Below are 72,089 nucleotides of genomic sequence, written 5' to 3' on the forward strand. Positions count from 1 at the left end.
CTTTTTTTTGCCTTGCTGCTTTCATGATTCTCTCCTTGCCTGAGTATTTTGTGAATTTGACTATGATATGCCTTGTTGATGGTCGGTTTTTGTTGAATCTAATGGGAGGCCTCTGTGCTTCCTGGATTTTGATGTCTGTGTCTTTCCCCAGGTTAGGAAAGTTTTCCACTATGATTTGCTTACATAACCCTTCTACCCCTATTTCTCTCTCTTCCTTCTCTGGGACCCCTATGATTCTGATGTTGTTCCTTTTTAATGAGTCACTGATTTCTATAATTCTTAAATCGTGCTCTTTTGCCTTAATCTCCCTCTTTTTTTCTGCTTCATTATTCTCTATAAATTTGTCCTTTATATCACTGATTCTCTGTTCTGCCTCGTCCATTCTTGCCGCTGCTGCATCCATCCATGATTGCAGCTTAGTTATAGCATATTTAATTTCATTCTGGCTATTTTTTACTTCTTTTAGCTCTGCAGAAAGGGATTCTAACCTATTCTCGACTCCAGCTAGTATTCTTATTATCATGATTCTAAATTCTGGTTCAGACATCTTGCTTGTGTCTGTGTTGGTTAAATCCCTGGCTGTCGTTTCTTCGTGCTCTTTCTTTTGGGGTGAATTCCTTCGTTTTGTCTTTTTGAAGGGAGAAAAGGAATTAATGAGGTAGAAAAATTGAAATTAAAAAATATTAAAATTAAAAATTAAACACACACACACACACACTCACACAAATCGAATAGATGATGCTAGATCCTAGGTGTGTTTTGGTCTGGGTGTAGAAAGTGGTTTGACGGATTAGAGAAAACAAAACAAAACAAAACAAAATAAAAGGGGGGGAGAGAAAAAAAAGGAAATCGTTTGAGAATTTGAAAAAAATGAATATACTAAAGTAGACTAAAATACACAAAAGTAGAGAATATAGTGGAAAAAATTATAGAAAAATATTTTTAATAAAAATTAAGAAGACAAAAATATGATTTTTTTCATTTTCTGTATTTAAGAAAAAAGAAAAGAGAAAACGATAAAAAAAGAAAAAAGAAAAGAAAAAAAGAAATCATTTGAAAATTTGAAAAAGTGAATACACTGTAGTAGACTGAAATAAAATGATGGGAGTAAGATAGAATTTGAAAAAATTTACATAAAAGCAAAAAATATAGTAATAAGAAATTAAATAAAAATATTTTTAAAAGAAATTGAAAGTAAAAATGAAGTTTTTCTCTTTATTCATTCAAAAAAAAGAAAAGAGGAAAAAAAGAAAAAAGAAAAAGAAAAAAAAGGAAATTGTTTGAAAATTTGAAAAGGTGAGTACACTGAAGCAGACTAAAATAAAATGATGGAAGTAAAGTAGAATTTGAAAAAATTTACACAAAAGTAAAAAATATAGTAATAAAAATTAAAGACAGATATTTTTAATAAAAATTGAAAATGAAAATGAGTTTTTTTCCCTTTCTGTATTCAAGAAACAGAAAAGAATTGTAAAAGAGAAAAAGGAAAAAGAGAGAGAAAAAAAATTGAATAGATGAACCTGCTAACAGATTGAAGTAGGACTGAAATTGCTTCGTTTTCCCCTAGAGGTCAGTCCATGTAGCTCTTTATAGTCCATAAATGAAGCCGGGGTGAGGTTTGTGTTCTTGAAGAGCGAAGTTGGCCCAGTTGGGCAGGGCTCGGTGTAACATCTCTGCTCTCCCCTAGATGGCGCTGCTAGCCTACTGGGGTGGATTGTTGCGGTGCTCGTTGGTGCACATGCGCATGCGCGGGAGTGGTGAAAAATGGCGCCACCCAGCCACCCAGTCTGTTCTCCCGGATCACCAGTTGCGTACCGGTCCTCCGTCTTCAGCTCTCATTCACTCCCCGCTTTTCCACTCTCAGTGACCAGGCCCCAGGCAGTACCTTTCTCCTAAGTTTTGTCTCAGATGCGGCTGTTTTCCTCAGCCCCTTACTTCTGAAGGACTGCAGCTTTGACTCGCTCCGCCCCTCTGCAGGAGGGTCTCACTGAGCAATGGCTGAATGAGCAAATGCTGCTGGACCCTGCTGTTGTTGGTGCCCTGAGACTGCGGCCAGGTGCCAGCCTGCCCCCCACAAAAAAAATCGCAAGACAGTGTAGCCTCAGCGTTTCAAGGACCACGGAAAATTGCAACACACATCTGGCACCAGGCTTCACCCTCAACAACCTTGCCCTAGCACCAGCGAATGTGGCTGCCTTCCGGGGTCTGCTGGGACCAGGTGGCTTCAACAGTCTCTACCAAATGTTCTTCCAGCAGTGGAACCGCTTTTCCCCATGTGGCCTGAGAACCTCCCGGACCCCACGCTGTTCCTGGGGATTCACCTTTCCCGCCAGAGCACCGCCAGGTATGGAGCTGCGGAGTTGCAGCCTTTGCGCTCCCCTTGTCTACAGTGTTAATGGAATTTAAACCCTCTCCTTTCTCCTTTCTCCCTTTTTAGTTTAGTTCCTGCGGCTGTTTCCAATTTTCCACTTTCTCTCCAGCTGCTTTTGGGGAGGGGTGATTTTCCCGTATGCTCCCCCCTCCCCAGTCTCTGTCCTCTCTCTGCCCACAAAAGAGTTTTCTTACCTTTCGGGGCTTCTTGCTCCCCAAGTTCAGCTCTTCATGTCACGTACCTGCTGAATTCTGTGGTTCAGGTTGTGCAGATTGTTGTGTTAATCCTCCAATCGGTTTTCTAGGTGTGTAGGATGGTTTACTGTTGGTCTGGCTGTATTTCATGGATGTGAGACACACAAAAAGCTTCCATGCTCTTCCGTCATCTTGGCTCCTCTCCGGAAGTTTCCTTTTCTTCATTCATTTTGAAAGCACATTTTGTACAGAATTTTTTTTTTTTTTTTTTTTTTTTTTTGTAGAAAATAGGCCTTAAATAGTTGAAATCCATGCCTCGTTCTTTTAAATTTCTAGATTGGCTTTCCTTTCCCCTAAGTTTGGCCAACTCTAGTGGATTCAACCCATTTGTTTCCAAATTCCTTCTTTGCTGCCTTATTTGCATATATATTCTATTATATTGCTCACCTCTTGCAAATGTAAGAAGCTATTTGCTTTTTATCTTTTTTTACTAAAGGTAAATATGAACCACCTCTTACTTTTTTTTGTATCTTTACACTCCAGTACAGTGCCTTACCTCTGACAAATGTTGGTTGAAATTTTTCTACCTTCCATATTTTCTATTAAAGTAGCTTGCACATAGTTGGAGATTTGGAGATGTTTGTTTCATGAAGAGTTTGCTAGAATTAGAGAAAAGTGGAGAGTTGAATTTTCTTCTTTGGAAACATTTGAAAGAGGACTGTGGAAAGATTTCTGAGTTGTATGAAGAATGGAGATATGGGTTAGGAAGCTGTCATGCTAATTTTCTTTGAAAAATCATGAATAGTTAAACAAATTGGGCCAGAAAAGAATTTTCATTTTCAAAACTGATTTTTGCCCTAAAGTAAATTACTTGAAAGATACAAACTATATGTAACTATAATGCTCCCTAGTGGCTATTTTCTACCAAAGCAAATAACAGAATTCTAGCGTTCAACAAATAGATGTGTTGGATATTCTGAAATGCAAAGACTATATATATATTTTTCAAGTCTTTATTTAAATTCTAGTTAGTTAACAGACAGTTATAATATTTTTAAGTCAAAATTGCCCATGCAGAAATCTAAAAAAGTTTTCCTTTTTCTATAAAACATACCAATTACTCATAAAATAATATAATCTTGGCTGAAGAATAAAAACTCCTCCTTTAAAAAAAAAACCATTTTACATACTAAAATCTTTTCCTCCCAGCAACATATGGACATTTGCTCTCTGACAGTCAAAAAGTTGAATTACTCATGACTCCTGCTTCCAAAGAGATTAGAATTTTGTGAGGATACAGATATAAATAAAAACCATTGCTCACTGAGATAAATTCAATAGTATGGGTTTGCACAAAGGGAAGAGAGGGAGTAGATTGAGGATGGTCTAAAGAGAAAGTAATCTTTGATTTATGCTTTGAAGGGTAGGTTTGCATCTATTAGCTAGAGCAGTAGGAGAAGGGCATTCCAGGCAGATGACAGGCGTGGTACAAAAGCTTGGAGAGGAAAACATACCACCTACTCAGGCACTTCCTGGTAGGGGCTTGCACATAGGCTACATGTGGGACTCAAGCAGAAAATACTGGCAGGAGATGAGTACAGGAGTCAAACAATGCAAAAATAGTATAGTATAGTATAGTATAGTATAGTATAGTATAGTATAGTATGAAGGAATTTGGGTTAATGTGTCAGAAATGGAAGATCACAGATTTTAATCTGGACAGTTTTAGTGAAAGATCTCTGGTACTAGTGTGAAGGAAGAAGGATTGGAGAGGAATTAGTACAAATCTATTATAACAATCCAGTAAAAAAAATTATGAGATGCCTATCAAGAATGTTGCAGTAGTGATGGAGAGCAGGAGAAAAATTCCAGAGAGGCTTTGTTAGACAATTGAACAGACTTGGTGACCAACTGAATGCAGGAGGTGGGAATAATGGTAAAAGCTGTTACCTGTCTGCATGGGGGAAATACAATTAATCCAGAGAAAAAAATTATAAAAGGAGAAGCAGACTGGGGCAGAGGTCAATGATAATAAGGATAATGAATTTATTTGGGGGTAAGTTCAGTATGAAACATCGACAACACATGTCAAGAGAGCTTTTACTAGGCATTTGGAGATAGGAATTTGGAGCTCAAGAGAGAGAGGTCTGGAGTGGTTCTACATTTGTGAGGGAATCTCCCACCCTTTGATTTGAGTGTAGGTAACTTAGTGATCACATCTAATGAGTGGAAAAGAATGGAATTGATAGTTTGTGTCTTCAGACCCCCAGGTTATAAAAGCATTGTGGATTTCTACTTGCTTTCTTCCTTGGATCTCTTGTTCTGGGGGAAGCCAGTTGCCACATTATAAGGACGCTCACCTATAATGAAATCCACATGGCAAAGCAGTAAATTCTCTGGCCATCACATAGCAAGGAACTGAGGCTTTCTGTCAATAACCTCATTAGTGAGACTGGAAGAGGATCTTTCAGTCCCAATTAAACCTTCAGATGGCTGTAGCCCTGTCCAAAATCTGTGCTGCAAACTCATGAAATACCCTGCAACTAAGCTGCTCCTGAATTCCTGATCCACAAAAACTCTGCAATAATAAAAAAAAAATGTGCATTATTTTAAGCCACGAGGTTTGGGGATAATTTGTTATGCCTCATTAGACATCTAACACATAAGGCCACACGCAGGTACAAACAAGGAGGACAGTGTCCCTGGCTGGGGAGCTGCATCTCTGCTACAACTCTTACCAGAGAGGAAGAGAAGAGATTTCAGTAGATGGCAGTGGAGTTGTCTTCCCCAGCCTAGGGCAACTAATTTGGGTTTTATTTAAAATACAACGGGAAGCTGCTAAATAGAGGAGTGAACTATTCCAGTGATTTGTGATGAAAACAATAGAGCCGGGTTAGGGAAGATGTGGGAAGATGAGTCAGAAACCTCTTGAAGTAGTTCAGGCAAGACTTGCTTCTGCTTTGAACTTGGGTGGAGGCAATTGGGAGACAGAAGTAGGTTATTTCAGAAGTAGGAAAGATGAGAGGACTAAAGAAAGGTTTAAAGTTTTCACCATTCCCCAAAAGTGTCCAGGCAAAGAGGAGAGGCCAAAGTTTGAAGCCCCACAAGACGAAGACCTTATGAAGCCAGTGTGTGAGATAAATGTAAAGAACACATGCTAGAGCCCCTCTCAAATTTACCTCTGGACCTCCGTGATTGGTTTTGATCTGGTCTATAAGTGCATGTGCTGGCTGTGTTTAAGACAACCCAGTGCAACAGATGTAATACAGGTTTGCATCCCCAGGACCAAACACATCGGGAACCTAAATGAGAACGAGAGCTGCTGTATTTTGATCATGGTGCCAACATTACATACATCATGACATGTAATTCTCATAGCAAGCCTGTGAGAGAAGTCCATTAGATTTACATTTTGCAGGAAAAAAAAAAAACAAAACAGGCTCAGGGAGAATAAGGAACTTGACCAAGTTCACAAAGCTTGTAAACGCCAGAGTAGGATTTGAATGTGAGTATGTTTGACACCAAAGTCCTTACGCTTAACCACTAAATGCATTTCTTCCCACCTCTGCTCAGAACCCAGCACCTCTCTGACACTTCCAACCTGGCCAGCTTGGAGCATCCAGAGACAGCTCCCTTGGATATTATATTCACATTCTCAAAATGGTTGTTGACAATGACAATGGAAAACGTATCTCAAGCAGTTTGATGGACAAGAATTGACTCAGGGAAATCAGAGCGAGATAGAAAGAATACAGAAGATTTTCAAATGGTGTCATTGGCTAACAGACTGAATGTGAGGATACATGATCATTTACTTTGGAGGATTCTCAAAATGCTTGAGGGAAAAATTTGTGTGTGTGTGTGTGTGCGTGTGTATTATGCAGATGTAGTTCGAGGTCAAGAACAGAAACTTTTATTATGGACGTAAAGGTCACTTCATTTTTATCTGCAGATGAGGAGGATCTGGTGACTTTGAGTTATAGCAGTGCCTGATCCAGGGAGTAATTTGTGCAGAACTGATAAGCCATCGATTTGAATAAACCTGAGTAGACTGAAACGTAGAAGCTTAGAGTTAGAAGGACTCTTAGAGGTCATATACTTTAGCTGCTGGCTTAAACGTGAACACTTCTGTTAGTAGGAAAGGCAATCATCTCCGTCATACTGGCCTGGGAATGATAAAAGAAGTGTATTCTGTATTTCCTTAAAAATATAGCTTTCTTGCAGGGTTAGGGAAGAAATGGGAAGATTAGTCAGAAACCTTTTGAAGTAGTTCAAATGCAAATATTACAGAATGCAAATATTTTATGAACATTTCTCACACATTTCTCTGACGTTACCTGGAATATGAGATAAAAACTCAGCTTGTAGAGAGTGGCCTAATATTTTGGAAGTATAATAACAATGATAATAATAGTAGTTATATACATTATCATAACAATTTCATAATTTGATTATGAATTAATCATAATACTAGTTTCCATATCTTCTGAATTTGAAACATCACCTAATTCTGTTGCTTTATAATAATAATGATGAGGATAGTCATTATTATTGACATTATAAGCAACAGAATCAGGCAATCTTTCAAATTAAAAAAGATTTATGGAAAAACCAGTATTTGATGTTTGTACATACACTACCTCATTCAATTCTGGAGTAGGTATGATGATCCATATTTTGTATATGAGAATACAGAGGCCCAAAGAGTTGAAGGAACTTGTTCAAACTTACACAGATAATCAATAGAAGAGACAGGACTTGAACGTATGGCCTATTAAGCTTGTCTTGCTAACATTCATTCCATCTTTATCTAAGATTACTTCAGTTTCCAATTGTTCTTGGGAAATCAGTGCTTTCCCACATGTAGTTCGTGGGTTGCCTCAAGTTGGGTCGACCACACTCCCAATGCAATAAATGGTGCCTTACTGAATCCAACCAGTCTTAGTGCTGTGCACAAGTCCTGTTGTATTGCCTGGTCTACCACTAATGTCCACTTTCTCCTTCTTATTGCCGCCCCTCTCACTTTTATCAGGGTGGGAAATTTTAGGCAAGGAGAGAAGAAATTCAACAAATTCTCACCACACCATCTCTCCACCTGCCTTACTGTGTGCTTACTTTCTCTGCATTACCTTCTGTTATTATGGATAAAATGTCTACATATAGCAAAGGCCAGTTCTTCTGTGTCTTAGATGCCATAGCTGCAGCGATTCTCTTCTCTCCAGCTCCTGATTCAGACAATTTTTTCCCTCTTTCTCTAGTTCGTTCCCATCAGCATGCAAAAATTCTGTGTCTTCCATATTAAAAACCAAAGCAAACCAAACCTCTTGACCCTATGTCATTCTTTTTACTTCATTTTATTGTAAGCTCCCTGAAATGTTATCTGGAATCACTGTCTCTGATTTATCTCTACTGAACCCAGTCTACTCAGGCGATCATCCCATCACACCCATGAAACTGCTCTGGTCGACATTTCCAATAGGGTGACTCACGTCTCAGTTTGTACAGACAGTTGTGGCCTCTGCCTGTTCTCCAGGGATAATTTTTCACTCTCAAAATGTCTTCATTTGGATGACAAATTATATATTCACCCTATTTATGACCTCCACATTGGTAAATCCAGCTAACCACAGCACTTCTCAGTGCTCATTATACTTAAACCGATAGCATTTCACACATCCTATCACATCTTTGTTCACTTGTTTTCCAGGATCTCACGTGGTCCTCCTCTTGTCTTTCTAGTAGCTTCTTTTAGCATCCTTAACTGGTTCCTTCTCATCTCCCCCATTAGTGGGGGTTGCAGTGCCCTCAGCATCAATCATTTGAACCCCCTTCTTCTCTTCTCCTCTATACTAATTCCCTCGTTAACCTCATTTGGTCTCATGGCTTTAAACACCACTTACATACTAATTGTGCCTACAATTAAATCTTTATCCTAGAATTTCTCCCTGACCTTCAGACTCCTATATCTATTTACCTGATAGCATCAAAATCATGACATGTCCAGAAGTGAAGTTTTGACCTACTCCCACACAAAAAGTTGCACTTATCCAATCTTCCCCGTCGTAGGGACCAACTACAGTTTGCAGGAAGTAAACACCTTGATCTAATATTTGAGCCTCATTTTCTCTCATTATAGCACATTCAATATGTCATCAGATCCTGTTCTACCAGCAAACCCTACACTTCTCACCACCTCCACTACTTGTGCATGTATCTCTCACCTGGATTATTGCAGTATCCTCAAAATAGATCTTTGCTTCTGTAGGATATATTCTCAACAGAACAGCCAGGGCAATCCTTTTCACAGAGGTCATGTTATATGTCACTTTTTTTGTTCAAAATTCTCTAATATCATATCTCACTCAGTATAACACCTAAATTCCATGCAGGGACCTACAGACCTGCTATTATCCTGCTTCTTTACCCCTCTGCCGTTATTGCTTTCCTTTCTCCTCATGGCCCACTCTGCCCTAGGCATCCTTGTGTTCACTCCTGCCTCAGGATCTTCACGCTCACTGTTCCCTCTGCTTGGATTCCCTTCACACAGTTAGCCCTGTGAATCACTCCCTCACCTTCTAACTGAAGCTTTTCCTTCCCGTCTCTTTTCCAATGGTAATTCCCTCCCTTCCTGTATGGTAGTTTCTTAGAGCTGCTGTGACTTAGTACCACAAACTGTGTGGCTTAAAACAACAGAAATTTATTCTTTCATAGTTCTGGAGGCTAGGGGTCTGCAGTCAGGTTGTCATGAGGGCCTTGCTCCCTCTGAGACTCTGAGTAGAATCCTTTCCTGCGTCTTCCTAGCTCTGGCAGTGGCCAGCAGTGCTTGGCTTCCTTGGCCTGCAGCTACATCCTTCCAGGATCTGCGTCTGCCAGGGTCCTCCCAGTGTGTCTCTGTCCTCACTTGGGATTTTGTCTCCTTATAAGGACTCCTGCCATATTGGATTAGAGCCCACCCTAATGACTTCAGCTTAATTTGGTTACATTTGCGATGACTCTATTTCCAAGATAGAATTAAAGATCACATTCACAGGTACCAGAACTTAGGACTTCAACATACGTTGCTGGGGGACACAGTTCACCCTATAACACTTCCTTGACACAATATTTCTTACCTTTCTTACCTTTGAAATTTTCTGCATAGCACTGTCATTTCACTTATAAGACATTTTAATTCTTTAATGTTTGTTTGTTTATTTAATGTTTATTTATTATTGAGAGACAGAGAGACAGAGCATGAGCAGGGGAGGGGCAGAGAGAGCAGGAGACACAGAATCCGAAGCAGGCTCCAGGCTCCGAGCTGTCAGCACAGAGCCCCACGCGGGGCTCGAACTCACAAACCATGAGATCATGACCTGAGCCAAAGTCAGATGTTCAACCGACTGAGGCACCCAGGCGCCCCTGTTTATTTATTTATTTTGAGAGAGAGTGAGAAAGAGTGGGGGAGAGGCAGAGAGAGAAGAGGAGAGAGAGAGAATCACAAGCAGGCTGTCAGCCCAGAGCCCGACGCAGGGCTCAAACTCACCAACTGTGAGATCATGACCTGACTGGATATTAAGTCAGACGCTTAACCACGTAAGCCACCCAGGCACCCCATAGGACATTTTATTTTATAGATTATATTACAGATGGTAAATGTGAGCTCCACAGTGACAGGGATTTTTGACTGTCTTGTACCTTGCTGTTACCTTGGTATTTAGAACGTGACTGGAACCTAGAGCACATACAATAAATAGTTGTACCAATGTTACTGACTAAATGTTGATGTTCCTTCTTTTTGCAGTGATTCTTTCAAGTCTCCTGAAATTTGTGGAGGGCGTGGGCGTGGTGGGGCAGTTGTTGCGCAGATTGAAGGAGCACATAGTGCCGCCTGGGTGGCTCAGTCAGTTAAGTGTCCGACTTTGGCTTGGGTCACTATCCCACGGTTCATGAGTTCAAGCCCAGCATCAGGCTTTCTGCTGTCAGCGCAGAGTCTACTTTGGATCTTCTGTCTCCCTCTCTCTCTGCCCCTCCCTCGCTCTCTCTCTCAAAAATAAATAAACACTAAAAAAAAAAAAGCACATAAATACTATCTTCCTTTGCAGAGGTTGGTACACTATTGCCTGTGGCCCAAATCTGGTCTGCTGCCTGCTTTTGTAAATAAAATTATATCATAATACCGATATGCTCATTTGTTTCTGTATTGTCTGAGGCTGCTTTCCTGCTACAGTGGCTGGGTTGAGTAGTTGCAACAGAGACCACATCCCCCACAAAGCCTAAAATATTTACTCTTCCATCCTTTATAGAAAAAGTAAGTGTTCCAACCTCGTTCTTCTGCTGTTTCCATATGTGTAACAGTGGGGAATGTTAATCATTAAAAGAGGATCAGATTTAAGAGTCAAGAAACATCTTCCAAGTGAAAATAAAATGAAGTGGAAGATGTTTTCCAGTAGCTCAGTTAATTTACACCACTGGGTGTCTCTCTTCCCTAAACTTTACAAGTAAATGTTGAACCAGACATCAGCCAACTGGGACTGTGACATACCAGACAAATATTGACAGTTGCTAAGGCAACTGGGATAAAGTATTGGCCAAAGGATAATATAGGCGCCAATTGTGCGTGCCATGTTTCTCACATAGGGGAGAGACACAGAGAATATGAATGAAAAATATATTTCAAGATCCCTTTTCAACTGCGGCTTAAGAACAACTCACAGCTGATGTTTATCTTAACTCCTCTTTCAGCTTTTCTGGAAAATTAACACTTTGGGGACTTGGGGGCCCTTAAGTCAGCTAGCATATGTCACAAGGGGGAAATCTGGGTATCAATTCTCTTTTCCAGTTATCCCTGGAATTTACTGTTCTGCATTGTGTTCTCATGGCCAAGTGTAAGGCCACATGTAGTTTTTGGCTTGCCTGCTCTTTTCACAGAAGTGGTTTCTGCAACACCTCCTTTCAGAGATTTCTTATTAGTCAACATTGGAATAATTAGCCTGCCTTTTTAGTTGCCTCCTGCAATGTGGTCTGAGGGAGTTTTTAACCTGTGGTTGAATTTGAGCTTTTGTCACTGATTAAACTTGGGCTTTTGTCATTACGCTAGTGCAAGGCTTCCTAACAGTGGAATTAGTGACATTTTGGATGGATAATTCCTTGTTGCGTAGGCTGTCTTGTGCATTGCAAGGTGTTGGGAAGTATCCCTAGCCTCTTGTTGCCAGTAGCAGCCCCCCAGTTATGAGGATCAAAAATGTCTTCAAATATTACCAAACATTCCCTGTGTAGCAAAATTATCATCAGTTGAAAACATTGTGCTAGTAAATGCTAAACCATATTTCTTTTCAGGTTATTCTTAAAGCATCCTCAAGTAGAGCTGGAGTTTCAAAACACCAATGGGAGAAACTGTGGAAATTATAGATTTTTCAAATTGCACAGGAGAACTTCAGTCTTTCACAAAATTAAAAAATTCAGAAATTAAAACATTGATGACGAACCCAGAGAGATCACACAACAGGAGCTGCTTTCATTCAGTGAGAAACTAGATAAGATCTCCCAGAGGATATTTTGGGGTCTTTTCTGTATGGGCTATTTAGAAGTCCTGCAATCGAGATCTCTTGTTTAGTGAGAAGTCTTTCAGGATGGTCTCTGAACATGCCCCTGCTTTGCTGTCCCCTGAGCCTTTCAAATGACTGAGTTTGGATCAGGCAGGTGGGATTGATAATGGCATGGCATCTAGGAAACTTGTACATCTGATATTTGTCTTCTGGAAAACCATCCGCCTGTCCACAGCCCCTGTGAACTCCCAGTCTTTGAGTCCCTCCTTGAAGGCTGAGTAATCCCATTTCCCCACTGGACAGGAGGGGCTGGCTGAGGTCATTATGACGATTCATTAGTAGCATGTTGGGCTGTAACTCCCAGAGGAACTTGAAATATTGATTTTATGCATGTCATGCTAAAGATTGAGCAGTTGTAATCCTACTTTGTATATTCCTTCCTTCAGATTTAAAACAAGATGGCTTTGCCACCAGGGTAGCTGACTTGCTCTAATTAATCTTTATGGAAAGAGTTGACATGTTTAAATGAGCTCATCCAAATAGCATCAGTTATTCTTCTCTGATATTGAGGATAAATTGGAATGAAGCATGATTTAGAAAGAATAGAAATCTCACCCTTATTTCTTTATTTTTCTTGGCTGTATCTGTCATCTGCAAAATGGGTTGTGATTTATAAAGTCTATGAGAATAGTGTTGTATAACATTTTTTGCTATCCCTTGCAATACAATAGGCAAATAGGCAAAATAGGAAATAGGCAAACTCCCAGTGTATGATCATGGGGTGACATCCATTTAATAAAGATTGTCTTCTCCATGTTCTCTAATGGATACTGTTTAAGAGCTTTCTAGAAAAGGCTGTAAGCCACAAAACCAGCAGGATTCTTAACTATTCCTTTGGAAAAGTTAGGCAATTAAAAGCTTATGTCATTTGCGGGAAACATGACTGATGGTTCAAATGAACTTATTATAAGTTATTTCTTTTGAGCTTACAGATTGCATATTTTTCTCAAATGCCAAGATCATTAACTAAAATGTGAGAGCACTAGAACTCTAAGGGATCTTAACAAGCAAAATGGGCAGAAAAATCAGTACCTCAGTGGGCAGTTATGAGAATTGAATGAGATAATGTGTATAAGGATAATTTGGAATGAAAACCACCCTAATTAAAGTTGGAGCTATCTCATTAGGATGGAAAAGCATATATCAGACCTAAGAATCAAAGTTTCCTCCCTCAATAATTCCACGGTCAATTGTTTCCACAAAGGGTGAGGTCAAAATCATGCTGAGAGGACATATATCATTTTTCATGTATCAGAATAGACTTTTTTTTTCCTTTTGGTTTGGGCTTGTTTTGTTTTTGACAAAAAAATCAATCCTTGCCCTGAGATACTCTCCGTCCTTGGGCTAACTCATGAGGAGATCAGCTGAATCTCTTGATGACAAAAGATGGAACTTCGAACATTCATTCTCTGCCTCATTCACAGGACTCTGATCCAGCCCTAATCTCTTAAGTCAAACAGGTCCAGTTGAGTAGGCCTCCCATCAGCCTGAGGCTAATTCCTCAGGCACCTGAGTTAGGGAGTTGAGTAGCACTAAAGGGACTTTATTGGGAAGGGATGAAGTTATCTGAGAGACCGTTTTGGACTTTGGAGTAGAGGGCTTGGGAGAATGTTATGTGAAAAAGAAAAGGAATATTAAGAAAATATAAAAAGTCATTTGGAGCACGCTTTCAAGAATTTCCTTCACTAGTGAGGCACAAAGGAGTGCCTGAAGTTGGACAAAGTTAACCTCTCCTTTATTCCCCTGTACTCTTCTTTTGAGATCTACTCTACCTGTCACTTTATATGTTTCCATCATAGCCTAGTAAATGTTAGGTATAAGGAAGAAATGTAAGGTGGCTCTCAGGGAAGGGAAGGTATTAGTTTCCCAGGCATCTTGTTGATTCTTGTGGTAATGTAATTGGGAGAGCATATTTCCCCTATTTTATCCCTCACCCTATGGTAGATTACCAAATGAAGCTATTGTTAAGTATCGGCATGATGGAGCAGGTAAAAGGTTCAGAATCTGGTAATATCAGCAGAAAAGTTCCTTTCAGGCTGGAGAGAAAATAAAATTGAATTCTTTGAGTACCCTACATAGGTTAGCAATGAGTATCTTTTGCAATAGGAAAGGAGGATCTTGCTGTATTTAAGTCTCATACGTGCTCAGTAAATGTTAGGTTAATTGATTCTCACATAATGATATACTATGTTTTCATGGAATTAAGTTTAGAGTTCAAAACAACAAAATCACAGGTAGTTTTGCCTATCACCTTCATGAGAATAATCTTATCTAACTGGTTGCTTAGTAAACATTGTCTTGTTAAATTGAATCAAGATAGAGAGGTATTATTTGTGACACATCATCTTCTTACCATCATGAAAAATATTTGTAATAGGCGTTGCACTCTAAAACATTTGATATGATCGTCTGCAAAGTACAGAAACATATCCAAAACCAAGGTAATTGTTTTGTCTGCTAGTGGCCATTTATTCTTTTAGCCAAATGACTCACATTGCTTGACCATTTTTGCATATGGTCAAAAATTTTAAAACCTAGCTATAATATTTCCTTCTCTGCAGCACAGTTAAGATACTTGAACTTTATAGGGAAAATGTCTACAAGATGACAAACATTGACTTTTCCTCCTTATTGCTCCATTAATCATCCAGAGGGTTGGGACTAGCATGTCAAATGGGCTTTTTCAAATACAAGCATCTGGATGATGAAAAATTTGAATTTATACTCAAATGTCTTAGAGTTATATAGACAGCTAATGACCCCTAATAATAGCTTACTCCAAGTGGGAATTTAGAATTTACAGATTACTTTTACACACATTTCCCCCCTAGAGCTGAAGAGAGTACTGCCTTCTTTAAAACACTATTGACTTAATCCTGATAAAAATTGGGTGTCTGGTGGTGAAGAAGAATCTCTAATACACAATGATGTTAGAGTCTTTTGTTATTCAGGCAAGGACAAAGGGAATCAACAACACTATTTAAAACTGTGCTCATTTTAAGTCTAACAGTTTAAGTAAGCTATCCAATTCATACGTCTTGATGGATAGTTTGGGAGATGGAAGGCCAAACTCTCTGGCCAGGCTCAAGGAGACAGAAAGGACAAATTTAGGGAGAGCATGATTGGAGGACGTATATCAGAAAATGGGCCAGGTTAAGGCTGGGAGCAAGAATCAGCAGGAGCAGTGCAAACTAAGGCATATAACTAAAAGGTGGGTTGGGGCGCCTGGGTGGCTCGGTCGGTTAAACGTCCGACTTCGGCTCAGGTCATGATCTCACAGTCCGTGAGTTCGAGCCCCACGTCGGGCTCTGTGCTAACTGCTCAGAGCCTGGAGCCTGTTTCAGATTCTGTGTCTCCCTCTCTCTCTGCCCCTCCCCTGTTCACGCTCTGTCTCTCTCTGTCTCAAAAATAAACGTTAAATTTTTTTTTTTTTTTAAATAAAAGGAGGGTTGCTGTGAACCAGGAAAGGAAGCATAGGGCAGTATGTGTGGGCAGGTGTGTTGGAAACATTCCTGACATCATTGATGATGGAACTTTCCAGAATTTTAGTATCAGTTTTACAAAGGTAAACTGTTTTTTTTTAAAGGATTAGGGAATGGCAGTCATAAAATTCCATTTCTATTTGTTTACTCATCAATTAATAACTTTATCCACCCATCTACTCTTTTTATCTAATCATACTTCCATCTTTTCATCAACTTATTCTTTTATGTTTTATCCAACATTTTATTGAGTACCCATCTTGTGCAGAATTATTGCTTGGTATTTCATGGAGGAGTGAAGAGAGTTAAACATAGCCCATAAGGTATTATCTATGACCCATAATAATGCATATGATAATTTCAGATGGAGCTGAGGTGGCTCAATGGACTCTATTATGGTGAATAAAGGCTTTTCCTTAGTTGTGCTTATGTAGAGATTTATTCTGTGTTTGCTTTCCACCTCTTATGTTTAGAGGTAATCCCAAAGATGGGTTTGTAAACTCAATAAAGGCAATTTGAAAGTTTAGCCTAGAAAAGAGGCCATCAGTGGCCCACGGAGGAAATGTTACAACTTAATGTCACCCCAGTGGACCAATGGACTAGAGAGTGCCTGCACTTTCCAAAAATCTTTTGAAGAAAAGAAAGCAAGAAACTTGTAATTTGGAGAGAGAGAGGCAAACATAAAAGCTTGGAAACAAAGCAGAACCCTTTCAATATTCCTCTAGGTGGTTCCTCATGAGTTGTGATGTATCAACTATTCCTTAAAACCAAATCATGTAACTAGTAGGGGAATCTGAAATTGCAAAGACCACCTACATAGGTCTTGTTCTATAAAATACACAAATCCTGAGTAGGTTAAAATTTGGCCAATTGCCTAGAAGAGCTCTATATAACCAATAAAAGCACATTTGCCTCTGGGCTTACTGCCCATGTACAACATGCTACATACAGCTAGCTATCCAGGGTGGGGTGAAGGCTTGTAGCAAAAATCAAGGGGTCCTGGCTGTTATTATATATTTCAGAGTGAGACTGCAGAGTTCAGGGAATATCCAAGCCAAATAATGTTATCTTCCTTTCCCCCAGAATACAATAAAATGTCTTCTCTGGACATTTTCAAAGCTATTTGCTCACCAAAGAAGAGAAAGGCACAAAACTAAAAGAGTGGTAGAAAATCAGTGAAAACAATGGCAGGGTGTAAGGGAGGATTGGGTAAGAGAAAATTAAGTAAAACTTAATAGATAGCATTTTGTGATGGGCCTTGAATCATAGGTAAGATTTCAAAAGGTAAAGCTAATGGGAGAAGGACATCCAGGTAGATGATATAGCAACAAGAAGAGTCTGGACACAAAAAAACTTGAGCCCTTATGCCAAAGGGAGAAAAGAACACATGATCCCTCTAAATAAACTATTAAACATAGGCTTGGAGGATAGATAGTTCTCTTAATGATTGAGGGGTTACTGGGAGGCCTCACAAACTCCTACATCACTGTCTTGAAATCTTCCAGATATGTGCTTATTGGGCTTAAGAGATGCCCTTTTCCCATAGTTGCTATAGAGAGATATCTGTGAGTAGCTGACCTTCAGATGTGAAACTGGCTTATGTAAGAACAGAGGTCTGAACTGCTTCAGACTTAGTTTTGGGACACTACTTTCTCTGGAAATTCTCTGGAATTTGGGGGCACCCAACATGGGACTGAGCTCTAGAGAGTCCACTCTCATGAAAATAGTCAAAATGACAAGCAGAAGAGGAAAGGCTGGAAAGACTTGATAATTTAATATGAAAACCTGAGGTCTAAGGACAAACTAACACAATACTCCAGACTATAAGCTTCGTGAGGGCAAGCACTGCATTTGCTTTGTTCACTGCTTCCCAGTTCCAGCACATTACTTGGAATGTGGTAGGTAATCAATCCATATTTGTTGAATTGATTTATTACTTAATTTATTAAGACATAAAAGAAGGAACACTTGCTTTCATCCCAATGGTTGGTAAAAAGCTCAAGACCACATTCCTCACAGTTCTTGGTCTCAGAATTATTACCCAGATTCAATGGTTTTTCTTGGCAAAGAGCTGCACATACCCCCCATGCCTCCTGTTAGGGAAGTTCCTTAGGTGGTGACCAGTACTCAGAGGACAATTTCTCCAAGCTTAGTAGTAGCCCTTCATCTATTTGACTGTCTTGAACATGTATTACCTACTTTCCCAACTGGACTATGTGTAACTCAGAATGTAGACAATAACAGAGTGATTAAATGCACAAATTCTTGATTCAGAATCCAGGCTTTGATGTATAATAAATTTATGTTCCTGTATAAACTATCTCCCCAAAGCTTTGTTTTCCTCATCTGTAATTTTGAGATATAGTAGTACCCAACTCATAGGATATTTATAAGAACTAAATGTAGTAATCTATGTAAAGCACTTTGCCTATTGCCTGGCACTTAATAATCTTGTAAGTATTATTTCTCTTTTTCCTCTAATTTTCCCTTAAAATTTCTAAATTTTATATACTCTAAAATCAACATTTAAAATATTTTCATATTTATGAAAGTAAGATAAATCTCACAATTGATGGTGTGTCCTAGGTAAATTATCATAGTTGTTATTTCTTTTTGATACACAAATTAATGGTACATTTTACAATTGACATCATCTAAAATAAGATAAAGTTGAAATTATTGTTATTACTGCTAATTTGACTATGTGAGGTACACAAGGAGATACGAAGCTTCAGGGTAGACATTGTGCATCATTCTGGGACATCAATTCTACTTGAAGATTTGGGTGGGAAAAGTCAAATACACCAGCCAATTAGAGATTTTAGATGTTAGGGGTACCTGGGTGGCTCAGTCTATTAAGCATCTGACTCTTGATCTCAGCTCAGGTCTTGATCTCAGGGTAGTGAGTTCAAGCCCCACACTGGGTGTGGCACCTACTTAAAAAAAGAGAAATATTTTGGGGTTGCCTGTGTGTCTCAGTCTGTTAAGTGTCTGACTTTGGCTCAGGTTACAAACTCACAATTTGTGGGTTTGAGCCCTGCATGGGGCTCTGTGCTGATAGCTCAGAGCATAGAGCCTGCTTCCTATTCCGTGTCTCCCTCTCTCTTTGCCCTCCCCCATTCACTCTCTGTCTCTCAAAAATAAATATTAATTTTTTTAAAAAGAAATTTTAGATGTTATTTTTATATTTAACAAACATGGATATATGAAAGAGAAGTCAAGATTTACCTGAATTTTTTATTGAAAAATGTGGCGTGCCATAGAAACTTTGGCCTGAGATACTGGATTTCTGCTGTAGGTGTTCATTATGCTTTGCTGCTTGGAGTCATGTGACAGAAAAGTGTGAGAAGTACAGGCGTGAAGCAGTGGTGAGATAATCAGACAAAGTCCCTGCCCTCCTGGAGCTTAAAGTCTAGTGGGGGACAGACTTCAAAACTGGTAACAGGGGCGGGGCGCTTTAGCTGTCGCAGTAGTCATTGTGACAAGAAGCAGCTGAGCACAAAGCAGGGTGTGGTCAGTTCCACTGGTGGCAAATGGGTGCCAGTCAAGAAGTCTTAGAGAAGGTGAACTTACAGTAGATTCTTGAACAAGGATATGGAGTTTGGGGAGATGACAGAGCCCACCCAATAGGATCCTTGTAGTCTTTGTCCTTTTTTTTTCTGGGGGCTGAGATGCTCTGCAAAGTATCAGGGAAGATCCTCATGGCTGAAATTTTAGAACTAGAACTTGCATTTATTGGCATCAACTCTGCCAAGGTCCTCTGAGCATCTTGGGGGTGGCCCTGCTTCAGCAGGACAAATCTGGGTCCCTTTGGAGCATACTGACCCTTATTTAACCCACACAGAGAACTCTGTAACCTCTTCCAGACTTCTGAGCCTCTGCCACAAGCAGAGCCCGCTTCTCAGATTTTGCTAATAAAATAGAAGTCCAAGCAATGTCCTCTTCTTGGATTATAAAATATTCATTTCCAGGATCCTTCCAGTAGAGCCAGCAGACAGTTCGTTCTGTGAAACACTGCCATTTGAATGGAACTGTATATTCTTTTGTAGAGCTCCCTGGGCTGAAATTCAGACCTTCCTTTTCTTGTCCTAAGGAGAGATACACATCCTTTAGGAAGAATGGTACAACATTGACATCCTTACCCTTTGCACCTCTTGATTATCCCCAGAACAGCTGGCTTAATGTAACAGTAATTCACAGTCCTCAGCTGGATGGCTGCAGAGAATTCATCATTATTCAGAGTTCAGCAAGTGCCAGTAGTGTTATTGAAGTGGTAATTGAATTTGGTGAACCCTCTGTGGTCCAGACAGCATAGCACTGCCGGCAAGAGCCATGCAGTGTGCTTAAGATGAATACATTTCCAATAATAATGAATCTTCAAACTAGGCTTGATAGCACACAGCCAAAAGGACATACTGTTTTGATAATTTGACTTATGATACTGAGCATTTTGGATCGAAGCCATGTGGAAGGATGACAATGTGTACCTGCAGGAAGATCCTGGGAGAAAAATCCAGTACTTCCTAGAAATCTCTGTGGAAAGTTCTATTGATAATCTCATCAGGCAGAGATATGTCTGTGGCCAATTATTTCCTTGTACAAAAACGTCCTTGCCACATTCTTGAACTGAACCCTTGTGTGGTAAAAGAAAAATTTCCAAATAATTTTCAATGAAGTGTGCCTTATCACTAAACAGCAATTAAGTGCTTTCAAAATTTCACATTCACAGAATGATCTCAACAATCTCACTACTTTGCAATGCTGTTTCTAAAAGAGAACATTTATAGTTTGGGAAAATAGCACAAAAATGAAAACTGCTGGAATTGTTTTGGTTGCTGAAAATATACTTGGCCTCATGGCTGCGGCACTGAAGAGGGAAAGAGCTTTGGCTCTGAGCTCAGGCAGACCCTGACTTTGAACCCCATCTCCTTCATTTACTGTGTCCTTAATAGGTCATTAGCTTCCTTTATATTCTCCATCTTTCCCTGTAAAAATGAGGTCAGTAGTATCTACCTCTGAACATGACAAGCAATGAATAAGGAACACAGCTTGGCTCCACTGGATACTTACTATTAGAATAGCTGTCATTTGCTGGCCTACTATGTGCCTCGCAGTCAAGTGCTTATGAACGTGTATTATTTTACAACAGTGTGTGGTTGCTACTAAGGGTGACCTGGTTTGCCTGGTACTGTCCGATCTTACAGCCGAAAGTCCTGAGTCCCAGAAACCCTCTTGGTCCAGGACAAACAAGGGTGGTTGGCCACTCAATCAATATTATGGTCTCCTCTTACAGGTGTGGAAACTGAGGCTCAGAGAGTATGTACAAGTTGTCCAATATCCCACAGCTAGGAAAGAGTAGGCCTGGTATTCAAACCCAGGCTTGAACAGCTCCCAAACCTGCACTCTTTCTGCAGCCTTCAACCCTGCTCAGTAAATGTTGCTTTCCTTGCTGTATTACTAGAACATTCTGGACTTAACAGATATTTGTAGATCAGATCACATTTTTTCAAATGTCTTCAGTTATTTCAGGATTGCATGCCTGCATGTGTGCTTGTGTGTGTCAGAGAGTGGGGGATTGCTCTCCAAGTGATAGTAATAATGAAATTGATAGTTTAAAAGCCTAACATTTATTTCAAAAAAATTTCTACCTTTTGTTCATTCATTCATTCATTCATTCATTTAATAGATATATAGTGAAGTCTTACCGTGTGCCAGATACTGGGGCAGATACAAAGAAGACTAAGATGCTGGCCTCAAGATGCTCAGTGTAAAGGAATTTAAAGAATTGGTTGTAAAAGACTGGGAGATTATGATGGTAGAGGGAAGCCTACATCATTCCTATCTCCCCTTGCACACTCAAGCCATGCAGATCTTCTGTAATGAAGCTACAAGCTTATTCCTGACACTAGGTTTTCTGCACTAGCTGTTACTTCTGCCTTGCAGATTCTTTCTCCTAATCTTGGTCATTCAGATCTAGGATGAAATGTTACCTCTTCAGAAAGAGCTTCCTTGCCACCTCCAGCTAAATTGGCCACTGAGAAATTCTTAGCTCACCCTGTTTTGATGATCTTCTAGGATTTATTTATCACTATTTGATACTCATCTTCTTTGACCGTTTACTGCTTTTTGCCTGCTTGTGCCAACAGGGAGAATGGAAATTCCAGGGAGGAGAGATAACTTGTTTATTTTATTGTTTCTTTTACTGATGGCGATATTCCCAGAACTTAAAACAATGCTAGGCACCCAGAAGCAGTCAGTAAGTATTTTTTGAATGAACAAAATGAATGCCCTAACAAGTGTTTTAGATGCTGGAAAGGGCAGCCAACTCAATGAGTAGAGGTAGGAGGGGAACTTTGCTTGAAGGGATCTCTGAATTTAGCTTTGCCCTTCCCCCTCACCACCTGACCCCCCCCCCCCCCGCTCTTAAAGGTATGTTTTCAGTTAAAAAAAGAAAATACAAGGAAAAAAAATGGCCCAACTTGGCATAACACTATACTGCTTTACTGCCCATTGTCTCTAGTTCTCTTTACATTTGTGTCCATAAATATTCTTGAACAAAACCCACTTTGTTTCATAGTTCTACACCTTTTTTGGGGACGTAAGTATTTTCTGACATTTTCATTTTAAAGGTAACTTTGTTCTTCATCATAATGGCTGTACCGGGATTTATCTAAACAAATCTACATCATTGGACCTTTGGATGTCCCCATCTTGCCATTATGGGCAATATTGGACTGAGCAGCCTCATAGATAATCTTTGACAGATCCATGTGATAAAGTAGAAACAAAAGGACTTTGGTTTGAGTTCTAGATCCATATGTTTAAAAATTTTTGAGTTTACTCATGTGTAACATGGGGAGGAGTGTCTACTTCACAGGGCCACTGGGAAATTAAAGGCTGTTAATGAAGGTAAGTGCTCAGCACAAAGTAAGTGTGCAGTAAATGTTAGCTATCCTCAATAATTTCCTTTGACTAAACTCTAGAAATCCAATTGGCTTTCCAATCTATCTTAAGGGACAAATAGAAACATCCTAGATAAATGGGTAAGGAAGGAGGCTGCAGGTAAGGGGAAGTAAAGTTGGGAATATGATTTTTTTTTTAATTATGAGAGAACTATAGACCCATTGCATCCACCAGGACTTTAACATAAAGGTTATATTAACTCTGACCCTCACCCTGCCCAGATGGCAGCCCTGGTCCCTGCTGGGCTTTGCACTGCCCCTGGATATATGCTTTTCTGGGCACAAGGTAAGAGCAGGTTGATCGAGATAATGCTGGTGGTTTAAGCTGGGTAATTGGGAGGATGGAGAGCCCTTTGACTAGAGAATGAAGCCAGAGAGGCAAGTTTTGTTTGATCCATGTTTAATTTTTAATACACAGATGTGTCTAGCAGGTTGTCCAGAAAAAAATATTAGGGCTCAAGATGTTGGCTTGAGTAAACAGTGTGGAGAATATCCGAGGCCTCAGCAATAGAGATCACCTAACTCAGCAAGAACTGTCTTTTGCTTCCCTGCTGCTAAGACATTGCAAGCTCATCTAAAAATAGCTACATTGCTTTCAATAGATGCTGTCACTTGGTGTCTGATTGAATTTGTTAATTTTAATTTTACTTATATTTTCCTTTTAATATTGAAGTATAATGAACATATAGTGTTATATTAGTTTCAGGTGTACAATATAAGGGGCCAACAATTCGTTACATTACTCAGTGTTCATCGTGAGAAGTGTGCTCTTACCCCCCTCTATCTATTTCACCCAACCCCGGACTCACATCCCCTCTGACAACCACCAGTGTGTTCTCTGTATTTAAGAGTCTGGCTTCTTTTGTTTGTCTCTTTTTTTCTTTGTTTTGTTCTCAAAATTCCACATGTGAGTGAAATCATATGGCATTGGTCTTTGTCTGAGTTACTTCACTTAGCACTGTGCTCTCTAGGTCCATCCATTATTTATATTTTCAATGAACAACTCATAAGCCCATAAGTAATGGCATAGTCACGCACTGATAAAATCGTGTTTATTTAGTGATGTCTGACAAATAGAGAAAGTAAAAAGAATATTAAAAAATGTATAATTTACATATAAATACTTTAAAAGAGAAAAGCTGAACACATATGGTGACATTAAAAGGATGTATACATTTAAGTTTGCAGGCTATCTTATAGCTTGACAAATTAGATACACATATGTATACATATATCTTGTTTGTGAGTTTGCATAATTAGGGCCCAAGGATAAGTTTTGGGCATGTCTACAATAATTCTGAACTCCCATAAAATTTATGGTATTTTACCACCACGGTCATGGTGATTTTGTTCTTCTTTTTCAAAATCTACTACCAGCACATTTGAAAGTCATCAGAGGGCCCGGTTTCCTCATCAGTAAGGTGAGAAAGTCTCTGCTGATATGTTCTGCTTCTTCTGAATGAAAAAGTGGGGAGCTCCAGCAGCCTCCAGCGTGTAGAAATGGAAGGGCTGAGCGGCCTGGTCTCCTCTGCATCAAGCAGAGTTTTCTGTTGGCTTCTTTCTTTGGAAAGGAGTCAACTCGTGTGAAATGGAGCAAGTTTATCGCACCAGTCCACTTAACTAACAAACATTCCATTCCTGTAGATACAGTCTGCTTCCTAGTATGCAACGAAACAGAAGACTAATGGTCTCTGGATTTCAAATTGAACAGCTACACGTGTCCTCGGATCTTGAACTTGGAAGTTCAGAGTTGAGCTGCTCAAAAAGAGCGCTCTACAGAGGCCTGTCAAGTCAAAGATATATGCCAAGATATTTGTATGACAACGTGTTCAGTATGATATTAAACATCACTGACATTTGTGACAGTGACATTTTCTTGACATTCCACTAGTGTATAACAAAGTAAGATGAGTGTAATGTGATCATCTACACAGTAAAAACATGTATCTGATTTCTTACATTTATAGAAATTTTCATTTGTAGCCAATACCACAGAAAAGTAAATCACCCCTAAGTACTATCCTGAGCTTAACTTGATTTCAAGTTTACAGTTAATCAGATCTTTCATTAAAAAAACAAGACAGATATAACTGACCTCATATGACTACAGGCAATACATAGGACTCAGGGGTAAAGTAATAATTCTTCCTAATTTTTCTTATATTCATTTGATGTTGGGTAGCTACACTTTGCCTCTGTAGGTATCCTCCTCAAGGAACACATCTTACATTTCCCCTCTGCTGGTGTTTGGCTTTAACTCTTGGAGTAAGGCCTCGTGGTTATGAGGACAGTTGCTGTGACAGGTGCAGGTCCCGATGGTCATCACTGGTTTCTTGATGATTTGCCCTGGGGAGCACTGGAACTCTACCTGGATGGTTTTGGTGTTATGGGGGGTGCAGCACCGGCCATCGCTGCAGACCCCACAGTACCTGGGCTTGTAGGTGTGCAGGCTGGTACAGTTCTTGAACTGCAGGTGGATGGCTTTGAGTGACTTTGTGGTACGAAGACACTTCTTACCTTTCTAAGAAAGAAGAAAAGGAGCAATTCATGGAATGGCTACCATTCCTCTGTGGGACCATTTTAGGGATACGGAATAAATTGCTAGTTGCCTACCCAATATCCATTGTGCTTTCTTCTTTGCTGACATACATTAGTTTTGTTTGGACAATCTGGTCAGGTAAAAGTATTTGCTTCCCCAGAGTATTTGGGAGCTTGAAATGGCTTTGTGCTAAAGTTCTGGCCAATGATACATAAACCAAGGAATTCTTGGAAACCCTTTGCCTTTCAGACAGGTACAGTTCTTTACTACTTCCTGGATTCATTTTCTTTCCTGCCTAGAATGTGAAAACCTGGCCTAATCGTACACAACCATCTTTTGACCTTGTGCTGATAAGCATGAGGGTAAATGTGTATATAGGGTAAAGAAAGCTATTTTTTCAAGGCACTGAAACAGTCTTTGATGTTTTTTTATCCAATGCATTCTTAGGTGTTATAAAGAGAAAGGAAATATACCTGGCAACATTGCATGCCTTCTAATGTTTCAAATACTTTTCAGCATTAACTCACTTAACCTTATTAACAACATTCACCCCTACAAGGATCTGTTATTCACATAAGGGACAACTACCCACGTTTCACAGATGAGTAAATGGAGTCTCACAGGGTTAACATCACCAGAAATATCTAGTTAGTGAATGAATGAATGACACAAGCCCAATCTTTCTAATATACTATAGCCTCAGGAATGTCTAAGACAATGAGATATTAAGGTTATTTTCCATGAAGTCAAGGTAAGTGGAGAATTTATTCAATATGCCATTAGCAATGGTTGATAAGGATCCCCCCATATTTATAATTCAGGACAACATTGACTTTATGGTTATTTTCCACTTAGATTTCTTCACATACTAATTCACCACAATTCTCTTCTGCTTTTCACCTTCTTAGGCAGAGCCCACAGCTATGGAGTGCTGAGGCTTGGGATTCTCTTAAATCAGTGGCTCTCAAATTTTATTGTACATCAGAATCTTCTAGAAGGTTTGCTAAAACATAGATTATTGGGCCTTAGATCCATGGTTTCCGATTCAATCGGTCTGATGTGAGCCCCAGTAATTTGCACTTCTAACGAGTTCTTAGATGCTGCTGCTGGTCTTTGAGAAGCACACTGAAACATCTCTTGGTGTTAGGAAGTAATGATTATTATGCTAGTATTTCCCTAGATTCCAAATAAATTTTGAAATCTTTATGAAATGTATGTATCTCAAATATAATACTAACTAATATTAAACTGGGTGCAAGTTACATTAAAAATATAAATTTTGGGGAAACAATAGAAAAAGCAAAATTTTAGAGGCATGACATGGAAATGCCTTATTTAATAAAGAAGCAAGTGTGTCCTTGACAATAGTAAGGGTCTCTTGTTTCTTACCTTTTCATATTTAATGTGTAGCATATATTCTTGCTAATGTCCACAAAAAAGGGTACAAGATCAGTAACATCTGAGTGTGTGGATATGTGTGTGTGTGTGTGTGTGTGTGTGTGTGAGAGAGAGAGAGAGAGAGAAGCAGAGAGACAAGAGAGGGGAACAGAGACATAAAGAGAGACAAAGGTGGCTTTGTGGGTGAATCTACATAACTGTGCAGTAGGTATGTTAGAATTCCCTAAGTGTGTGGGGCACCTGTGTGGCTCAGTTGGTTAAGCGTCTGACATCAGCTCAGGTCATGATCTCTTGGTTCATGAGTTTGAGCCCTGCATCAGGCTCTGTGCTGACAGCTCAGAGCCTGGAGCCTGCTTCAGATTCTGTGTCTCCCTCTTTCTCTGCCCCTCCCCTGCTCATACACTATCTCTCTCTCAAAAATAAATAAAAATATAAAAAAAAATTTTAATAAAAAAAATAATTAAGTGGCTCAGTTGGTTAAATGTCCAACTTCAGCTCAGGTCATGATCTCATGGTTCGTGAGTTTGAGCCCCGCATCAGGCTCTAGCTTGAGCCTACTTGGATTCTGTGTCTCCCTCTCTCTGCCCCTCCCCCACTCTCACTGTGTGTGTGTGTCTCTCAAAAATAAATACACATTACATAAATAAATAAATAAACAACTAAATAAATAGAATTCCCCTAAGTGTAGGAAGGTGCAGCTTCTAGCTTACCTTAGAGATAAGATGCTTCTAGGTGTTATTTCAAAATTGGTGGAAGAAACATAAATTAGGATGGACTTCCAAGTCATATAGCTAAGTAGCTATTTAACTAATATGACCACTAGAGACTCTCATTTTAACAACAAACGGAAATGAGGCCTAATGTTAACAGAGTAATCTATGCCCAGACACTTTGCAAATTCATTCTACTTAATCTTCATGACAACTTTGAGGTAGGTACTGTCGACGGTCCCATTATATGGGGGAAGGAATTGAGGCTTAGAGGTTAAGAAAATGGACCCAGATTCCACAGCTAGTTCATGGAGTAAGCCAGGGTTTTAGGCTGTCTGGCTCCAGGGTTGCACCCTTAGGCATTCGATGATATTGTCTCAGTGTGGAGATATGTAAATCTTTCATTGCTAGAAACTGTTTTATTTTAGCCTTAAGTTTGTACAAATTTCCAACTAATGGTTCAATTTGGGTATTGAATTTATCTGATCTAGCGCTCTGGTAACAAGGCGTGTGATGTCATCAGGAACCAATCAGAGCTTCTGATCCACATGCCTTATACTCCGTGTTAACATACTGAGTTGATATAATTCCAGCAAAAAAGGGAAGAAATGTGCTATTTTATTTGGCACATATCGCCTTATGCTGGCAAATACACTATTCCCACTAGACTTTTTAAAATACTGAAAATAATTCCCAGACACCCATTCATTTATTCGTCCACGACTGTGTATCAAGCACACAATATGTACAGGTAGGATGTTGGGGACTGAGGGCTGAGTAAGGAAGACATGGTTTCTATCCTGTGCTTCCTGCAGATCAAGCCTAAAGGGGTGAAGAAAACTGAGGTCAGAAATCACTTCTCTCAAATCAACTGTGCTTGGCAACTGAGCCGCCAGTTTTTCTCCAGGAATGCAGTGAGATTTGCCAGATCATTCTCAACTAGGGCTCCACCCTCTTTACCTGTGGACCGGCTGTGAGTTGCTTGGGATATTTCAATACATTAAAGAGAAGGAAGAAAAAGAAGGTAAACTCACTCATTTCAGGAACCTCTCTGCCTTTCCTCTGGGGCTCACTCCCAGCTACAGCTGACCTCCGAGTCAACAAGTATCACAGTGTCACAGTGACTGTCTAGAGCCCAGACGCCCATCAGGCAACATGACCTCCTCTGGCTGCCTCCGGGCTCCTACCTTATCTGTCGGTTGCTTGTGTTCTTGTTCACAGGGCCGCACCATGCAGAGGCGAGTCTGCTTCACCATCTCACACTGTGGATTCCGGTTGGTGACCCGGGTGGAAAAACCCATGCCACAGCTCTTGGAGCATGCGCTCCACTCCGTGGTCTGCTCAATGCAGTTGATGCTAGAGTCGGAGACTGCAACACCTACAGTGGCTTCTGTCCTGTAGGCTATGGGATGTACAAATCAAGGTGGCCATATTGAGTAAACCATGGGGATTGCTGAGTGGTCCTTTCAACCATCATTGGAAAGAGGGTTCATTCAATTCTGTACCTACTAAACTCAGGTGCTTTCAGGGGCCAGAACTGGATCTCTGTATTTATAAACCCTAAAGAGGTAGCACAATACCAGCACAGTGTAGGCCTTTAAGAAAGCTTTGAAGAAGGACTGTTGAATTGTCCTTAAGAAGCTTGGGAGACGCTGTCTTAAAGAAGCCTGGTAGTCTCAAGAATGTAGAACAGTATAGCATCAACAGCCATTCCATAAACTGTAGCGTTTTCAACGTGCGATTTTGTACAGAAAAAGGATCATGATGGAATTTTAATTAGATGAGCAATTAGAACCTCTCAACTCAAGGCAATACTTTGAAATACTTTGCTCTAGACTGGTAAAACTGGTTGTTTGGATTATGGGATATAGACACTTGGACTTTGATTACAAAAAGTTCTGTCCCAACACTTAACATGTATGGCTTGGGGCTCTCTCTTCTACATGGCAGTTTTCCTATCTGTAGGTCATGGTTGATCATTTCTGACCTCAGAAAAACTGTAAAGCTCCATGTACTGCCAGTATAAATAATCTGGGTGATTAATGGCTTCTAAAATAGTCTCTCCTGACTCTTGAATTTTTCTTTTCAAAAAACAATTTCCTTTATACGATAAAACAAAAAGAAAAGCAAAACAAAGACCCTTCACCCTTCCACCAGCATCTGGAAAAGTGACATGTCTCTGTGATACCAGTTCAGGGAAAAGTAGCAGTCTTTACGGATGCTACTTGAGAGCCCAAGGTAATACACAGAATCCAGAAAAGAGTGATAATTTATATTTTTTACTTTTATCATTGTGATGTTTTTAAGGGCCAGATGGGGGCAGATGAAAATCTAAACAGTAGTCATCCAATAAGACAAAATCAATCCCCTTGCTCAAAAGAACCACTGAATGCAGCAGGTTCTCTTTAGGAGAAACTGTGTGCATACTTCAACAACTTGGCTAGGATTCCAACACGTGATGTGCTTGATCTCAGTGGGCAATCTGGAATCCACAACCGAATGGGCAGAAACTGAGGCCAGTTTCTTGTTGCAGATCCCCAAAGAGGATACGTGCCTCCTGCCTGCATTTAACCTGGGCACTGATCACCATCAGGTATCCTGAGTATCTTACCTGGAAGGGCAAGGCCTCCTAATTCCGCCTTCTCATTTGAGTCACAGATCCACTTTTCACAGCACTCCCCGGGCACTTCGACTTTCCTGGGAGCTGGGCAGTCAGGCTGGGGCAGGAGCAGGTCTTCCTCGCAGCGGGGCACACAGCCAATCTGCCCGTCTCTGCAGGTGCACTGGTATTTGCAGCTTGGCTGAAAGGTCTCTCCACTTTGGTAAATGACCCCATCAAACACACAGTTGTCTCCTTCTACAGCTAGGGCATCAGGGGAGCAAGGCACAGAGGGAAGGGCAGAGAGAATAAACAACAACACAGCTAGAAAAGCTACATGCAAACCTCGGGTCCTTCTTTTCCTAGTTTCTTCTCTATCTCTGGCAGAGAGATGTTCTCCCGGAGGCCTCCCTGAGCAAGAAGAAACCCATCTCATCCTGCCACTTATTTTGCAGATGAAGAAAGAGGAGCACAACTAAGAAGTGACACTCCCCAGGTGCCACAGCTCTTGCTCCCAATGATAAAGTCATTTAGCTAGAACCTCCTTGATCTCTCCTATTCCAGCAGGTTAGAATTAAAAAGACAAAAGTACACTTCGTATTCTCCAAACAGGTTAACTGGTCAAATCGGGAAGGGTGCTGGGATTCCTTGGCACTCCAGCACAATAAATCATCACCAGCTTAGAGAAGAGAGGAGAAGGCTATTCCAATCCCTCTTGTGGGGTTGGAGGGATGCAGGCAGCCTCAGACTAAATGGTGCACCACGTGGAAAAATGACCCCCCATCGATTCGGTCTCACCAGCCTGGACTGGCCCGTTGCCTGCATTTTATTTTATTCACAGTCCAAACTGGGGTTACATAGTGGTCCCAGGAGACCAGGGGCTGTTTTAGCTCAAACAGGACCATTACAGGTGTGAAAACAAACGTGCTGGGGAACTGTGAGCATGTGAGTTATCCCAGAATCCCGTCACCCACAAGCATCCCCTTGGAAATGTCCAAAGGAAATGATTTCACTGGCTCTAAACTCTGCTCCGCTGCCCCTCTATCTAGAGGCAAGTGACGAATGCTTCTCACCTTTGCGGGCAGGTTTCCTCTCTGGCTTCTGGCGGCTCCCCAAAGCCGCAAGCACCCGCACCCCGCCCCGCCCCAGACCATACCTGGCGCACCGTAAGCGCTCCACAAACATCACCTACTGCACCATCACCATTATTATTATTTGCACGTCACCCTCTGGGAAGAGGAGGAGAGGAAAAGGCAGCTTGCGGGAGCAGAGGGCCGGAGGCGCAGGGGGCCGGATTACCCATGCAGATGCCGGTTCCCGCGCTGGGGTCCGCTCTGCGGTCGCAGAAGAGGCCGCGGCTCTCCTCGCAAGGCTCCAGCAGCGAGCAGCTCTCGCCGCGCTGGCGGGCGCACACCAGACAGCAGGAGCAGTCGTCGAGCACGGCCCTCACCCCGGGGGCGCAGGTTGGCGGCGTCTTGGGACACCGCACGGGACACTGGGCGGGACAGCGCTGGGTCGCAGCGACCTGGTGCAGGCGGGACGAGGAGAAAGCTCTCAGCAGGAAAGATCGAAGGCAGAGCCACTCGGTCACCGGGCGCGGGCCACTCATTAGGGCAAAGTAACCAGACGCAGCTTAGGGGCGCGCCACTCACCTGTCCCAGGACGTGGAGCAGCAGAAAGCCCAGGCAGAAGCACCGCTTCGACAGCCTCTGCACACTCTGCATGATCGGGCTTTTCCCTCCCGCTTTGACGAGACGAGACTTGGCGCCCCAGATCGGCCCGGCTGGCCCCGCTGCAGGTCCGGCGCCCGCCTCTGTCCCCCGGCGGCACCGGCGCAGGTTTTATAGCGCGTTCCCGGGACGCGCTCGCGCGGGTTGGCTGCAGGGCCGGCAAGGGGAGGGGGGGGTGGGATCTGCTGGGTGGGGAATGGAACGAACCCCGGGGTTGCCATGGCAATTGGCCGTGGGTGCCGCTCTCCTTAGGGCGCGGCCCCGGGGCCTGCGTGTGCCTGTGTGTGGCGACTGGCTTTTCCCGAAGCGCCGGGAGGGGCAGGGTGGAGTCTCGGGGCCGGGACCCAGGGCTCGCTCGAGCGCGTGGGAAGGAAACGCCCGTTTCCTCCTGGAAGCCGCTTTGCCTTCCCCCAGGACCGAGACACCGGCACTCCCCACCACGCTGCGCGCTGGCCGTTCCAAGCACACGTGGGGCTCTCCTCCGGGGGTGCCTGCAGTTCGGGGCCATCTGTGGGGGGTTGGCGAGAGGCCCAGGGGTTTAGTCATAAGGGAAGCACATGCAAGTTTGTCACCGTTTAGGGCACTCTTTGAATGTGTTGAGAGAAGGGGAGGAGAGGAAAGAAGGGAGGGAAGCAGAAAGAGAGAAGCAAGAAAGTGGAGGGGAAAGCAAGAGAAGAAAAAGAGCAAAGCAGAGCATCGCAGCTATGGGTTGAGGGATACTTTTGGCCAAATGGCAAAGTTTCTTTGATTCTAATCATTCCCAGCCGCCCCCCCCCCCCGCCCCCCATTCTTAAACTCACGATTTCTGCAGGCTGAGAAGAAATAAAAGCAAAACATAATAACATAAAAATGTAAGAGGTAAATACAAACGTTCTTCCTGGTGGAAGAAAGCCTTGAAACACCTGTCGTGTCATGCCTGATGTGAATCAGCACATGCCAAAATCCAAGAGAAGTTGAGAGTCGGCGAGGCAGGTTCAGCTCAGCCACTGTCCAAACGTCAGTGAATCAGGTGAGGAGTGAGGCCGGTCGCTGCTTTACTTGGCTGACTCCTGCAGCAAACCCGGTCTCCCCCTCATCACTCTCCCTTACCCACGTTCAAAAAAGGGCCGCCGTGCCATTTCCATCATTGGGCATCTCTCGTGAGGTGGAGAGCGGTTTTGACCGCTCCGAAGGTGATACTGCTCCATGGAGTAACAGAAAATTTCTCCCCTGTACTTCAGCTTGGCTGCTGCCTCGGGAATAATGATGCCCAGCTCCTTTGAAGATGGCCACATTGGAAAGACACTTTATAAGAAATACTGTACAGTCTCGTGATGTAACTCTACATTTTAAAAAGAAATGAATTTCCTCTGCATCATCCATCTCCGGCATGAAGGAAATCAAAGGCAGCTTGTATAAAGGGCCAGGCCTGCCCCCGTAAGGCCTGTGCCCCATGGTGACGTCATCCCAAGCCCTTGCCGGATAGTTCTTAGAGCAGCTGGAAACGGCTATTACCTATTTCCAAGCCTGCAGTCATTCTGCTTTCTGTGAGGTAAACCAGACTCGGCAGTTCTCGAAGCTTGACGAGAGATTGAGCAGTTAATTTGTGCCATGTCTAAGACACTCCTATACTCTTCAAGCTGACAAGCTTCTTGGCTCATCTGGCCTAGTGATGCTTCCATCTGGCTGCACATCAGAATCAACCAGCGTGTATTTTTTAAAACTACAGATTCTTGGGCCCTACTCTTGGCCTACGCTCAGTTGGATTCTCTGGTGAGGGCTCCTGGTTGTAGTTTGAAATGGGAGCTGGCTTTGAGAAACCTATCGATCCAGAACTACTAGAGGCATAGCTAGAAGCAAGACTATTGGCCAGGTTTTCAAAATATAAATAGCCAGAGTCAGGAGAAATTGGCAGCACTGAGGCTGGGCTGACTCTTCTTGGAAAGGGGGAAGAGGAGAGGAGCAGTGTGAAATCAAAGGTAAGGATGAAAATGTCAAGAAGTTGCGGCTAATGTGAGACTCTTGACGGCAAGTGGTAGAAACCAAATTGGAACCAGCTTCGGCAAGAGGACTTTTGCAGGGATGCTGTGGCATTTCCCACGTAACTGAAGAGGAAGGGTGCTACTAGGCCTCAGGGGCCGCTCGGATCAGGGCCTTGGAACTATCAGACTCCGTCTCTGCCATCTATTTTCATTGTTCTTTTGGGTGTCAGCTTCTTTACTCTGTCCCACTACAGACCAGCTTCTCCCATATAAGGGAAGTGTCCATCTTAAAGTTTTCCTAACCTCTTACATTGTGACCTTATCACCACAGAAGGAATGTCCCTCTCCCTTGGCTCAATTTGGAAAGTTCCAGGAGAGGAGTTGGATGAGTTCACCCTGGGTTAAGTGAAGGAGACAAGAAAAATGAGGAATGGGGATTAGCCAACACCACATAGTTGGAATGGGGTGGGAGAACAGTTCCCTAGGAAAGAAGGGATTATTCTTTAAGAAGAAAGCAAGTGTGACAGGCAAAGCCTTACATGTCCACTCTACCATCTACTGTAAATGCTTCTAGACAAGGATCTCCACATTACAACAATGGGAAACTGAAAGTGAAGCTATCTGATGATTATCAGGTCATGCTTTGCTGTGTCCAGGTCATCTTCTGGCAAATCCTCCATGCTGGGATAGATTTTTGTCCTCCATAGGCCTGACACTGGGTGCTTCCCCCTCTATCTCTGAATACATTGAATAACAATGATATGACCATTTCTGGGTCTATCTCCCTCTCCTGCCCAGGAGAACAGGGAGAATGTCATAGTTCCCATAACACTCCCAAGGATGGACTAGTGGTCAGTCCACTTGTTTGAGTCTGAGATACTGCACATCTCGCTTTAAGTTTTGTGACTTGTTACTGCTCCGCATAAGTTGAGGTAAGAAAGAACTGGGGGGCTGTATGTTCCTCAGCAGCAGCCTATCAGCCATCACCATCTGCTTCTGACATGCACCTTCTCTCAATCTTTCCTGGCACTATGAGTCTAACCGATGGCATACAGGCTGGTGATTGTTCTGTCTGAAATAGACCCTGTGTCAGCAGAGGTCTCTGGGACGTCAGGGGAGGTCAGCAACTCTTCATGAGTGGCTGGTCTTGGCTGCCTATCAAGATGGCAGCTCTCCTTGGTTATGAGGTGCAAGTACTTGGGTGGATTCATTCCTTTCCTTTCCTTTCCTTTCCTTTCCTTTCCTTTCCTTTCCTTTCCTTTCCTTCCCTTTCCTTCCCTTCCCTTCCCTTCCCTTCCCTTCCCTTCCCTTCCCTTCCTTTCCCTTTCCTTTCCTTTCTCTCTCCTCCCTTTCCCTCACCCCAGATGTGACACCACAGACTCATTTCTTCTTCTCTATCTGTTAATTGATTTATATTCTTATTACTTATCAATCAATACTCCTACCTATAATACATTTAGAAAACTTCCTACATTCTATAAAAGTTTCCACTGTTGTTGTTTTATATTTTCCAGTTTTATAAAAGATTTAAAAATATTTTGGCCCTGGTTTCTGTAGCAGGAAATACAAAGCACAGAACATCGTATTAAAAATGAAGTGAAGAAAAAGCAGGGTCTATGATGTTATCACCTCCAGGACAACTCTATCCCTCTTCTTTCCTCAGTGATTACATTCTCCATAAACTCATAGACATTTATTGCATCTTCGTTCAGTCATTGTTTAGTGAAGCCACATGTCCTTAGCTCTTGTAATGTGCCTCATAAATCACCCTCACAGCTCTTTAATAATTTGGTTGCTCTTTTCTGAATTTCCTTCATATGTCCCTTTTCTGGGACCCTCGGGAGTTGGTAGAACACAAGGTAATTCCCATTATGTGTTAGGCAGTCCAGCTCTACATGGTGTACAGTGACATGGCTAATTTCAATCACACCCTCTTGCTTTTCTGACAGATCTTTTGAGTTCTTGCTTTTCTGGAAACAATGAGGGGCAGAGAAGAGGCAGTGATGGGAAGTGAAATAGCAAGCATATAATGTTTAATGTTATCCCTTTTGGAAACATCTTGCTATTGCCCACATTTTTAAAATTTGCTTTTTAGTAAAAAAAATTTTTTAGTGTATTTCTTAAAGAAAACAGAAGTCCAGAAGATTGAGTAGAAAGAAACTCAAGCTAGAAATTAATTAGAAATGTGAGAAATATGTTAATTTCTCCCACTGTTAAATGACCTCCTTATAGGGAAATGAGCTCTTTGAAAAGGAAATAATTTTTTTTAAAGTTTTTGAACTGGAATGGAGCCAATCAAACTTATACACATGTCATACTCCCTGCCCCCTGGCACTAACACTACCCATGTCCAGCCCAGCTGAGGAAAGTGGCCATGAGCAGTTCTTTCCATGTGACTCCTCTATGGCTTATAATAGCCAGCTAGAGTATAACCAGTTCTGCTCCATGGACCAGAATCCTTTGGACCAGGAATTTGTGTCAGAGACAAAGGCACATGTATATGGACTGGATATCAGGTCAGTCAGTAGCCTCTTGGGAGGGCTCCATATTAGATGACACGGGCCCAACTCATAAATGTTGGTGGCCAAGTGAGCCTAGAGAAGGGAAATAGCATCACTTAAATATAGGCAAAGTCCTGAATAAATTTAAATGATTGTTTCTGAAGAAAGAAAAAAAATGTAGATTGTTTTTTGGGAGAGTCCCTATTCCCAAATGATATCTCAGAGCCAGAAAAGTTTGTACAGCCTCTCCTACCCAGTTTATGAATTCACAGCAACAAATAATGTAGACTTTTAGGAGAGGTGTGACCACAGAACTGTGTTGCACTTGACAATGTGAATGTTCACAATGTCTAATTTATTAAGTGATAGCTTTTTATACTTCATGGCATGAATCAAAAAGGAATAGGATGTTTTGTGCTTTCAAGGATTTTATAGCCTAGTATGAAAATGAGGTAAAAAAAAATAGCTATCACGTAAGGCAGAATGTGGTAATTTCTACAAACAAATATAGGCAAAGTAACAGAGGAGCATAGAGGAGGATGAAATTAATTGCTGTGAGGTCATGGGAGTAGTGGAGGCTGGGGAATGAGTGTTGGGAAAACTAATCACTCCATGTTCATTGTTTGTCTTTTCATGAAGCCACATTGCCTTGAAGACTAAATAACATTGAGCTGGATAATGCATGGGTGGGATTTTGCAACCTGGAAATGTGGGTTGAAGAGAGACAATGGAAGAAAAGTGTAAGGATAGAAAAACTCAGAACTTCTTCAGGAAATGAAGAGCAGCTTAATTTATCTGGAACAGAGAAAGGTAATGAGAAATAAGGTTGGAAAAGTGGAACACAGCCACCAACCCTTGGAAGGATATAAATGCCAAACTATAGAGTCTAGTTGGTTTTAAAAAAATATCTCTCCATATATTATCTATAGATAATCTATGAGCCATCTGTCAGCAAGGAATTACATGACCAGAGCCATATTTAGGAACATTTTCTTCAGAAATGTATGCTTGATTACAGGAGAAGGTGACTAGGGGTGAATAATGCTGTAATGATATTTTTGCAACAGCTCAGGGAGAGATAGTGAGGACTGGACCTAGCAGATAGGAACTGGGAATGGAAAGTGGAGGTTGAGATAAAAGAAGATTTGCTTTCCATGGAGCTCTGGATGGCTGTGGAAGGCTGGGGTAGTGTTTATATGAGTCTAGGTTTTGACCCTAGATGACTAAGTAGCTGTGACAGCATTTTGGTGGAAAACAAATAGTTTCTGTGATGAAACACCTCTACCAACAGACAACCTGGGTTCAAATTCTTAGATCTTAGACTATTTACCTGGCTAGTCTGTGCCTCAGTTTCTTTCTCTGTTGTAAGATAGAAATGATAATAATAGGTCTTTCTTTCCAGGATTGTTGATTGCATGAATAAGGGGTAGATGGAAAGCCCTAGGGCCCTTCTTAATGGGGCTCTGTGAAAGAATTAAGCCCTAACACCATGAGGCAGCCCTTTCAATGACTTAACTCCTCCTTCCACATCTGGAACAGTATTAGCATGGAATGCACACTGGGGAATCACAGGGCATCTCAGAAAGAACTTAGGAGAGACTTATAATACTCGGGCTTGGGTTAGACGATATGGAGGATAGTTCAAAGAACTTGGATTCTGTTCTGGATTGGGCACTGACAGAAAGTAGAAGCAGTTTCACAATTTGTTATCTTAATCTTTATTGCAAAAGTAGGATAAATGAAGTATGGATAGAATTGTTTTGGAGGAAGAAATAATAGTTGCTCAGGTTAGCTGGGCGAGGGGAAGCTCGATCATTTTTGTGTTTGCACCATATCTTTATTTTAATTTCTGTCACACATGATTATAGAGTCTTGTCATGGAGAGGCCTCATCAAATGTTAATTATTTGCAGCAGCAGAAACTCACAACCTAGTTGGTAGCAACAGTTTTAAGTAGTCAGGGCTGCTCTTTTTTTTTTCTTTTTCTTTTTGTGCGTAGCTTTGATTTTTTTCCCCCCCTTTGAGAGGAGTAGAAGTAGTTTTATCAAAGCAAAAGTTTGAGTAATTTATGGTTTGGGATACAAATTTCCAATTTGCTTTCTAGGAGTGTGTCAATATACTCTTCTGCTAACAGTGTATGATAGTAGAATAAATGTTGGACAGTTACCAAAAAGCCAGTCCCTGGGTAGTTGGCGTGATTTATTAGAATGACCCAAACTTGTGATGCTTTTAATGGTTCTTCCTACCTGTTCTCTTTCTTGAGGTTTTACTGCTGAATTTGCTGCTCACATGAGGAGGACTCATTCATATTCATTCCTTGCCACTACTCTTCCCTCATTCCTGTATTAGCAGACTCTTTCCTTCCTGTTGCTTGAGATCAACAATACCAGCCAACACTGGGAACCATTTTTTTTCTCGTTACCCACTCCTGCCCATTTTGTCCTCCCCATGTCACGAATCAGGAATTGCTATAGTTCATTCCTTCAAGCCATGTGTCCTTCAGGTAAAATGGACCAAAAGATGTCACCAAGCAAACTTCTCTTTTTCATGGTCTTTCTGGACTTTCCAGCATCCTGCTAGACACTACGAGTCTTCTTTCAGAAGAAACTCCTCCTGTTGGTGCTCGCCTATATGTACCAGGTCACTTGTAAACCAGCAAGAACAGCGGTTCTCAAATATTTCTGACCGTGACACTTGGTAAGACATACTGAAAATTTACATCATTGGCAGATATGCATAAATGCATGTTCACATACACACATACCAGTTTATATAAATCATTTCACACGTGTAGCTGTGTAATTGGAAAAAAAGTTTCACAAAACATCCCCTGTGTCCAGATATTTGCTATTCTAGTCTCTTTTATTTAAAGAAAAAGCTTGTCATGATCCTCTATAAACTCATGTTTTAGCTTCTTAGTGATGGGGGAGTCTCCTTGGTTAGGGGAGGTGAATGGTAACATGTAACAAATCTCTTCCTGCATTCCTGTTTTCTCCGTCTTAGAATTTCTTCCTTTTTCTTGGATCAAGAAGTTTCAGTTTGGTTGGTACAGCTTAGCCCTGATTCCAGATATTCATAACTCACCACCAGTTACCTAAGCTAGAATATTTAATTCAGAATCTCTGGTAAATTCAACCACAACCATAAATTCAGCCTGCTCTGAAATGATGTTTCCTTCCTCCTTGGATATTACCGGCATCCATTTTCATGAACACAGTCCCATATTTTTGTCCAAAGCTTGACAATTATTTTATGAGTTGTAAATCTGTACTCCCTTCTTCTGGATTCTGAGGAACAGGAAGTTCGGACAGGAGGAGAATTGGACCACCTGGGCAAGGTTAGAGTCTCAGGTAAAGAGGAGGCCTGCCTTTAAGTAAGAGAGAAAACATCTTTATTAGACAAGGAAAGAGGAGCTCCTTCTGTTGCTAAGCTATTCTTAGAGGGATCTGTAGCCCCATTTCAATTCCTCTTATCAGCATCCAACACTTTCCTTATCTCCAGGATACTGCTAAGGCTTAGATATTGACTCCACTGACATTTCTCCACTGTGAAAAAATTGGGTTTTGTTTTGTTTATCTCAGCCTTACAGCTGAAAGAGAGGAGAAGGGATGAGATTCTTTTGACTTTGCTAAGAGATTGCCCCTTCATCCTCTGCTATCCCATCAATACCACACAAAGTGGGAACTCTCCCCCCAGGTGGGTAGAAAGGTTCAATATTAAAATAGATAAAAACTTACTGTCTGTATACTATGAATAATTTTCTAGTTTGTCCTGTACCCTTAAATTTATTTTTCATAATTTTTGACATATAGAGGTTTATAAGTTTAAGTCAACAAACTTGTAGATATTCCCTTTGTGTTTTTTCATTCAGGTAGTTATTTTAATTAGTTTTTAAAAATTTCAATTTTTCATCAGAAAATCTTGTGGTCTTTAAAAGTTAGCTTTTATGAAAACAGTACTTAGTCTAAAAATATCGACAAGTGCTAAGACAATAGTCTTCTGCCCTACCCCTACATTAATTTTCATTCTTTATAGTCAAACATTTAAAAATCTTTTAGCTGGTTGTATGTAAGCGATGAATCATGGAAATCTACTCCTGAAGCCAAGAGCACACTGTATACACTGTATATTAGCTAACTTGACAATAAATTATATATATTTAAAAAAAATCTTTTTTTAATGTTTATTTATTTTTGAGAGAGAGAGAGAGGGAAAGAGTGAGAGTGAGCGGGGGAGGGTCAGAGAGAGGGAGAGAGACACAGAATCCAAAGCAGGCTCCAGGCTCTGAGCTTTCAACACAGAGCCCAATGTGGGGCTCGAACCCACGAGCTGTGAGACCATGACCTAAGCCCAAGTCAGATGCTTAACTGACTGAGGCACCTAGGCATTCCCCCCCCCCCAAATCTTTTAGCTGCATTTATCTTCAAATATTTGTCCATGTATTTAGTCATAATATAGCTTATACTGCTATTTTTTGCTTTTTCAAATTTTCATATTACCCACTGACTTTCTTGTTTGGAAGATGAGGGTTTAGGTTTCTTACATCATGACCACAACATATTCCTATGCTTCCTTCTCCCCTGTAGATTCTTTCTTCATTTTTCCAGTTTTTTGTCCTAATGTCTGTTTAAATAAATACTATCTACACCATCTACTACTGTAATATGAGTTACAGGTGACAAGGTACTATAACTACATTTCCTTTCTTATAAAACCCTTTGTTTTCCCTGGAATTACTATTTCATCTTTTTTGTTTTTCTTTGTATTCATTAGTAATTAAGCTTCAAATTTTATGATAAACATAAAATTCCTCAAAAAATGGCCAAGAACTTCAGATAAATGACCTGTTGCCTTTTCTTTGCTCTTGGTTACATCTTACCTGGGACCCTGCAATCTTTTATTCCAGATCGGAGTGGTACTTTCCAAATCTGCTTATTAGTTGTTGCACTGAGACCTCCTTACCTCTGGGGCCTCCTTTTGCTACACTGCTGTGTTGGATCTTCTATTTTTTAAATCCTAGGTATTACTTTACACTTAAGATAATAACTTATATTTAAGTAAAGCTGTATTGATAATTGTTAAGCAGTGGAATTAAATGATCCACAAATACAATAGTCCCCTTGTCTGCAGGGTATATGTTTCCAGACCCCCATTGTATGTCTGAAACTGCTAATAGTTCTGAACCCAACATATACTGTGTTTTTCCTATACACACATACATACACACCTATGACAAAGTTTAATTTATAAATTAGGCACAGTAAGAGATTAACAACAACTAATAAGAACAGAACCATAAGAATAGAACAATTGTAACAACATTCTGTAATAAAAGTTATGTGAATGTCGTCTCTCTCCAAATATCTGACAATTCTGTACGCACCCTTCTTCTTATGATGATGTGAGATGATAGAATGATGTACCTACGTGATGAAATCAAGTGAGGGCAATGATGTAAGCATTGTGACCTAGTGTTAGACTACTATTGACCTTCTGATGCTACATCAGAAGGAGGGTCATCTGCTTCCATGGTGCTTAACCATGGGTAAGTAAAACTGTGGAACGTGAAACTGGAGATAAGTGGGGGGTGGGGTGGGTAGAGGGTGAGGGTGGGGTGGGTAGGTGGTGGTGACTATTGTAATCCAATTCAAGAGTTGACTGGGTGGACCAAGAGGGCATGTAGGGAGACTAGTTAGACCACTGCAATTGTCCAGCTAAGAGATGATGGATGGCCTGGACCAGAGTTTGGCAGTGGAGATGGGGATAAGAGAAAATGTTTCAGAAACAATTACAAAGTAAATGCTCTGGATTTATGATTTTTAGTAGAAGTGACAGAAACCAACCAAAACTAGAAGAATAAGCCTAATTGTATGATTATGGGGATGCCTCCACAGAAATGAAGGTATATAGCTGAGGCTTAGAAAGTGCTTGGAACCAAGAAATGGACAATCTTAGAAAACTCATACAGTATTTTTTTTGTTTTTTAATTAATTAATTAGTTAATTAATTATTAAAATTTACATCCAAGTTAGCATATCGTACAATAATGATTGTAGGAGTAGAAGCAACTTGTTTTTATCTCTCAGTGTTATTTCTAAGTTTTCACTACCTTCTCTATTATGCACACTGGTTTAATCTACCCCATGGACATAGGGTGAAAGATGGCCATAGCACATTGCCCCCATTTCTATCTCTATCCAAAAGAAAACATGCAAAACTGTATTTTTGGTTCTTTAGTTTCAATTCTAATTCTTCAAGGATGTGAACCAGGTTAGTCCACTTTGAAACTTTTTAAGCGGATTCAGGGAGAAGTTCTTTGGTAAAAATAAGATTCTGAGCACCCACCATATTGAATGGGGCTAAGGTTAGGGTTAAAAATCTAATGATTTTTATTTTCTCATAAAGAGGTAGAGGAGGTAACTGTTGAGAGTAAGAGAAAGTGGTAGAGTCAAAGATTTTAAGAGCCTGGTTAAGGTTTGAAATTGCAATTGCAGAAAGAGAGAGTCTGAGGAGAGACTTAGTATGAGCTTAGGTAACACTGAGAGCCCGCTGGGATGAATAAACTTCAATATATGATGGTACAAATCTGAAAATTGACCGGCACAAAGAGTTTAGGTATTAGATAATGACATTGATGGACCATGCGTATTAAGGATGAGGACATATGTAAAGAGAGGAGACTTCCTAGAAAATTGAAAGAACAGCATGTATAAAGGCCCTGAAGTAGGAGAGATTTGGTGGGTTTGAGGCACCATGAGAAGTATAGACTGGGCACACTATTTGCAGGCTGGAGTCACAAGTTAGCTTTTCTTCATTATTCAGCAGAGTGATTCCAATGTCCAAGCCAGTATCTGTTTGTAGTAGGTACTCAGTAAATATTTGTTGAATGAATGTAGCCTTATCTCTATCTAGCAATTTTCCTTCAAATTCTCTGTCCTCTAGATGGCACCCTTCCATAATTTACAGAGGTAATGCAGGCTTTCATCCATTTTTATATTGGAAAAATTACTTAAATATTTTGGGTCTCATTTTCCTGATCTGTAAAACATAAGTATAATAATAACCCCAACTTCATAGGTAGTTGTGATGTTTCAATCAAGTAAAACATAAAAGTGTGTAGCTTTTGATTTGGTAGTCAATCAATACCTATTACCTAATGTAATTATTAATTTTATTGTTGTTATGGGTATTATTTCAGCCTACGAGACTATTTGTGTTCATATCCTTGTCTTGAACAAAAATCTTACAATTTTTACTGGACATTTGTCAGTTGAAGGACACCAAACACCCTTTCCCATCTTAATTATATCCTGACTTTTCCTTTGAGATACTAGCCCTTCCTAATTCTTTTTTTTTTTTTTTAATTTTTTTTTCAACGTTTATTTATTTTTGGGACAGAGAGAGACAGAGCATGAACGGGGGAGGGGCAGAGAGAGAGGGAGACACAGAATCAGAAACAGGCTCCAGGCTCTGAGCCATCAGCCCAGAGCCTGACGCAGGGCTCGAACTCACCGACGGCGAGATCGTGACCTGGCTGAAGTCGGACGCTCAACCGACTGTGCCACCCAGGCGCCCCATAGCCCTTCCTAATTCTGAGTCCACAGTGTTTCGAGTGAGATATTTGCTCCCAGTTACAGGGGAGCCACCCTAAAGGCTTAATGTCCATATTTGTATTTCATCCCCCTTATCATGGGGAGTCTGGGAGTCCAACCAGAGCCAGTGAAATGTACAATAATTTGGGACTTTTGTCTCTCCTCTGTGGAAACCGTGAGATCATCACTTTTTCCCACAATAATAAGAGGTGAGGTCGTGAGGTCTGTATCATCCTGCTGCTAGAAGGATGGCTGAGAGGGTCCTAAAGGAGATCCTGCGGGTCAAGCAAAGGACAGAACAGAGAGAGGCTTAAGAATGAAGTTCTAGGTAATATTTTTTTGAGCCCCTGGATTCAGCCCTGCCTGAAACTAGTTGTATTTCTGATCTTTTTGCATTATATGAGCTAACACATTTCATTTATTGTTTACACTGGTTTAAGTTGGGATTTTGTTCCTTACAATATACAATCTTAACTTACACATAATTTTTATTAAGAATGCAATATGTCCATCTTATGTTAAATATGCAGACAAAAATAGAATATTCTTTTAGTAATCTTTATCTAAAAATTCCATTAGTGCAATAATCAATTGATGTTATGCCATTAAGTAGTACATTCATTAATTTTTTCCAGTACAACTTAAACTCTAGGACAATATGGTTTTTTGAAAATTAGTGACTGTTATAATAATTTTTGTGGTTCTCAGGGGCTATAACTGGGTAAAGACATTTCTACATACAGATTAGTTTTTATTTTATGGCTTATTTCACTTTTCAATGTAAAATAAGAAAGTTACTGACATTTGTTATTGTCCACTTATTATAAAGTTGAGTTCAACTTTTTGCATTTAAATCCATTATTTAATTTCTACCTTTCCATTATATCCAAATTTTGAGAGACTATGGTTTTTATTACTCACAGAGGGAACATTTGAAGTGGAAGGAATTTTGGACTCAGACAGAACTGGGTTCCAATCTCAGCTCTGCTACTTGCTAGCTCAGTGAACTTAGACTAATTATTTAACTCTAAGCCTCAATTGTTTGTTTTCAAATTGGGAGTGACAATACAAACTTTCAGAGACAGAGGAATAGTGAGGAATACTGAGACAGCATACATAATACTCCTAGTGTATACTATGATACCTAAAGGCTCATAACAAGTATAATTTCCCTTTTTCTAATTAGTACATTTAGCTTTGTCTCCAAAAATTTTAGTGAGAAGTCATGCCAAGCCAATATATTGTTCTGTGAATCAAAAGTATTAAATGTTTTTTTCTTTATTTACTAGTTTCTAAATACTTAGTGAGAAACTAATGTGTATTCAGATTAGATCTTGTTCATTGCTAATTTGATGTCAGGTTTACGAATTACTTGATGTGGTGTATCTATGGATGACGATAGGAATACCCATATTTCTTAGCACAGTGTACGTTTGGAATTATGGGGAGCTTAGAAAGCCATTAACTCCCTCTCTTATCATAGTGTCCATACATCAGTTTTTCTGTGTATTGTTCCAGTTCCACTGGAGAATTTTGGCTTCGTGTTTTTTCATTTATTTTTAAACTTTATATTATTTTGTGTTGCTGGCTGTGTAGCTCATAATAAGGAAATTAAAAAAATATGTGTGCAATCATGCTACACACTATGACCCATCCATTTAATATGAGCTGGGAGAGAAGTAGCTCCCCCTTTGTTTTATTTGTATTATTGAAACGTTCTCGACATTTGGGTTTCAAGTCCAAAGGAAGAGTTTTGTTCTTCACAGTGTTTTTTGTATAAATGTCTTGAATGGTTTTCGTGTGAAATAAATTTTGCTTTCCCCCTGGACCTCAGTCCTAACTCTGACAATCATTTTAGAATCTCCCAATTACATACCCTGCCCAATGGACTAATGGCCATGACCTTTTCCTGCCAATTGGATCCTTCCTCAGTTCCCAGCTGGAGAGTGAGCTGGAGTAGCTAAGGAACCTTCTTAAACAGAGGGATAAACATATCCAAGTTTAAATTTGTCTGAGTACTAGTATAATTACATGAATGACTTAGCTATCCTTTTTTATTGTTCAAGTTGAATTCAGAAGGGAGAAATAAGCTCCTGAAAGATAGTGAAGACGGAAGTCAGGACAGGACACTGTACCAGAGATGTCTCTTTATATGTAAGGATACAATTTAGGACCAAGATACAAGATGGTACGATGGTTAGAAGCAAGGGCTCTGGTGCTGCTGGGTGTGAACCCAGATCTTCCACTTGGTAAGCGTGCGGTGTTGGGAAGGGAGCCTCCCGTGTGCTTCTGTGAAATGGAGATAAAACACAGGACCTACCTCATGGATTCTCGGAGAAGAGGTAAAGGTAAATTAAATACATACACTTAGAACAGTGCCTGGCATATTGTAAATGCTCAAGAAAAATGTTACTTTTGGTGGTTACTGTTGTGTTTCTGGATATTTAATTCAACAATACTCTGAACAGAAATTTCACATAAATAAGTAAATAATATATGCTGACTAAATACAAATATAATTTTAGGATTCCAGCAAATTCAGTCATGTGGGAATCAGGGAGATGATATATTAATTTACATCATCAAAATGGTGACCATTGGCTCTCATGTAAATTTTACAGAAAGCTTCAGAAATCTCTTGATAAGCACAAAAAATAGCATTTTACAAACAGACCCTAAAGCCGAAAAGGGACGAAAGCATTTTGGCTTCCAAGCAGTGTTTCTGTTATTTTTCTGGAAACCAAATCTGATACCTTCTTTAAGCTATTCCAGTTCTCGCCTTACCTCCTTTCTTAAACCAAAATTATTGAATGAATCCTCTCCACTTGAGGCTGCAATTTATTACCTGCAGTTTTCTCCTGGCCCCAGCATAACCTCACTTTGCTGTTCCTCTGCAGCTGTCTTTTCGGAAGCCACTGGAAAATTTGGAACTTCTCAAATGCAATGATCCTTTTTAGTCTTTATTGATGGATGCTTCAAAACATCAGACAGTGTTTGCTTTTCTTTCCTTCTTGAGGCTCTTCTCCTGCTTTGGCTTTCTTATGCCTATTCCCGCCACCCCCCCCCCCCCATCTCTCTGTACTTCCTAATCTTCTCAGATACTTATTTTTGCAGCAATTTTGTCAATTATTATATTCCTTAGGATTTGTACCCCAGACATCTCACTGTGAGACTCTCCTTGGTTGATTTGATCCAAGCGACTAATTTCTGGTGCCACCTAAAATTGTCCCAGTTTATATTCCTCAATTTCTGTTTCAGTTGTTTATATTTCAGTCTCTTAGATACCAGGGGGCCCCATAAACATCTCAAGGTCACTGTGACCTCAACTAAAACTAAATATTTTTCTTCCGACTCCAAAGTTGCTTCTACATTAATCCTTATTTAGATGAATGATTCTACTCTCAACATACTCATCTAAGTTAGAAACCTTGAAAGTACACTAGACTGTTTGCTTCGCATTTTCCAATATTTCCCATCGGTCCCCAAGGCAAATGGAATTTACCTTTTAAATTACCAATCATTTTGTTTATATTTATAGTCCTATAACTTGGTTTCAGGTTTCCTCATTGTTCGCTTACATTATTACAACAACCCCTACATTGAAGGGGAAGGAAAGACCATAAAGACACCTGAAGAATATTGAATTTTCAGAGAAAGAGAAATCTAGATAAGTAGAACCTTTAATATAAAGAGAAGAAAAGGTGCGGGTAGTTGGCATTTGATTGTCTGAGAAATTTTGCAATAAGATGAAATCTCGAGCTACTGTCACTGACGTGTTATCCTGAAGGTCAGATAATAGTTTATGGGTGACAGCGGCATTTGAAGACTACTGAGGGATTGTCTACTCTAATGATCAGCCATGCCAGTCAATGCACCCTGCACAGATGCATTTTTAAAGTTTTAATTCATTTCAGAAGGGTTTGTCAATTGTGCAATAAAAATTTGGCATGCACAGATACAGAGCTAAACCTATCACCTTGCCCCCAAACCATCCTTCTTTCTGTTTTTCCTCTCTTGGTAAGTGGTACCCATAAATGCTCATTCTCTCACTCTGAAACCCCAAGAATTTTCCTCCTTTCCCAACCCAGAATGATCACTTGATTCCCGACTGCCGACAGCTTAGTTCAAAGTTCACTGTTCATTTTCTTGAGAGGTGTAGTTAATTTTGGATCTTTAGCGCTCTATTGGACATTGACTAGTTTTTTTTATTTTTATTTATTTTGAGAGGGGTGAGGGGCAGAGAGAGAGAGAGAGAGAGAGAGAGAGAGAGGGAGAGAGTAAATGCCAATCAGGTTCTGTGCTGTGAGCGCAGAGCCTGATACAGGGCTTGATTCCACAAATTGTGAGATCATGACCTGAGCCAAAATCAAGAGTTGAAGGCTCAACTGACTGAGTCACCCAGGTGCCCCTGGACATTGACTATTTTTAAATAACTTTTTATTGATTCACATTTCAAAATCCTAGACATTGTCATCTATGATGTGGACTACTCCAATAAACCTCTACCTTGACTTTCTAACCCTAGCATTTTTCCCCAGTTCAACTTATCCTCCATGTTGCCTGCACAGTTGTCTGCCTGAACACTGAAGTCAGTCAGTCCTTTCTTCTTCTGGCCTCCAACAGCCTCAAGTACAAAGCTCAGTGTCCTCCATTTGCCAGTCCAGACCTTTTACCAGTTGGCTCCATTTTTCCCCCTATAGTCATATTCCTGTACTTTCCTTCCTACATCCTATGCCCCTGTTTCTTCTTATGGCTCTCAAATAAGCTACACCCTCCTCCCTCTGTTTTTGCACATGCTGTTCCCTTTGCAAAGAAGCCCATCTCCCTTCGTGGATACCCTGCAAACTTCTTTTGTGTTCACAGGTCACTCAGGCAGCTAGCCTTTCCCCCCCATCCTCACCACCTTCACAAGGCTCCATTATACCTTTTGGTATTCTAATAACTCATTCTTGCCTATATACCCCACACTTTATGAGCACCTAGAAGGCATGAATTTTGATGTAGACACCTCAATATTCTCAGAGCTTCTTATGCAGTGTGTATGTAGTTACTCCAGTAAAGATTTATTAAATGAATAATGAGATTCTAAGATGACATTCTATTTTCAGCTATGTACATATCTTAAGGTCTTACACACCATGTGCAGGTGCATTTTTAAAGTTTTGTTCTAATCTTTGATGAGAGAGATATTTTTTATGTATGTTCTACAGAAAAAAAAAGGAATCACTGTAATTTCAGAAGATTTCAATGGAAGTATTTAGTGGTCTTATTAGGCTCTTGAAAGAAAGAGAAAGAGAGAGAGAAGAAAAAGAAAGAAAGAAAAGAAGGAAAAGAAAGAAAGAAGAGAAAACAAAAGGAATGGAAAGGGAAGAAAAGAAAAGAAGGGAAAGGAAAGGAAAGGAAAGGAAAGGAAAGGAAAGGAAAGGAAAAAAAAGAAATGTTAGTTAAGCACAAATGCTAGAAAAATAATAGACTAGCATGGGCCTAAATGTGACCTAGCTCCAGTAAATGAGACCTTTTATAATGAAAGTTCTGAGTTGTTAGCTCCCTGGCAGTCATTCTGCAGTGGCCCAACCCACTTTTTCATCCATATCTTCAACTTCCTCCAACCATTCAGTGTGATTAATTCATTACTAAGAACACATCTTCAGTTCCCACTCTATTTTTTACTCCACTATTTCCTTTGTCAGAATGTCTTTAACCCTCTATTCTTTCTCTCCTCTCAAGATCCTACCTAGTACTGAAGACTCTTCAAGATGTCTCCTCTTCCAGGAAGACTTTTCTGATACTCCCAGTAAATGAAAACTTTTTTCCTCCTAACTTCTTAAATACTTTATACCTTTTTGATGGCACTTACCTCAACCTGTTGTATACTATGATTATTTGTGCACTTGGTTCATCTTACCTATCAGAGTTTAAGTTTCTTAAGGTCAAGCACGTTTTCTTTTTTTTATTCTTCCACCTTCACCCAAGCAATGTTTGGTACAGTTTTGGTATTCAATAAATATTTGCAACATAAAGCTGAAATGAGTTATGAGCCTGAATTTTATCATTGATAAATTTCTTGGGGCCTTGACTATCAGACACATACGTGCACTTGCCTTAATCTCCGTTAAATTGCGTGGAATGTCCCTGTCTACTTATTTCCACTACTAGAAATCTCTTTTTCAGAGCTATTACACAAAAGGTTGTTATAACAACCATAAGAATAATTGTAAAGATATTTAAAGTAGCAATCCCTAGACTTCTTAGCCCTGAATCATCATCATGTTGAGGAGGCAATAAGGTGTACTGTCAGGAGCACAGACTCTGAATCTGGAGTTGGTTAGGTCTGAATCCTGGCTCTGTCACGTACAAGCAGTGTGATATGGGTAAACTACTTAACCCATCAGTGCCTCACTTTTAGTATCTATAAAACAGGTATTATAACAGTACCTACCTCATGGGGTTGGTGTGAGAATGGAATGAGTTAATATATGTAAAATATGTAAAATGTACAAGTATGGCACATGGTTAGTTTTAGTTTCTACTGTATTATTATTATTATTATTATGTGCGCGTAGGGTATATGCCTACCACCTATTTGAAAGCATGAGCTTTTAAATGGTTGAAACTGTGTTTTCTTCGTCTTGGCATTTCAGGTGACTGGTATGGTACCTCATACAAAGTTAACACTGAAAGACATGAACCTGGAAGAAAATTCCTCCCTGCCCTAGAGGTGAACCTGAACTTGCTTTCTCCCTGTCATGGATATCCAAAGAACTTCCTTTTTGTGCTCTCAGCAACCTCATATTTAACCCTGCTGGTTTTCATTTACTTTATAATTGAATCATAATGAATTTTAAAATCCATTCTAACTTCCTAAGATCTCTAGAGATTTGCTTCATCAGTCTGACATCACGTTCATTTACATTTCTTCTTTTTTCGTTTCCTTGTATGAGGTCTAAGAATTGTTCCAATAAAACACTTTTAAGATTGTATTACACATACTGTATGCTATTTATTCCTGGCTACATGTTCAAATTAACAAGCACGAAATTGCTAATGCCGTGATCAACTATTACAAACTGTAATGCTATAGCTGTCATAATTGAAAAAATTGGAAGTGGACAATTCTTTTGTAACCATCTAAGCTAATAGTTTAAGTGGAAAATATTTATACAAAAATCAAAGCCAATTCAAGTTCAGGGAGTTGTTAGAGGCCATCCAGCTTGGTCATTCTCCTAAGATGGTAAGTTCCTCAGTAGCACCCAGGATAAATAATCGTCTTTTGCCTAAATTGTTCCAGGAAAACAGAATACATTAATTCTAAGGTCATTTTCTTGCCTTGGTGGGCAATTCTAATTGGTGGGAAACTATTTCTCCTGTTGAATATAAACCATTGCTCTGAAAAACAACATAAGTTAGAGTAGATCACCATCTTCTGTGATAGCCTTCAAATATTTGCAAACAGGTGCTTTATTTCCCACTATGTTATAAATTAACAGATCATAATGAAGCAACTCAAGAATTTTTAGACCTACAAGGCACATGAATATGATTTAATCTTATTGTTTTATAGATGAATACATTAAAAAGAAGAGAGGTTGAGTAGTTATATGCCCACATAACACATTTGTTCATTTGATCATTGTGTACTTAGCTACCAGCTTAATAAACTTATAATTTTGTAATTTAAAATAACATAGTTTTATAACTTAATATAACACAACAATTTACTATTTATTATAACAAATAAATTATGAAGGAATTTATAGTTTATTACATAAACAACATTGAAGACCTTGGTGAATTATAGCCAGCTCATTCTCCTTCTTTCCCCCCGAGCTATCACTAACGTATAATTGTTATCCAACATCCCTTTTTTCTTTTAAATGCTTGTTTATTTTGAGAGAGAGGGAGAGAGAGACAGAGAGAAAATGAGCAGGGGAGGGGCAAAGAGAGGGAGAGAGAGAGAATCCCAAGCACTCTCTGAGCTGTCAGTGCAGAGCCTGATGTGAGGCTTGAACTCACAAACTGAGATTGTGACCTGAGCTGAAATCAAGAGTCAGACACTTAACCAACTGAGCCATCCAGGCGCCCCATTCAACATTCAAAGATTCAAACATATTGTGTCATTACTTCTCCAGCAGAGAAACAGAACAACTACAAGTGATGTGGAATAAGGGATTTATGATGAGGATTTGATTTTACGTGGTTGTAGGTGTGGAAGAAGTGGAAGCCTCTGCATCTGGGCCTGAAGTCATTGTTGGTTAGTAGAAATTGCAGTCAAGAACACAATGCAGACGCGAAGTGGGATGAAATGAGGACAAACAGGAACATACATCCATCCCTCACTGCCTCCAACCTTGACAATGATGGTGAAATGGAAGGAGCTGGTGCTTGTTGCCATGGAGCTGCACACACATCTACCATTGGACTGAGTAGCTGAAGGAGGAGTTGTAGGCCTGCCTGCTGTTCCCTGCCAACAAGATGGGCAACAGCTGGACACAGTGCACATGGATGTAGTGACTCCTGGCACCCACGCTGACCTTTGGAGCAAAACAGCTGCCCCACAGAGCTCTGCAATTCTCTCAATGTTGTGATTGTCTATGGTTGAGTGTTTAACCTCTGCAGATCGTCTAATGCTGGGGCTCATCACCAATGATGAGCTACAGGTCTCTTCTCTCACCCTGTTTATCTCAGCAACTTTCTCTGTGTGGCTCAGTTTTCTTATTTTCTACAGGCTCCTGGGTTGGACTAAAAAATGGCATCATGCTGGTCAATTCCAATATCTGAAACATTTGCTCCTTTAATCACTAGCAAATGGAAAATGAATGATGAAAAATGAGAATCAGCATATTTCCTACATCATCTTGAGGGTGAAATGAGATGTTTATGAAATACTAAGTTTAGTGAGAGGCATTTGCTCAATAAATCTTTGTAAATATTAATATTATTACTGCACCTAAAATCTCTTGCGGTTTCTACTTTGTGTGTCTCACCATTAAACTATACAGTTCTTGAAAATAGGATCTGTGCCCGATTCAGTCCTACATCCTCAGAAGCTTAGCTAGTAAAGCCATCAAATTTGGGGGGAAAATATGTAGAAATGAACATGAGACCTTGGAGTAACATTTTCCAAGCATGTCACCAAAGGAAGATTTGATAAAAGATTTAATCTTATAAGATAAGGAAAATGGTCTATTTAAAAATCTTAATGAACTAAAGAAGAAAAAACAAATTATAATGATATTTGCAAGTGGTATGTCTTAGCGTTCATATTCGCAACATGAAAGAGAAGCCAATAAACAAGTACGGAAAACAAAAAAAATCAACAGAAAAATGGAAAAGAGCATGAACACATATTTCAACACATGTGTTCTCTTAAAGTTCTAGAAGTCAGAAGTTCAAAATGCATCTTATGGGGTTGAAATCAAAGTGTCAGCTGGGCAGCTCGGTTTTAAAGTCTCTAAAGGAGAATCCATTCCTTGCCTGGTCCAGCGTCCAGAGGCTTCCAGAATTTCCTGGCTCATGGCCACGTCACTCCAATCCCTGCTTCTGTGGTCACATTACCTCCTATCAACTTCTTGCTTTGTTCTTGTAAGGACCATAGTGATTACACTGGGCCTATTGGAAAATCCAAAATAATCTCCCCATCTTGACTTAAAAATATCTCCAAAGTCCCTTTTGTCATATATGTAAAATAATATGTTTGCAAGGTTCTGGGAAGTATGATGTAGATAGACACTTTTGGGGAACCATTATTGAACCTACCAGAGTAGGTTAAAAGTCACTGACTATTATCTAGATTTGTCATACTCTTCTCCTCTGGGAGAGAGCACCAATACTCAGGGCAATCAGGAAAAGTATGCTAGTTAGTGACTGACTATAACAACTTTCCTGGCATTTGAGTGGTCTGGGCATGGCCACATGACTCTACCCTTTTTAATTAATTTTTTTTTTTTCTGATCATCTCTGCTACATATTTCTCTTTTTTTTCTTCAATATATGAAATTTATTGTCAAATTGGTTTCCATACAACACCCAGTGCTCATCCCAAAAGGTGCCCTCCTCAATACCCATCACCCACCCTCCCCTCCCTTCCACCCCCCATCAACCCTCAGTTTGTTCTCAGTTTTTAAGAGTCTCTTATGCTTTGGCTCTCTCCCACTCTAACCTCTTTTTTTTTTTTTTCCTTCCACTCCCCCATGGGTTTCTGTTAAGTTTCTTAGGATCCACATAAGAGTGAAACCATATGGTATCTGTCTTTCTCTGTATGGCTTATTTCACTTAACATCACACTCTTCTGTTCCATCCACGTTGCTACAAAGGGCCAGATTTCATTCTTTCTCATTGCCACGTAGTATTCCATTGTGTATATAAACCACAATTTCTTCATCCATTCATCAGTTGATGGACATTTAAGCTCTTCCCATAATTTGGCTATTGTTGAAAGGGCTGCTATAAGCATTGGGGTACAAGTGCCCCTATGCATCAGTACTCCTGTATCCCTTGGGTAAATTCCTAGCAGTGCTATTGCTGGGTCATAGGGTAGGTCTATTTTTAATTTTTTGAGGAACCTCCACACTGTTTTCCAGAGTGGCTGTACCAGTTTGCATTCCCACCAACAGTGCAAGAGGGTTCCTGTTTCTCCACATCCTCTCCAGCATCTATAGTCTCCTGATTTGTTCATTTTGGCCACTCTGACTGGTGTGAGGTGATATCTGAGTGTGGTTTTGATTTGTATTTCCCTGATGAGGAGCGATGTTGAGCATCTTTTCATGTGCCTGTTGGCCATCTGGATGTCTTCTTTAGAGAAGTGTCTATTCATGTTTTCTGCCCATTTCTTCACTGGGTTATTTGTTTTTCGGGTGTGGAGTTTGGTGAGCTCTTTATAGATTTTGGATACTAGCCCTTTGTCCGATATGTCATTTGCAAATATCTTTTCCCATTCTGTTGGTTGCCTTTTAGTTTTGTTGGTTGTTTCCTTTGCTGTGCAGAAGCTTTTTATCTTCACAAGGTCCCAGTAGTTCATTTTTGCTTTTAATTCCCTTGCCTTTGGGGATGTGTCGAGTAAGAGATTGCTACGGCTGAGGTCAGAGAGGTCTTTTCCTGCTTTCTCCTCTAGGGTTTTGCTGGTTTCCTGTCTCACATTCAGGTCCTTTATCCATTTTGAGTTTATTTTTGTGAATGGTGTGAGAAAGTGGTCTAGTTTCAATCTTCTGCATGTTGCTGTCCAGTTCTCCCAGCACCATTTGTTAAAGAGACTGTCCTTTTTCCATTGGATGTTCTTTCCTGCTTTGTCAAAGATTAGTTGGCCATACATTTGTGGGTCTAGTTCTGGGGTTCTATTCTATTCCATTGGTCTATGTGTCTGTTTTTGTGCCATTAATTTTTTTTTTTAGCTCAAAGAGAAGTGAGTCTTTCAAGTTGTTGGTTCTGAACCTAAAAAACATTTTTTTTATTTAAAGAAATTAAATAACCATAAATAATAATTTTTTGCTTCTTCATCTCTCATTACTCAGCTTTATGGTATGTTGAGTATTATTTTATGCCCAAAATCTTTTGGGGGAGGGGCATTAAATTGAGGGCTGAAACAAAGGAAAACATCTCATCAAGGAGTAATGATACTCTCTAGCAGCATGGGGGAATCACCACTCCCCCCATCTTCCCAATCTGGGCCCTTCTTGCATTTCTTATGGGACAAAAGATTGGGTTGCCATCCAGACCCACTGACCCCCAATACATCATTCAAAATAGCCATAAAATCTTTAAAAGGAAATTATAGCAATTCTTACTTGGAGCTTAGTTGCATGTTTATTTGTCCAGCTTTGGCAGGAGGTTAGGTTTCTTTGAGGGCATTGATTAGTACTTTATCCAGCACATAACACAATGCTTGACACGTAGTAATTACCAAAATATTTGTTAAATATGTAAATGAATGGAAGGATGCATGACTTCACTTTATGGCAGCCTGTCTATCGAGTGGCCCCTGACATGGATAAGGATGATTAGTATGTAATTTTAGTACCTTCAGTTTAAGGAGGGAGGGGAATACTTTAGGAAAAAGTGTTCGTTCTTCTTAGATGTTTGAATATATATCTGACTGCCATTGGCAGTGGAAGAACTGACCTCAGGGGTCTGGAAAGGCATTTCTTAGGCATTTTCCAGAAATATTTAGAAATTGCAATTCCTGGGGAGAAAGGTTGACCTCAATGTTGCCCAGAGCAGGTGTGGAGGCTGCCTATTGGGTAATCAATTCCTCCCACGCATCAAGCATTTTCTTGCTTAAGGCATCACCTTGAGGCAGCTGGAGCAAAACTGTGAAAAGGAATTGAATGTTCTCAGAAATAGTTTGGATTTTAAAAAGAAGGTCCTTAAGATTAGAATCTTAGGATCTTAGAATTCTAAGGATTCTAGGGATTTCTAAGAGTCTTAAGAATCCTAAGATTCCTTAAGAAGTTCACACTATAAAGGACTAAAATAAGCCAGATATAAACGGGAGAGAAAGAGGCAGATGAGAGGCATTAATCTTATGGTGCAAAGTTTTATTTTATGAGTAGAAATACATGTAGAAAGTTACACATAGGACACTGGAGTCGACTGGAAACTTTGGGAAGATTTGATTCCGAATTCTTCGTTCTATAAATCAGGGGCCCGTGGCCAGGGTGTTTAAGCAAACTGTCCAGAGTGACACAGGGAATCGGCGGCAGAGCCAGGATTGTAAAGTGGGGCGCCCAGTTTCTAACCCCTCTTTCCACTCTCCGAGCCGGCGGCCCGAGCCCAGTGCAGAAGGAGAAACCACTCCTGGGGTTTTTTGGAAGAGCAGCTGTCATCTGGCTGCCACACTCAGGGAAGAGCCAGACCACTTGACGGTGGAAAAAGAGGATGGAAACGCAAAAGGCGAAGATGCAACTGCAGATTTTATATGGAAAACATGAACCAACTATGGTTTGAAATATTAAAAATAGGTTAACTTCGATTTAAATTCTATTGGACACCAACTTAAGGTCTATAAAGAAAATGTCTGGAAAAATTTGTGCAGCTATCTCTCTTTTTGCTGCATTAGGCAAATTAATAGGATTGTCCCCCTCCTCTAGGAACTTATTTAAAACTTGAAAACATTAACCTTAATAAAGGAACTTATTTAAAACTTGCAAACATTAACCTTAATAAAGAAAAGGGAGTGAAATATAGAACAAAGATTACTCCCATGATCTCTTGGTCTTGCCCTCTGTGATGTAGAACCAACAGCCTGGGCTGGAAATGCCAGAACTAGAATCTAATCCTGTTTAAGCTACGACTTTATTCAATTCATCAACAACATTCTGGCATTCAGTTTGTTTATCTGTAAAAAGGGGAACAGATTAGATGGAGGGTCTCTATCAGTCTTTGTCAAATTTAACATTCTAAAACAACTTTTGTTTTGTTTTGTTTTAATGAGCACAGATGTTCATTTATTGACTACTTGCTATGCATCAGGTCCTGGGTCTGATGTTGTGCATAAGGTGATGAATAAGACAAATATGATCTCTGACCTCATGGAGCTCAGAGAGACAAGAAGTAAACAGGAAACACTAAATAGATAACTCATTACACTTTATCCATAATAAGTAGATAATACAACTAGTAATAGGAGTTAAGCTGGATTAAAAAGTAAACATCAAGGATGGAAGGCCTCGTTTGAGTCTCATCCTCAAAGACCTCAAGCCTCAAGACAAACATTTAAATAGACATAGGAACAATGTGCCCGGCAGAGAAGGTAGCATATGCAAAGGCACGGAGGTCAGAAAGAGTTTGCTACAATTGAGGACTTGACAGAAGATGGGAGTGGCTGGGAGATAGTAATCAAAGGAAAAGAGGCATAAAACAAGGGCAGAGCAGGTCTTGCAAGATATTGCAGATTACAGGAGGCAGTTTGGATTTTATCCCACAGGCAATGGGAAGCCATAAGAAGCTTTAAAGGAGATGAATGTCATGTTTTAATTCATGTAACAACAACAACAACAACAACAAAAAATACCCTCAGGGCACCTGGGTAGCTCAGTAGGTTAAGCTTTTGACTCTTAGCTTCAGCTTAGGTCATGATCTTGCAGTTTATGGGCTCGAGCCTCATGTTGGGATCTGCACTGGCAGTGCAGAGCCTGCTTGGGATTCCCTCTCTCTCTCCCTCCCTCTCTGCCCCTCCCCTGCTCATGCTCTCTCTTTCTCTCTGGAAATAAATAAATCAACTTAAAAAAATTACCCTCAATTCTGTGTAGAGAGAATGTAGCGAGGCCACGGTACAGAAGGGAGTTTGGGAAAAGGTAGTTGTAGAAATTTAGTTAAGTGATGTGGTGGCTTGGGTGAGAGTTACACAGTGGAAATGAAAAAGAGTGAGTAGATTTGAGATCTGTTTTAGGGGGTACCTGGCTGGCTCAGTCAGTTAAGCATCAGACTCTGGATTTCTGCTCAGGTCAAGATCTCATCAGGTCGTGATCTCATGGTTCGTGGGATCAAGCCCTGTATAGGGCTCTGCGCTGACAGCGTGGAGCCTGCTTGGGATTCCCTCTTTGTCTCCCACTCTCTCTGACTCTCTCCTGCTCGCTCTCTCTCTCTCTCTCTCTCTCAATAAATAAATAAATAAACATTAAAAAAAAATCTCTATTTTACAGGTTTATTGACAGGACTTATTTAGCATATGGTGGATTGGGGGAAGAGAAATCAAGGTAGATGATTTGAGCAAGGAGATGAGATCGTGGTGCCATTTATTGGTAAAGGTTGGAGGAAGAAGAGGAGTCAGAAAGCAGTGACTCAGGTTGTCCTTGTCAACTTCGAGAAGCCTCTTTGACACATGCAGGGACATACTAATTAGATAATTGGTTAGAGGGGTCTGAAGATCAAAGGTATGGTCTGGGCAAAAGAGGTATATGTTTTCAGAATTGCCAAAATATAGGTTATAGCTAAGGCTACAGGGATGCTGAAAGAGTGGGTGAAAACAGGGAAGAAGAAGACCCAGGAACTGTGGCCTAAGTGGAAGAGTCAGCTGCAGAGACTGAGGAGGGATGACCAGTGGGGTAGTTGGCTAAAAGTAAAATAGAATGTTTCTCCTTCTCCTTCTCCTTCTCCTTCTCCTTCTCCTTCTCCTTCTCCTTCTCCTTCTCTTCTCCTCTTCTCCTTCTCCTTCTCTTTCTTCTTCTTCTTCTTCTTCTTCTTCTTCTTCTTCTTCTTCTTCTAACAGGAGAAACACACCAAAGATTTATTATTTGAACACAAATTCTCAGTGATGAAATTGAGACAAAAAAAATGTCCAAGTTAGGCAGCTTTTGTATTTTCTAGACAAAGAAGTATAAATCTTTGATAATTTATGAGACAATTATGTTTTTAATATTTGGGAGCTAAAATTAGTAAGGAATTTTAGAAACGATTGGGTCTAGGGTTGTAAATTAATAAAAGTAACAAAAGTTATTTATACAAAACTCTTGGAACTGAATTCTTTGACAATGGGAATGTCTCTCTACCTTCTGGTGTGTGAAGTGGTACCTTTCATCTGGGAAATTAACTTCCTTCTTTCTGGAGACAAAGGAGGGGTAAGTGTTCTTTTTGCATTTCTTAATACAAGTACTTACATTTCTTAAGTAACTTGAATTCAAAATAATCAATATGCCACTGTGGGACATTTTGTGGTGGACTCCCCCAAAGACCCTAGAGTTCCCTCTCTAAAACTTTCCTGGAAGATTCCCATCCTAAAAGCTGTGGTGGTAGTTTGTTCTATATCATGGAATCAGTTCTTAGTCCTGACAATGGGTCAGTTTGGTTAAAGTTATTTCAGGAGGTGGTGATGCAGGTGTGTTCCCAAAGTTAGGTCATTGGTTCCAGTAATCATGTATTAAATTACAGGTATTTCTAGAGAGGTAAATGAAAAACAATGGTTAATGAGTGTAGCAAATTATAAACCAGTTTCTGAGTTCTGGGTGTAGCCAATTGAGAAGATTTTTGAGAAGATTTTTGATATCAGGGTTGAAGCATCTTTAGATGGAGTGAAACAGGCAGTGGCAAGAGGAGAGGTTTCCCTGGTTTGAGACTGTGATATTATTATATCTCTGGTGATCTTTTTTCCTTTTTATTTTTTTTAAAATGTTAATGAAAGAACATGTTAGTTGAACGATGCATTACACCCGGTGTAATTTCAATGATTTAAGCATACAGCTATTTTCATATGTAAGAAGAGAATGTTTCAAGGAGGGAGTGGTCAGCTGTGTTGAAAACTGCTGAGAAGTGGAATAAAATGTAGACTGAAAAGTATCCTTAGATTTGAAACCATGGAGATAATTGGTGACCTTTACAAGAGAAGATTTCTTTTTTATAGTGGCAGAATGAAAACTACATTAGAATGGTATGAAGAATAATTGAGAGATGAATACATGGAAGAATGTGTAGAAAAAAATTTAAGCAGTTTTGCTGCGAAATCAACAGAGAAATAATATGCTGGCTAGAAACACTTGAAGAATCAAGAGGAGATAAAAGTTTTTAAGAATATAAGACACCAGAGCATATAAAATAGTTGTCAATAGTCTTTTAAGTAGTGAGAGAGAAATAATGTAGAGCAGGGATGGGCAAGCGATGGCCCGTGGGCCAAATCTGGCTTGTTGCCCATTTTTGTAGACTCTTGATGGTCCATGAGCAAGGAATAGTTTTTAGGTTTGTAAATAGTTTAAAAATTTTTTAAAAGAATAATATTCAGTGATGTGTGGAGATTATACAAAAATCAGATTCTAGTGTTCATAAAGAAACTTTTATTAGAACACAGTTACACCAAGTGGTTTATGTATTGTCTCTAGCTGCTTTTAAGCTATGGTGGCAGAGTTCTGATGTAATGACAGAGAATGTATGGCCAGCATAGTCTCAAGTACTTACTACCTGGGCCTTTAGAGAAAAAGTTTATTGACCCCTGATGTAGAAGAAAAAAGAATTATTTGGTGAGATTAATTTGTGAAGGGAATGAGTCTGGGTCCTAGAGAATGAGAGGCTGGCCTCTCACAGGGTCGGGGACACTTAATCAGTAGAGCTGGAAGAAAGATGTTAAGCATGAATACAGATGCACAAAGAGTCTTGACTGTGATGACTGTGGGACAATATCATTCTTCTTTGTGCCTCTTTTCTCAATGACAGGTAGGTAACCTGATATAGGCATAGTCACCCTGGAAAGTCTGACCTAAGCCTTCTTTTTCTCAAGAAAGAAATGTCACAGTGAAACAGAGATCAGTGTATAAAATTCACGAATTTTAAGTCTCAAAAGTGAAGTATAAAGGAATATCTTAAACTTGAGGCAATTCTCTGAGCTGGGGAAGGAGAGAGACTCTGAGGGAAAGTCAATTAGTTGGATGCTAATGGTTCTCCAAAGGGCTCTGCCCTTTCCCTTCTCCTGGGATTAGTCATAAAAAGCAGGAAGAGAGACCTCCCAAGCAATTTGGGGCAAATTCAAATAAAGGGGACAAGGCTTTGATCTTTCCCTTTGAAGCCCGAGAACCACATGACTTGGAAACAGTAGAGGAAATGGCTGCATGGAGGCCAGAGCAGAGAGAGACGAGGCCATCCTGCTGAGGTCTCTTTAGCTACAGAGAATTGTGGTAGACAATCCAGCCATGCCATGGGACCACTGTAGTAGTGGACAGAAACATGGAAGTGGATGGAAGTAGAGGATAAAAGACAGGGACCAAACATAAATGATAGCAATGAAGACAACATACGTCTGAGGAAAACCACGGATCAAATGGGGCTTTGTAAATCTCAGTATAGTCAGCAAGGACAGCTGAGGACCAAGAACCATTCTGGATGCTAAAGTAATTTTGAAGAATGTTGGAGGCTACCACAGACAGGGCAGGTGTTGAACCATATGTTGACTGAGTTTACTTTGAATTAACTGAGAAAACCCTTAAGTAACTGAATTTCTCTTGAAATTGCAAAATCCAGTTTCTGCTGTAGGTGCCATAGGAGTTTTGGACAGAAACTAGGAAAAACACATTTTTTGCATACTTGAGTTTCGTGGTTTGAAAACTTTAAAAATCTTAATAGAAGTTGAAAGAGAGAGGGGGAGTTTGAAATTGTTACTTATGCTCTCTGGAAAGAGAAAAATGTTTTTACCACATAAATAATTTCTTCCTCCTGATACACTAAGAAGTTTACTTCTTTAATCATAATTGTCATATATTATTATGTGCTTATTATTTGCAGAACATGATATAAAATACTTCTTGTGCATATTTCATTCAATTCCTACATTATTCTATATCCTTATGCCATAAGGAATTATGATCATTTTATCAATGAAAAAACAAAGGTCTAGAATATGTTAAATACTTTGCAAAATGTATTTGAGAGCAGAATCCACTTAATCATGAAGTTTTTCTTTCTAATCTCTCTCTTTCTACTCTCTGTTTCTCCTAGTCAATAGCTAACAGTAATAACTTCCATTTGGTAAAACTGCTTTTTGATGAGTATTGAGCTGATTGCTTTTAAATATTTAGTTTCCCTTAGTCCTTAGAAAAAGCCCATGCCATATAATTACTATGATTTTTATAGATGAGCAAACCGAAGGTCAGCGATGTCAAGTAATTTATTCCAAATCATCCAACTAGTAAACAGCAGAGCCAAGGTTTAAACGCCATGAAACCCACATTCTAATACTATTCCCCCTTCTGCCACTCAGACATCTGAAAGTCAAGTGCACGTGGAAACCTTTTCTAACAAAGAGCAAGAATGATGACAAACAATCTTCTCTCTGTGCTAACTTAAAGGGCATATACTAGGCATCTGCAAAAAAATTCATGCCCCCTTCTTCTTGGGCACTTAACTAGGCTCCTTTGCACCTGGGCATGGCCATGTATAATATGAGTGGAAACTATATGTGTTATTTCCAGGCTTGGCCCATTAATCCTCCTGTGCCATCCATCAGGATCTTTCGCCTTGATCTGGTTGGATGCAAATGTGGAGTACACCCTAGGTGATGGCAGAGAGAAAACATAGGAGCAGCTGGGGTCCCTGAATAACAGCTTGGAACAGAATCATCCCCAGAGAACTGATACCTATTCAGGACTGTATTTGGTAGGGGATGCAGAAGAGAGGAATGGCCTTCATTGTATTGGATTATTATATTTTGGCCTATTTAGTATTTGTTACCATATCATAGTTTATTCTGAAAAATACAGATGGAAAAGGAACGTTTCAGGTAAAACAGAACCAGAAGGAAGTAGGGGAGCTGTGCTAAAATCAGACAGAAATCATAATTGTGAGATTATAGTAGGCTCATGGCAGCTATCTCTCAGAGAGAGAGAGAGAGAGAGAGAGAGAGAGAGCGCATTCTGGGCATAATGTGGTTTGGATGCGAAGAAGCCCAGAACAACACTGAGCAGGAAGGTCAATTAAGAAGCTGTAGTAGCAACTCAGGAAATAAATAGTCATGGAATGACCTGGAATGGTAGGAGAAGGGTGAACAGGTTTAAGCTATTTTAAGATTGTACAATCAATAGGACCTGTAGTTGATTATGCATGAACTGAGAAAGGGGAAGGCCTCAAGGATAATACCTATGTTTCTGGCTGAATGATGGTGGTGCCATTCACAGATGCATGTAGCACAGGAGAAAGGCCAGGTTGGTGGGATGGAGTTGGTGGGGGTTGTGGTGTGACATATATTATGTATATAGATAAGGAATCTAGCATGAGAAGATTTAGTATCTTTTCCAAAATGACAGAAGCCATTCTTCTGCCTTCCAAACCCAGGTTCTTTTCACTAAGACAGGTTGTAAGAAAATTCAGAGCTTCTACTAGTTTCTAGTACCTTTCTCTTTGCTCTGTTCAACACTGCTTTCTTATAGAAGCGAGTTGTCTTTAACAGGTGTGGTCACTGGAGTGTTTAGGAGAGTTATGTGCAAAGATGACATTTCCATGGCCAGAAGAAATTCTTGGGAAGAATCAGACTGAATGAAATACCATTCCTTTCTATAGGGTTATATTTCTGATCCACAATACTGCTGTATGCCAAAATTAGCTTCCCCTCATTCTTGCCTCCCTCGTGGTACCTTTAATGCCTAATTTATTTCAGCTCAACACCCAGTATCTGTACAAATCTGAGTGATTCATGAAGCTTAAAGCATAGCTGTATTCAAAGGTGTCCTGGGTGACCTGCATTTCATGGGCTGCTGCATCAGAGCTGAGCATGGTTCCCTGGGTTTCTGTGATGTTCTCATCTGCCAGAGACTGATTGGAATGTGCAGTCGCTCACGGTGGAAGGGGAAACATGTTTCTCATTCAGCAAGAATGTGGTCCCATCCACAGAGTTTACAGCACGGTTACATTTGAAGTTCAGCCCTAGAACTCTGTGGCAGTAAAAATGGTCGTGATTTATAGGAAAATGTCACTCGTCTGTCTCCTCTATAAAAGCCTTTTACAACTCTCATTGAATATAAATCAGAGTGTATGCAGCCAACAAAATGATGGTTTTGGCATAACATCTTCAAGACAAAAAGAAATGGACTAGAATTGTCTTGGCCTTTTTGCTGAAGACAGATATTACAGGAATTTATTGCTGGTCCAAAATCAATATTCTTGTTTTTAAAAATAGGTATGAGTAAATTTATGCCTCGGTGAAATTCCAGATTAATTAAAGCTATCATTATAGAGTTTACCCACAGATACTGAGGGTGCCATGCTTTTGTAGTTTGAATTTAGCTGAAAGTGTTTTCCTTTTAGTTTTTGTCTTGCTAAACCATATTCTTAGATACATAACTTAAGCTTGAAGCTGTATTTCATTCTAATGTGGAGAAAAGATTCGGCCTCCAAAGGATTGATTTGATAAATTCATTTTGGAGGTACATAAGAAGTCTTACAGTATATTCTTCTCCAAGTCTCAAAAAGATGTTAAAAACGAATGATCAAGGAATTAAGATCTGTGTTTGAAACAGCATTCCCCATTTCCTTGTGTATTTCGGCATCCTAAGGCACTCAAAGGAGAGATCAGGATAAAGAATTGACAGATGGAGGGAGCCTGTGGTTCTCTGAGAATCTGGAGAGAACGTCTAATATCGTGGCAGGAGAGAGGGAGAAGACAAAATATCTTCATGTGACCGCTTAGGGGGTGGAAACAGAATGTTGAGAGGCATATGGAAGGATGATCCTATAAAAGACTATCAGGAGGATTTGAGAGAGCAAGTCAGGTAAATGGCAGAAAGATTTGGCTTCTCTTACTGGCAACCCTGGCCCTCCCCTACACAATACTTGCCTTGGCCAGATCCCACTTGAAATATTCTTTTCTGAGTGCTACATACTGGGGGAGGGAAATCAATGATATATTCAAATATATTCAATATATATTGAATGATATGTTCAATATATATTGAATGATATATTCAATATATTCAAACATTATGAATATTTGAATAACTATTAGAAGACTGATAATACTCATTCTCAACAAGGAAAGCCCTCAGTAGGTACCATGTTGTATGGAAGAGGAAATCCACCTGTTCTGTGAAGTCTCAGTGTAATATCAGTAGGAAGATCTTCCTTTCATGCACTCCATGAGAGGTGTATTGAGTGATATGTAGTGGGCAGAGGTTTAGGCACTGGGTTCCAGTGCAGTGAGATAGAGTTTTTGTTTAAAATAAAGAATACCATTCTATCCCTCTTCCATAATCAACATTATTGATTCTAAATAGGATTCTTAAAAGTCATTTGACGTATGGTTCCACTGCTCTTTTCGTTGGTCCCCGTTCTCTCAGTCTTTCTTAATGTGGACATGTAATCTCTATGGTGACTATAAATTTACTTGCTAAATTTAACAATAAATCAATAGTTTCCTACGAGTATGAAGTATGAGCTTTTCAGTGATGGGCTGAGCTGACTTAAAATCTGTGAGTTGCCTACCCTGGGGTCTTTTAAGCAGAATCTAGATGATTATTTGGAAGAGATAGAGTCGTAGTTATTCCAACATTTATGACAGAGAGGTGGGGCTTGTTTTTGAGATGATATAAAAGGAAGCATAGTATTGTGGAAAGAGGCCTAGTGACTCAGAGGTATGGTATTAATATTTACAAAGATATTTAATATTAAAGCAATATTAGAAGCAAACTCAGAGAAGTTTATATTTCTCTCTTCTTCTACTGTCTAGTTTATGTTTCAACATTTCTGGATAATAGTGTTTTCTATTTTTTTCCTAGTTATTTTCTTAACAATACTATGACTTTTTCTTCTTAATATTCCTCTGATAAGGAAAAATTCTTCTCACATAGAAAATTCAGTTACCTTGGGATCTTCTAAACATACTGCCATACTTCTAGTATTAGACTAAAAATCTCCAAGGAAGAGACAAAGTTCCTAGATGAGATAGTGTTAGGTTTCTATTTCTCTGCCTTTTTGTTAAGTGAATAATCATGGCACAAAAGAGGGCAAAATTGAGCATAGAATTAGCAATATGTTATACTAATTAGACGTATAAAATCTTTGTAAAAAAATTTTCTCTCTGAGTTACACTTGAGCCCTGTGACATCCATGACATGGTTGAAGCCATTAGTCTACAAGTAACATTATAAAATTACAAAGTTCTACTAGCTACATGATCTTAGATTCTTCTATGTTACCCTAGAATTATGAAGTATTATGACATAGGTCCTAGTACTCATAACATTATCAAATGGACATATTATCCATTGAGTTATGTTAAACTTTTCAAAAGGGTAACAAATGTATGTAAGGAAACACGGTTAAAAACATCAGGAAAAAAATCAGTTTGAATACTGAGGCAATGGCAACCTCAGTATGACTGGAGCTTGATATAGTGTCCCTAAACGCTAAAGTCATTTTAGTTTGCTTTATTAAAGGACCCATTTGCAGAAGAGAGCCATAAGACTACCATTGAATTTTGTTCAGTTAAGAGCACATCTGAAGCATAAGTTTCTCTTCTGCACGCCACACCTTTGTGAGGAACATTGGCAAATGAAATGTGCCGAGAAGTGGTTCCTGGTATGCATGGCAAATCATCTGGAAATAATTGAAAGGACTGAGTACATTTAATATGACTTAAGTAGTTTTCATCAAATAAAGGACAGATGGAAGAAGAACCCCTATGCCTGAACTACTCTAGGACCAGAAGTATAATTCAGGCTCAACATAAGGAAATGTTTTCTAATGGTTCATATTACACAAAGATAGAAAGAATTTCCTTTTGAAATGTCCTTATCATTGGACATGTTCACGAAGATAAATAACAATCCCACTGGGGCTATTGGAGAAAGGATTCTTGCAATCATTAGAAGATCAAAGTGGATATTTCTATTTCCCTCAAATCTGTTATTATTGTTATCATCAGGGTCCTCTAAGTTTGTTGGCCAGAATACAGTGTTTAGAGGCCTATAGGAGAAGCAATACTCTGCAGAGAACATAGTGCAAGGCTGTCTGGAGGAAGGAGTGATTTGTATGGCCTTTTGCAAGGCGGCTGTAACTTGTGCAATGATAGTACCATATCTGACTGAACTTCAAATTTCCTAGAGTGTGGATCCCCAGCCTTTTATTTAAGGAAATTCTCTGAATTCCTTATGGTTATTACAGAGTAAAAAGATATAGGAGAGCAGATGGGGACATCAAGAGAAATAGCAGGTGTGTAGGAAAGGAATTTTGTTACCATTTTTGATCACAGCCATGTGTTGGGGCTATTGAAAGGGCATGATGTCAATAACTTTCTAGACATTTCTTCTATTGACACACTCCTGGTGGGTTGAGGGAACTGATACCAAGACAATAGGATCTTGTTGATCAACTATAATTCAGGTGTGTGATTTCCGTCACATTTATATAAACTAACTCATTCCATCTTTCTTATCCATGGGACGCACACTGACTTCCTACAGCCATGTGGACATCTCTACTTCTAATTTCCTGTGCTTTCTGAACCCTATGTCTTACCCCTTTCTCACCACCCTGTTCCAATATAGATATGGAATAGCATCCCTTTTACTTTTCAAATACTTCTTTTTTTTTAATTTTTAAAATTTTTATTTATTTTTGAGAGAGAGAGAGAGAGAGAGAGAGAGAGAGAGAGAGAGAGAACAGGGGAGGGGCAGAGAGAGAGGGAGACACAGAATCCAAAGCAGGTTCCAGGCTCTGAGCTGTCAGCATAGATCCCAATGTGGGGCTTGAACTCATGGACCACGAGTTCATGACCTGAGCTGAATCGGATGCTTTACTGACTGAGCTACCCAGGTGCCCCAGCTTTTCAGATACTTCTTATACAAGAGTTGTGAGTTGAGTAGATTTTACTGGAAGTTTGGGAAGATAAAAGGTGCTTTTGTATAGCAAATAACTTGAACACCAAATTTAGTTAATCCTTTGTTATGAGAAATCTTTGGAACAATTTGCCACTGGAGATTTCTCATACACAGAATTTCTTTTAGGCAATAGACTACTGCAGTGTCGTCTAGCTCCCTCTCTCGTTTGTTCTTCTCCTTCCATTTTCATTATTTATTCCAGATCCAAATTCCTGTTTTCTTCTCAAACAGAGCCATTAAGCTTCTTTTCTCACTCAAATCATGCTGTCACCTTCCCCCAGCTAAAGTGACTAGTCATCGTAAATTTCTCACAGAGAAAAATTCTTTCCTCAAGGGAATTCAAGGTGCCAATTGTTAAAATATTTTTTTCTACCAATTTCTTCTTTTGGTTGTCTGAAGGGGGACCTCTGATCGCTGTATCATTGAATCTGGACTATTGATCATTGAAGGTAGAGAGTTAGGTGGAAGGAATGTGAGATATGAAGTAAAAAGGTCTATGTTTTGAATACCTGCTTTGCCATTGAATGGCTACATGACCTTGGACTTTTGACACAGCCTCTTTGAGCCTCTTTTGTCCTCATAAAATGCAGATAACTTATACCTTACAGAATAATTATGAGAATTATTTGAGCATGTGTAGACAAATCATCCAATTAAGTACTTAGCATATGCTAACCTCTCAATAAATGTTTATTTCTATCATCTGGGAACCCATTTCTGTTCTTTCTAGCATTTTCTCAATTTCTTAGAACCATGTCCTGAGCTATAGCTTGGAATACTGGGAAATATTTGTACTATTGAATAGACACAGATGAAAAAAAAAAAAAGTGTGGTTTATAGACACATTCTAGTCTCTCTTTATACATTCTCAAACCAAACTCCTACATTATTATACATCCAAACAATGAAGTTGAGAAATGAGATTCTAACAGAGTTAAAAGCAGAATAACTGGTGACAGACAATTTACTCAGGAGTTTGGAATTCCAAGCTTTCCTTGCAATTTACCCTGGAAGCTTTTAAATGTTGGGATTGTGTGGAAATATTCCATACACTGTTATTAATATGTTTCCCTCATTGTGGCAGCTGATGAAACTGGGGGAGGGAAGGGTAGGGCAGAGCATTTCTCAGAGAATGATGTCAAGCAGGGTGAAAGGTTGCAGTCCAAGCCGGACACAGGTCTGGTCTTAGGCAGCTCTTTGGAAAGTCTAATGACAATCTGATAATGGAAAAAGAGTGCTGTTTACAGCAAAATCTAAAAAAATTATGTCCATCTCCCCTTTGGCAATTTTTATCTTTAACAGATCTTTTCTCCTGTTTGCAGAGTGGCTGGACATCAACATCAGATCAATTTGGATTTTCACACAAATAAAATACACTAACTTAATGGGATGTGAAAGAGCCCTTCAAAGTAAATCTCTGTTGAAAGGCACTTGAATTACATTTGAAATGGAAGTGAAACAAAGTTGAATTTTATGGCATTGGCTTACAGGCACTGTCTTACACCATTTACAGATTGACCTAGATAAAGTAGAGAACAGAATCAATCAATCCCGCCATATGCATTTCCACTGTTTGATAACACAGACTGATTCCATTTTAATATATGTCTTTCTTTTTTATTTATTTATATCTGTTTTTCCAATAAATTTTTTCCCTCGAAATACTAACATTAGTTAGCCTTTAAATACAGAACTGTCAGTTTAAAATAGATTGTGTTGGAATAGATACCATATAAAATTTCCTAATCATCACTCTCCTGTTTCATTTAATTTGTAGAGTTCCTTGCAGTATTCAAATCTGTCTTCCAAAATCTCATTTTGCCTCAATTGTTAATCCAGCATTGATCAGGTATTATCCCTAAACTACAGTTAAAGATACTCTAACTCAGAAAGATGAAGAGATTTACCTAATCCATGTATCCAAAAGCAACATAGCTGCTTTCTTGTGGATCTGATTTCCTGACAACCTGGCTTTGGTGGTAGTAAATAAACACATATGGTTTTGGTACTAGAATGTAGATTTTAATTTCTAGTGAGCTATGTTCTCTCACCTGTGGTGAGCCCAGGCCTCACCATACCCTCCATGCTGCTGTCAGAGGCAGCACTAAAAGGTACCCTGTCCACATCCTTCTTTCAAACTCCTCCAACTCCCTGGGACCTTCATGTTTTCACGTTGACTGTCGGCGATAAAATCATGGGGAATCTTACTTCATTTTGTTTAGACTGGATTTTGCATGAGCCTTATTTATAAAGGATAGATTGTGCTTTCTATACACGAATGGAGACTTGCAGAAAATTAATGCCTATAGGGTTCCAATTCTTATGACTATACAAAACCATCAAGAAAGAAGTATTATAGAATAGGACACACCATCAGGGACTACCATGCTCATTCAATTCTTAATTAAGTACTTGGATTCTCCTTTCTTCTTTCCTTTACCCCCATGGGGATATGGGCAGGAGCGCCCTACTATACTTTCGAAGGAGATTTTGGAGGGAGAGGAAACACGTCTCTGTATCACTCAATTCTCTGGAATTGCATTTATCTGCAGCAGCTATGCAGACCCTTTGGCACCCAGCTCTCAAAGAGGTGTTGTGTTTTGGGAAGCTGTGAATATGCAGAAATTACAAACTAAGGTATGAATTGTCTTCTGCTGTATAACAACTATAAAGTAAGTAATTTTCCTACTCAGTGAGTCTGTAGGTTGAGTATGGTTTGCTGATTCAGAGAAATATTAAGGAAACTCAGAGAAGTAAGGTAAGAATGCTACTTGGTATCTTCTCTCTGGGGCCAAAGAATATGGAGTTCTTAGAAGAGTACTATAGTACATCTAGAGAGAGACAAATGTCTCTTCAAAACAGAATCTTGGACCTAATGGGCGCTGCTTATCTCTCTCTTTGGAAACTAGAATACGGATTCTAAGTAGCAGTAAAGTTGGATTGTACACAGAACAATACCTCAAAAAGTTTCAGGCTAAGGATTTTATGAAAATGACATCAATATTTGTTGAGAATGTCTGTCTGACCTAGCACCCGAAAAGCATAGCAGTGAAGTGTTTACACTGTATATGTAAGAAACTATAAAGGACACACACTGAGTAATAAATTCCAGTCATACATTCCAGTCACACTGAAAATAAATTTGTCTCACATTCCTCTTCAGTTAGAAGCTAAGGCATATGGGGACAAGTAGGGGACCACCTCCCAAGATAGCCAGTTACATTGATATCTAGTTCTGGAGTTTATAAATCCACCAAAGGAATGTTTTCTGTTCTGGTCTGTACTCTTTGACTTTCATGTCCTGAGACTTTTCCAGTAGCTCCCACACTACTGAGCTGGAAAGAGCTCTGTAACGATGAACAGTGTCACTTCCCTCAGCATCTTCTGAAGCAGCATCTTACTGCTTAATGACTCATTTCTGTTGGTCTGAGGTCTTCAAGCACACAACATACATATTGTGGATCCATGCAATCTCCATGCTTGAAGGGACTCTAAAGAGACTTGTAGTCCGGAAAGGCTCACCGAATCATAAACACCCTCATACAGTCTCATTCATAATATCTCATTCTTTCAGAAAGGTGTACAGGAATAGGAACCTGGCTGTGTCCTGTGGTTGCAAATTTCATTTTGTGCGCTCCAGCTGTTAAGGGTTTTTTGGTTTTTGTTTCCATCATTTTGAGAAGGATTTCATCTCCCTACAAGCTCCTCTCTGGAGTCCTAATTAAACCTTATTGGATTAAAATCAGCTGTAAAAACTCAGTTTTTGTAGCTCTCTGCACACCATACTGGGGGTTCTTGGGACAGAACATTTGCTCGAGGACTCCATGCTTTTCACTTACCTGTCTCTTCTTTCAGTTCTCTCCTTAACTAAACTGGAAACATCAAGAGGCCTCCAGGGTAGAATATGGAGCCCTAAACAATTAACAGATGCTGAGGGTTATAGGAACACCGAGAATTACTATAATTGGTGTTTGGGGAGTCATAGCCAGGGCTTGTAGCCCAGAGACAGATGATTCGGATTTCCCACCTCCCTTTGATGTCCTTGTTGACAGATGATGTGAAACTAGCTCCCCTGAGCCTAGTTCGCCTGAATTTACTGGATTCACAGGTGTTTGGCTTCATCCCATCAATGAAAGATGATACAAATCGACTCTCAAGGCTTACTCAGTAAGGAAGGATCTCATGTATC

General features: G+C 39.9%; 1 protein-coding gene across 1 annotated transcript; it reads right to left on the minus strand.

Annotated features, from left to right (window-relative positions):
* Nucleotides 1–23,612: 23,612 nt before the first annotated feature.
* Nucleotides 23,613–31,648, minus strand: CCN3 (cellular communication network factor 3). The gene is made up of 5 exons (XM_030304389.2): nucleotides 31,492–31,648; nucleotides 31,139–31,364; nucleotides 29,852–30,103; nucleotides 28,428–28,642; nucleotides 23,613–25,114 (listed from the first exon to the last, which is right to left on the minus strand). Exons 1-5 carry the CDS (start codon nucleotides 31,561–31,563, stop codon nucleotides 24,818–24,820), a joined length of 1,062 nt encoding a protein of 353 aa, XP_030160249.1. The 5' UTR covers nucleotides 31,564–31,648; the 3' UTR covers nucleotides 23,613–24,817.
* Between the last annotated feature and the right edge of the window lie 40,441 nt (nucleotides 31,649–72,089).

Source organism: Lynx canadensis, chromosome F2 (assembly GCF_007474595.2).
Source record: "Lynx canadensis isolate LIC74 chromosome F2, mLynCan4.pri.v2, whole genome shotgun sequence".
In the NCBI taxonomy this organism is placed as follows: Eukaryota; Metazoa; Chordata; class Mammalia; order Carnivora; family Felidae; genus Lynx; species Lynx canadensis.

Coding starts and splice junctions, on each gene's coding strand:
- CCN3 (XM_030304389.2), bottom strand. CDS start 31,563: ATGCAGAGTGTGCAGAGGCTGTCGAAGCGGTGCTTCTGCCTGGGCTTT. Junction 28,643..29,851: donor AGGAGGCCTTGCCCTTCCAG/GTAAGATACTCA, acceptor TACATCCCATAG/CCTACAGGACAGAAGCCACT. Junction 25,115..28,427: donor ACAAGCAACCGACAGATAAG/GTAGGAGCCCGG, acceptor CTTCTTTCTTAG/AAAGGTAAGAAGTGTCTTCG.